General features: G+C 31.9%; 1 protein-coding gene across 1 annotated transcript; it reads right to left on the bottom strand.

The window, feature by feature from the left end:
* Window positions 1-17,283: 17,283 nt before the first annotated feature.
* On the bottom strand, window positions 17,284-19,740 carry LOC128169944 (ankyrin-1-like). The gene is made up of 2 exons (XM_052835966.1): window positions 19,077-19,740; window positions 17,284-18,386 (listed from the first exon to the last, which is right to left on the bottom strand). The coding sequence occupies exons 1-2, from the start codon at window positions 19,738-19,740 to the stop codon at window positions 17,284-17,286; spliced, it is 1,767 nt and encodes a 588-aa protein (XP_052691926.1).
* Between the last annotated feature and the right edge of the window lie 52,349 nt (window positions 19,741-72,089).

Consider the following 72,089-nt stretch of genomic DNA (forward strand, 5'->3'; position numbering starts at 1 on the left):
GGATACGCGTACGTGTGTGAAGACTACACGTACACGTTTTTTGTAATTTATCAGTTGAGATTTCTTAACTTGTAAATTATAAACGTGTACGCATTTTTTTTAACATTAATTCATTCAGTTATTTCCAAATAAATCAATTTTCATGCAAATGAAGTTGACGTAATACGCGAAGAATTTAGATGATTCCCCTTGTTCACGTACCGGTACACGTTTGCAATCTAAACCTCTCTAATTTCAGTGAAACAATTATCAAATAATGGGTTTTTTTCTGTTATACCTAATGTTATACCTATGAATGCTGTAACATTTTGGTGAACTATTTGTTAAAATTATCTTCGAAAACGCGCTGAAGAAACTTTCAATTAGAAGTAAAAACACACATCGACTTGCTTTCGTATTACAAATGATTTATATTAAAAGAGTGATATCATTATAAAAGTTTGTTTTCCCTCGGACTGAAATGTCACATTTTCATTGGATTAAACATGACACGTGATTGCCTCATATATCTCTATGTAGGTTCTTTGAGAATTAATATTAGGCAATATGGCCGTCATTGGCTGCCGCCTCACCTACTCATCTCGATATTTCATATTATTTAACACATAAATCGTGTTCAGTAAGTCATTAAAATATTTGGAGTAGTGGCCCTTTGGAATAATTTTTTTAAATTAGAGTAGTTGCCCTTTGAATATTGACGTCACATTGTTGTGTCTGGTGCAGAACAAAATGGCAGCGTCTAAATTTGCTCAAATTTCTGCAGAGGTTTAAAATTGAATAGCAACAAAACATTGTAGGTAATATGGATGAAGCAAAGATTTTAAAACCGTATTTGAAAGGTGGTATTGATAATCTTGAAGAGTTTAAATAAGTTAAATTGGACAAGATGTAAGGCATTTTTCAACGTTGAATATTGACCGGGGGGGTAATTTTTCAACGTTGAAAATTGAGATCAAAATCGTGAAATTTATACCCGGGGTCATTTTTCAACGTTATGAGAAAGATTTTTTTAAACTCTGATAACCACGACACGTTGAAAATTGATCCTGTTGAGAATTGACCCAAACCTCAGAGTTTTGATATGGACTGTAACTTACTGTACCCGGTTTAAATGTACAATCTTGCACATATTTGAAAGTTTCAGTTTTAAAATTTTCATACACTCCGATACGTCTGTGGACGTGGCATTGGCGGATCCAGAGGGGGGGGGGTTCCGGGGCCCCTTTCTCCGGGACATATGAAAACGTTCAATGCCTATTTAAAGGCAATTTTCCCCATTTATAATAGAAATACTGTAATTATCTCAAAGAAATGCTTTTAAAATTGCTTACTTAAAGAATTTCGTACTGCGTCCCATAATTTTGTTCTTATATGAAAAAACCCTATCGATTTTTTTATCGAAATAAAGTACATTGTACTCCCCCTCAGCATCTGGTGTTTACTACACTGAGTAAACATGTGGAAAATCAAAGAAAAAATACACAAAATTAAGCAGTATTGCTAAAAACATAGATTTATAATAACAGCTACAATGTATTTTCTACTCTACTCTTTTTAAAAAAAAATGTAAAACGACGTTCAAGTACGAGTACACGCATTCGTTTTACTTAGTTAATTACCTAAAGTAATTATAATAGATGAGTTTTACTTCGTTTCATACAAAAAATACTGTACAAAGAAAATTGCATGACCCGCTTATGCGGTTTATGCTATTTTTCTGGAATGCTAGCTACCTTCATACCCACATGATACACAATAGAAAGCCTTTTTTTGTTTCCAAGAATCGGAAATTCTGTAACGAAAATACCGTGTAAAGGGTTTATTTGTAAACCATTATGAAAATGTATTACACACGTACCATTTATTCAGCAGATAAATTATCCCCTTTCTTTTGTCATATCCTATCATTTAGACCTTTATTTAAGAAGGCAATCGATAGAAATCAAAATCGATAAATAATTCAGAATTTAAAAACATCAAATTCGTGTACATAAAAACGTTACCAAAATATCCATTTTTAGAATAGTTTGTCGTAATTAGTCTGAGTTATTTTTTGTTTCTTAGTGTTTCTTTTCTATCAAGCATAGACGTACTTTCTCATTGCTGGAGACTTGGGCTTGAGGCTAGATATGCAAATCTACCTTACGGAAACCAAAACGGCAAAACGCTCAAAATGTCCTGTTTATTGACAAATGATGAATATTGCACATATTGGTTGTCATCAAATGGAACCCCCCCCCCCCCTTTTCCAAATTGCTGGATCCGCCTCTGCGTGGCTGATTTTTTTTAGATTGATCTGTCCGATTAAACATTTAATTTTGAGACTGAAAATATGATATCCATTTATTATTACAATACTATGTAAATAAAGCTAAGAAGATGACCGTTTGCTTCGGAATGAAACAGGCAAGTCGGGCAAGAATACTTTTTGACATTATCTGCAAGTGTAGTGTTTTTTTGTAACGTATTATTGTAGAATCATTAAATATGACTTCACAAATATACTTTTACTTATACTTGTTTTAATATACTTTTAGACATTTTATAAACCAAATTTTGAAAAAAAATGAATCGACACTTTAAAGTAGATACATCATGATCATTAAAATGATATTTGAATATATGCTGACATGTACATCAGCATACAAATGATAATGAATGTATTCATGCACATGCAGTCATAAAATCAAACATGTTTAAATTTAAGATGAACAATATCAAATTGTGAATTTGACATTCAATTTGTTTTACACTCCATCAGTACAAGTATTATATAAACAGGCACTATTTATTTTGTTATACTGAATGTCTTAATTTTAAAGAAAACTTAACTGCTTTTACATAGGAATAACGTGAATTCTACAGCGAACCGTACGCGCATAATTTTCGTGCATGTAACACTTTTTAATGTTACCCGTTGCTAAGTGCGTTGCTTACGCTGAGGGTAATAGAACAAATTATGAACTGCGTCTAAACCAACCAGATTTCAGAATTTAACATGAAAGTATAACAAAACAATTTGTTTTATAACTGGTGATTACTGGTCATATTTTTTTAGTTTTGTAATCAATTAAAAAAACTGATTTATTTTTTCATTTTTTAATAATAATGTATATTATACTGTGCCCTGGCAGAAAAAAAAAATATTTACCTACCCACGTACCCAACTCCAAAATGTAGGGTCGGGTTAGGGGAAACACAGATATTTTTAATGATGGCCTTATCGCTACTTTTCAGGCAATTCAACAGAGCTCTATTCTACAGGCACCTGACGTTGTATATTTTTCTAATAATTGAAAATTGCTAACCTCTACACTGTTATATTGGGTAAAGGGTGTATATGTATTCATATTAAAGAATACATTCAGGTATATATATATATATATATATATATATATATATATATATATATATATATATATATATATAATAAACACATTTACACATGTGTTTAATTTTTTTTTCGACTTAACAATAATTTTCCATAAACTTGCCACATTAACTTTATTGAAGCGCCAATTTTCTGCATATTCAGAATCATAGTTTTTTTTGAAAAAGCAATTTATTTCTATTATTTTGAATTTTTAATTCCATTATTTATCTTTAAATTAGAAACACGGGCAACTGACGTAATATATTTTTTTAAAATTAAAAGCATATACCCTCTACTGCAAAAATGTTAAACAATTTAAAAAAGTAGGTTTGCATCTATATATACAGTCGGAGGATGGTTGATCTAATTATATTAATGGTATATATGTAAAGACATGCAAAGTTGAATATATATAGATTACTCAAGAATACAATTGATAGATAAACACTTGTTAAAATTCGTCTTTTATCAGACCTAGATTGGAATGTGGTGATGTTGTGTTAAGCAGCTGTATCAAAAAACTCCGAATTGCTTAAACATGTACAAATTGAAGCAACCAGGACAGTGACAGGGATCAGAGTTAATTCTTCTAAAATCATTTTATATAGTGAGTTTTATTTGGAAACCTTACAATCTCGAAGAGATAAACATTATAAGCTAATTATATTCTACATGATTATAAATGGTTATATTATAAAGATATGTTAGATTTAATTCAATCATATTTTCCAACTGGTCATGCAAATAATATTTGGTCGAATTAGCCTTTAGCTCACCTGAGCTGAAAGCTCAAGTGAGTTGTTCTGATCACTTTTTGTCCGGCTTCCGTCCGTCCGTCTGTCTTTCTGTAAACTTTTTACATTTTCGACGAACCACTGGGCCAAAAACAACTTAACTTGGCACAAAGCATCATTAGGTTAAGGAGATTCAAGTTTGTTTAAATGAAGGGCCACGATCTCTTTCAAGGGGAGATAAATAGGATTTATTGAAATTTTGATGATATTTATAAAAAAAAATCTTCTTTTCAGAAACCATTTGGCCAGAAAAGCTAAAATTTGTATGAAAGCATCCTCAGATATTGTTATATTAATTTCGTTCAAATCATTGTACCCGGGGGTAAAGTGGGGCCACAATAAGGGTCGAAGGTTTACATAGGAATACATAGTGTAAATCTTTTAAAATCTTCTTCTCGGAAACTAATCAGCCAGGAAAGCTGAAGCTTGTGTGTAAGCATCCTTATGTAGTGTAGATACAAATTTGTGAAAATCATGAAAAAATTTACATAGGACTATTAACAGAAAAAAAATTTAAAATATCTTTTTCCAAAAAAATATTGCCCAGAAAAGCTGTTAATTTACTGAAACAACCAATTTTACAAATGAAAATATTTAATTATTCACAAAAAATGAAATGTTATGATAAATGGTTTTTAAATTACTATGGAACATACTGTAAACCAACTTTTATTCGCGTGCTAGAAATTTTTGCGAGGTTTGCGAGAGTCTCGTCCTCGCGAATATTTCTCGCCGCGAACCAGTCTTTAATGTATGGTTGTTATAACAAAATACGGATTTGGATAAAGCTTGGTCGCGAACATTAGTCGTCGCCAACCAATTTATTGGAAGTTAATCGCGAAATATAGTCGCCGCGAATAAATGTTTGTTTACAGTATTGCCGATTCCTTTAAATTATTTATCCTTTGGCCCCTGGACGATTCTTGGGCCTCACAGGGGTTTCAGAGTTTGATGTAGGTTTATATCCTTTATATAAACAATTGTTTAGGATCTCTATGAGATCTGCAATGTCAACAGGTGAGACATGTATGACTATAAAATCATCCTTTTAGAAAAGGGACTTGATTATAAACATAAGAATATTCAGGGGAAAATGGACTCGTACTTATACAGGAACTACATGTAATATTCTACATTGCCAAGATAGTTTGAATTATGACTCTTTTAAGCTGATTTTATCATACCTATTGTTACTCCGGTGTGCAATGTTGGCCATGGGCCTCTTGTTTACTATCTACCAATATATCGGACTACTTATTACAATAGCTTTGTTCCGTCTACATGTAAATAATGGAATAATCTTCATGCAGAAAAGAAAATTTCATGAACTCTATCTATCTTTAAGTCAAAACTTAAAAAACAAAACAAAATATACCCAGAGCTTACAAACACTTCAGTTAAGGAAATAGGAAATAATATTCTACGTCAATTACGGAATAAAGCTAGTAAAGCTTACTTATCTAGGGGTTTTTTAATTGATGAAATTCGATGTTTATACTGTGGGTCTGAATCTGAAGGAGAGTGTGATTTTTTCCCCTGGATGTCCAAGATACACTCAACAAAGAGACGAACCTTTTATACAACTTATTGGCATTACTGTACCTTTTCATATGATCAATATACTTTATGGTAGTTCTGATTTTTCATATAAATAAATTGTAAAATTGTTTCCCATGTTTTTGCTATATTGGAGCTCCCAAGCGTTTTTGATTTATTTAAGTTACACTTTTTAAACCTACATGTATTTAAGTATTATACATGTATATTTACCTATTATATAGTTCCCTTTTATTTACTCTTCTTTTCAAATTGGCTGGAATATGAAAATCTCATTCTTAGGTTTGTATATTTGCAATTATGAAGGTGATAGGTTTGTTAATGAAGGTGTGAGTGAACATGTCTATCAACAATATGTCTCACAATCATATATGGTAAATGTTCAGATAAGTTTTTAATATTTAAGTATCCCCAGTCTTTTATACACATACTATCAATAATATTCTTTAAATTTGTAATACCATATTCTTATGCCCATGGATAATTTTTTCTTGACTTTGTATGTTTGGAAGGGTTAACATAGGCTTATCTGTTATCCAATCCATTCAATAATTTGAACATCCCGTTCAATAAAACACGTTTAAATTAACAATGTAGGTGTCTGTGATAGGAAGGTCAACCATCTACTCCAACACTGTTGTATAGTCTTGTAGCAGAATTGTTTATGCCTAGAAAAATTAGCGATTTGATGATATTTAGTTACATCAGAAGTTACCCTAACTGAACAAATAAAACACTAAAAAAAATCGGTTTCCAAGATATATAGTTACTACAGCATTGTTCACGAAAGAGTACATGTTAGCGTATCATCATTTTGTAAATTGTTATTGGCTGGATGGGTGTGAATACAAAATTTTAACAAACTGAGTGGGTGCAAACACCAAAATCGCAACATGATATACTGTTAATTTTGTATTTTCACCCACCCAGAAAATATACAATGAACAATATCAAAGTTTCAATTTATTGGGTGAATGTAAAACCAAAATTAAACAATATTATTTATATGTGTACACTTCTCCAGTGAATTTAAAAAAAAAGAGTTTTTTTCTGAATTGAATTATTATGATGATGATGAGCGTTAAATATTATGTCCGGTCCTGTTAGCATTCCGTGCGGTAGTTTATGCATTTCGTTGTGATGTAGACACAGTATTATATGCTGTACTTTCATCTTTATGATGATGATCTTTCGGAAGCTTTTTTTCGGAAGTTGTGCTATGAAAAAAATGGATGATATTTTACGGGACCTTAAAATGGCTCACTTTATAGATGGATGTACCCATTGCCGGGCAATGCTATTTGTCTAGCCCTGCTTAAATATTCTTAAATAATTGATGAGGATTACAGTATATCTTTCCAAATTATAAGGCGTGAAAATAGATCTGCACATTGTCTATTTAAGTTTTTCACCTGATAAGTTTTAAAAAAAATAGTTTCAATACTACACAAATCACAATTCATAATTTAAAGTTAAGTTTTTTATCCATATTTCTAGGACCTTGCCAAAATTTTAAATCATTCTCTTAGAAATACCCATTTAGCGTTAAAGGAATTCTTATTTCTTGGTTTTGGAAAAGAGGTGGGTGGATATAAATATTCGATCTGTTCCTGAATACTTAATATAATATTCATTGTTGGGCCTTCCCATGATATACATGTTCGCTTGCCAAAGGTACACGATTCGTACGGTTAGTAAGCACAGAGACATTCTAAATTTTTAAGTTTAAGCTTTTTTATGCCCCCGTCCTAATCGAAGATTCGGAAGTATATAGTTTTTGCCCTGTTCGTCCATCTGTTTGTCCGCAGAAATATAAATCTTGGCCTTAACTTTTGAATTGGTGGGGCAATTGCTTTCATATTTCACAGATGTATTCCTTGTGACAAAACTTTTCGTGAAGTAACGCCATATTAATAAATATCGTTTACTTAAAATTTGTAATTTAGATTATATTTATCCCAGATAGTAAACTTTACATCTGCATTTAATGAAGATGAATGAGCAGTTTCTGAAATTTTAAGACACCCCTCCCCCTCCCATTCTTCTCTCAATGCACGCCATTCGAGCTTGAAAAATCATCGGTAATGTCTGCATATTATATAATTAGCATATTGAATTCATAAAGAAATAAGACCTTCATTCGTGCACACATACAGATTAAATGTTGACAACTTATATGTTCTGTTCCCGCTATTATATTTTTTTTATTTTGATAATTCATATTTAGTAAAACTATTTTTTTATGGATTTTATGTCCACGTGTCCGGTTTAGAGCTCATGCACACAAGTACGAGAGTTCAGCTTCACACCTCTATATACTTGAATTTAATTTAATTTTTAAGGTAACCAAAAAAACTACAACTCTCCTGTGATGAAAATAGAATATAAATGTACATATTTCTGTTTTCACACGAGATGCCCCCTCTCCCCCTGCATATTGTATCGTTCTGTCGTTTCAATAAATAAATGGAACTGTTGTTACTTCAATTGCATAGGCGTCGGAACCGGGGGGCGGGGGGGGGTGGGGGGGGGGGGGGGGGAGGGGGGGGGCTAGCCCCAATTTTTTTTTTTTTGCAAAGTTAGACCTAACCATTAGGAATATAGCATCATATAGCATCATGGAAGATTCAGCCCCCACCCCCCCCCCCCCCCCCCCCCCCGCACTTTTTCGCATCAAGTAAAATTGTTCATAAATTTACCTTAAGAAGATTAAAATATTAATAGTGATTTCGAAAATTGGAGCCATAGGTAGCGTTACCCCCCCCCCCCCCCTCCCCCCCGATAAGGAATTTCATGATTTCGGAATTTTTTTTATGCGAGTAAGATTGGACTTATAGTAGTCACAGGTATACTACATCCCCCCCCCCCCCCCCCCACACGGATTAGGATTTTAATGATCTTGGGAATTATTGTAAAGATTTCTGATGATTAGCCCCCCCCCCCCCCCCCCCCCCCCCCCCACACCTTCAATTTGCTTCCGATGCCACTGAATTGAACCAAGTTGTAAATTGTCAATATGAAATTTAATCATAAACCTGAATGATCTCCAATGATAGATTTACAATGAAGTCGTACCCAAACCGAGTCGTACCGGCAATGGGTACATCCATCTATAAAGTGAGCCATTTTAAGGTCCCGTAAAATATCATCCATTTTTTTCATAGCACAACTTCCGAAAAAAAGCTTCCGAAAGATCATCATCATAAAGATGAAAGTACAGCATATAATACTGTGTCTACATCACAACGAAATGCATAAACTACCGCACGGAATGCTAACAGGACCGGACATAATATTTGACGCTTATCATCATCATAATAACAGAAATACTACATATAATAATTAATATACTGTATGTAATGTGAGAAGTACATAATATAATGTTGTGTTCGCCGCATATAATGTTAGAACGACCGCATATCATGTTAGAGGCCCCTCATATAATGTTGGAAGCACCTCGTATAATGTTAGAAGCACCTCATATAATGATAAATGAACATAATATAGTGAAATAACTACATCATATAATGAAAGAAGTACTATATATAATGGAAAATGCACACGATATAATGTAAAAAAGACCTCATATAATGAATATACTACCAAATATAATGAGGAGAACACTGCGTATAATGTTAAATCCCCACGTAAGACAGCCCCGGCGTTCCACATAAAATAGTGTCCAAATTCTTTTCTGGTATTATGATTTTGATATCATTATGAAAACAGTTTTCTTTCGTTACTTTGAAGAATTGATTATCTTTGGCTAACATCCAGATAGGGAACATAACTAGTCACTCATTTCGTATTGGCATGACTTCTCGCTGCTTAATTAATGGAATGATCGGTTAAGTTAGATTTCCGTGAGGTTGAAAACCAGTAACCTTCAAATCAGACCTGTCATTTCGTTTAATTTGACACAATTGTAGTCAAAACTATCTTTACTTTTCCACTACACTGTATCCAGAGTATATGTTTATCTCTGCATGGCATTATTGTTTGGATACTTTGGCTTGTTTGGTTAATCCCTCCAGTTATATTTTTGTACGTTATTATGTGTTTTGCATTGAATACTTAGTATATGTTTATTTCATGTGTTAAACTTGATTAATGATAAGAGTATGTGTTTATCCTGTTAGTTATGAGTTTTCGCTTTCCGCCAACATTTCTTTCCTCCTTTTTCCCCTTTAAATTCGAACTTGATTAATGCGTTTAACCAATTATTTAGATTGTTGCAGTTAACCGATGTTGGAAATCTGTTATGCTAAACAGAGCAGGGACAAACTTTCAAAGTGAAATTAAAATTTGGAAATTTAGTTGAAATATAAAACTGCTGTTTCTAGTTATTATTTGGATAAGTTTGGAAGAGTGTTCCGTATTTATGATTATTGATTAAACATGCTTTATGTTTTTAGATTTGTTTTAAAAAATAAAGTCTTGAATTGTAACCGACTAGTCGATGAGTCATGGCCGGGTACTGACTATATAAGAAATATGCTTATGAAGGTATTACGTTTGGCCTCCTCTGACGTATGAAGGTGAATGTAACACTATCAATGTTCTTGACTTGATGTCACCCGTCCTTGAATGGTCATAGATGTGATTGAATAATAAAAAGAAAGATTTTCATTAACATATATATTTTAGTTGTTTATATAAAGAGCAAGGATTGTTTAACTCAGAGTTTTCTAAACGTTTTCCCTTTAAACAGCAAGGTTCGTAATAAGTACTTTAGGGTTTAGTCGCTGCTGTTTACATGAATACTTACTTTATTAATTAAAAAAAATATTATAACCAAAAAGTTATAATTTTGATTTAGAGGTTTGACCATATGAAAAAACTATTTTTTTTTTCTAAAAGACGGCCGTGTCCCCCACATGCATTTAAGTCTGCAAAGAATAAAAAAATGTACATATTGAAAAACTCAACATCATGTGAATTTAATCTAAATCAAATGGATAGTTTTAGAGTGATAAAAGCTGTAACGAAATAAGTTGAGACTTCTTTCCTTAAATATAGTAAAATTAAAGTAAAGGGAAATAATTGGGATGATGAATTAGGACCTTTTTTTTTAAATGAAAACACAGTTTTCATAAAGCAATCCCAGAAGTAAAGAGACATTACTAAAATACATTAGATTGAATGAAGATATATGTAGAAATATGTTCTATTATTTTGTTCTTTTATTGTTTAACTTTGATTGAAATCATCAAGATCGACGGTGTGAACTAAAATTTTCTAAGAGTTATCATTCTTTGTAAGTAAGTTATGAATAGCTTACGAATTTAAAGAAAGTGAACATGAACAAATTATCAAGGGCTCAAATTTGTCTGTTTGATGTGTATAATGATATCTTAAAATACCGTTTAGACAGAGCTTTCCTCAGTAAAAAGATATACCACTTAGAATAACTAATTCTTGTTAAAATCATTACCTCCCTGCTGGGTTATCTCTAAGCATCTAAGAAAGTGCAGCACTGATGCAGTGAGACACATTGCATGTTTACACACGTTTAATAACAGAGATAAAATGTCATCATCAAAATGTGAATGGAAACTTGAAAGGAATGTAAAGTGTTGTCATTTTAAACAGTGTTTATGGAGGAAGATTTTGGATCTCAGAATGATGCATTCCCACCAGCAGTTAATGTGACATGTAACTAGAATTGGATATCCATTGATCAGTGTTATTGTGACCTATTTTTTCTTGCACTCGGGAATTTCTTGTTTATGAGTTTGAACATTATGTGTGCTACATAAATGAGCACACAAGGTGCATTGTACAGCATCCTGACTTTTAAAAAGTGTCTTAGTCCTGTTATTGTTCTGACAGCATAAACAGAACCGGCGTACATATCATCAAGATCTTATGTATAAAAAAAAAAACAAATCAGAAAAATTTCCAGGGCATTGAAATAAAAAGTAACGGTAAAAAAACCCACAAAGAAAATGAAATTACAATTTTATATTAATTTACATTGAAATCTAAAGACAGCATTTTATTTAGGTAAACACTGACTGCCACATATCCGTACAAACATCTGGAATGTGATGGTCTTATATTTCACAAATTAATTTATCTATTCATTTTTTTTACAAATCATAAATAGTTATCTGATGTTCATTTATAGAAATGTACTAAATCCTTGTCTTCTCATGACAGTACACAAAGTTTTTGTTCACATCAAGGCATATTTTGTTCTTCATAACTTTTATCAACTCTGTACATAAACATTGGCCTAGTACCAACATTGACTCAGTGTGGCTAAACAGATGCATGCTGGGGAATAATGGATTACCTCCATAAACCTTTCACTTAGAGTGTTAAATTGATAAAATCTCTCGATAGAAATAAACAAACAGGTAACAGGCCTCATTTTTAAGTTTCAAAGGGCTTTTAAAAATTATTAAGCAACAATTATTTTTTATCATGTTCACTTCCTTTTAAAGTCAAATGTTTCTGATTCGCGTGAATGATTATTTGGGTTAACCATTTTATGCAAAAAACAAAATCAAGCTTCATATTTTATTATACATATTACATAATTGTGCTTACATTAATCACTTACATGTTTTAATATGTATAACATTATTTACATTAGTTCAAATTTCAAATACTGCAATTGATGAAAAAAAAAATTATTTAAAAAATCGCAGTAAATATAACAAAGTAGGAAGAAACAATTGCAAGGTTATACATATTATGAAAAACTAAAAAATAGATAATACAAGTTTTCAGGCACATTTGACAAGAGCATTTTCTCTTTAATTTAAGTTCAAGTAAATCAGTTATATTGTTAAGTTAAATGTATCTACTTGAGTAAATAATGCTTCAAACACGCTACAAAAAGGCAAAGGTCAAAGCATGTTTAAGCTTACACAGGTACACGATATAAGTAATTCTCTTTAAACATACATAATGCAATTTTATCAATTTCTATACAATTGATCTTTTATTTCATGTATTTTAACATATTAATGTCATTTAAACTTGCCAAAGTACAAAGAAATAATTACTTTGCCAGTCGCCAGTCTATGGCAGGTAAAAAAAAAATGAATAATAGTATATATTCATTCTTGGCCTACATACGAGTTTGTCATATATTTGTATTAGATAGAGTGCTTACAGCTGTAACAACTCTTACAATGTTAAATGAACATATTATTGTTATTTATCTTTACTTATTTACTGAACTCAAAATATGTTTAAACACATCTATCTATAAAAAAATCTTGATAAAACGGTGAACTCATTTCACCATTATTACGGTGTATTGATTGGATTGCTCCTGTTTTAAGTGGTTTACGTTACTGATTTTTACTTTGACATGTCTAAACATGTCTTACTTATGCACGAGTTTGTTTAAATGTTATAGGATACCACACTGTATCATTCAGTTTTCAATTTTTATGTCCGATTGCATAATATACAAATCTCATAACATTTATAGGAATCCTACATAATAACACTATAGTCTGTCACAAGATATTCATGCAGCACATTTGACCAATTTTTATAAAAAACCAAACCCATACCTCTTAAAGAAGTGCAACTGAAATTGATGAAAAGGAAAGTTTCCAAGATTGCTTTATTGACATATTATCATTTTTCCTCGATAAAAATCACAGGAACGAAAAAAGATATCTTAAGGAGATTTTTAATGGGGACTGTTTACATCTCTCCATTTGCAATTTACCCGGAATACCTCGCGCATCTTTTCAACGTTTTAATACGGGTCACCTGCAATGCAAAATTCCCGTAGACATTACAATTTTTTAGCCGTTTATTAAAACCTGATAACCCGAAAAGGATCAACGTAAAAAAAAATGAAAATGTATCATACTTTTGATTTAACATTATTTAACATTATTTGAACCCTGATGTATTTATAGATGTCGAGTAATTGAGCAAAATGTGAATCGATGATATATTGGGGCATGGAATAAAGAAAAACAAACTACAGAAGGACATAAAATTGTTTAAGATTTGCATGAAATAACTGTGGTAGAAAACAGACGGAGAAGCTTTGCACATTTTTTTTAAACTTATACTTATGTACAGAAAACTAATACAAAATAAACATTGCATTAAACTAGGTAGGTTATGAACAATTAAATATCAAATATTTCTATTAAGATTTTTAAGTTTTACGTCTTGGAAAGCATGCATGGATTTCAACGTGGTTGAATAATTATCTTGAACTCACTTTGTTTTTTATGTAAACAAGAGGCCCATGGGCCACATCGCTCACCTGAGGAACAATAGGTATGATAAAATCAGCTCAATGGAGTCATAATACAAACTATCTGGACAATATACAATAATTCATGTAAATCCTGTATAAATAAAATCCATTTTCCCCTGGATATTCTTATGTTTATAATCATTAGTCCCTTTTCTAACAGGATGATTTTATAGTCATATCATGTGTTGAGTATTGCAGTTCTCAAAAAGATCCCTAACAATAGTTTATATATGGGATATAAACGTACAGTAAACTCTCAACCTTCTCGTGAGGCCAAAGAATTGTCCTGGGGCCAAAGTCTTAACAATTATAAAAAATCATCTGGCTGATTAGTTTCTGAGAAGATTTTTAAAGATTTACCATATAAATTCCTTTGTTAAACTTTGACCCCCCCCCCCCCATTGTGGCCCCACCCTACCCCTGGGGATCATTATTTTCACAACTTTGAATCTACACTACCTGAGGATGCTTTCACACAAGTTCCAGCTTTCCTGGCTGATTAGTTTCTGAGAAGAAGATTTTTAAAGATGACTCTGTTTATTCCTATGTAAAACATCGATCTCCCATTGTGGCCCAAACCTACCCCCAGGGGTCATGCTTTTCACAAATTTGAATCTACAGTAACTGAGGATGCTTCCACACAAGTTTTAGCTTTCCTGGCTAATTAGTTTCTGAGAAGAAGATTTTTAAAGATTTACTGTATATAATCATATGTTTAACTTCAATCCCCCATTGTGGCCCCAACCTACCCCAGGGGTCATGATTTTCACAACTTTGAATCTTCACTACCTGAGGATGCTTCCACACAAGTTCCAGCTTTGCCTTCGAATTAGTTACTGAGAAGAAGATTTTTAAAGAGTTACTGTATATATTCCTATGTTAAACTTCGATCCCCCATTGTGGCCCAACCCTACCCCCGGGGGTCATGATTTTTACAACTTTGAATTTACACTACCTGAGGATGCATCCACACAAGTGTCAGCTTTCCTGGCTGATTAGTTTCTGAGAAGAAGATTTTTAAAGATTAACTGTGTATATTCCTATGTAAAACGTCGATCTCCCATTGTGGCCCAAACCTACCCCCGGGGGTCATGATTTTTCACAAATTTGAATCTTCACTACATAAGGATGCATCCACACAAGTGTCAGCTTTCCTGGCCAATTAGTTTCTGAGAAGAAGATTTTTAAAGATTTACTTTTTATATTCATATGTTAAACTTCGACCCTCCATTGTGGCCCCACCCTATCCCCAGGGGTCATGATTTTCACATCTTTGAATCTACACTACCTGAGGATGCTTCCACACAAGTTTCAGCTTTCCTGGCCGATTAGTTTCTGAGAAGAGGATTTCTAAAGATTTACTCTATATATTCATTTGTTAAACTTCGACCCCCCATTGTGGCCCCATTCTCAGGTGAGCTAAAAAGGTTAAGTTTACAATTCAATAAGTTGGTTTCTGGAAGAACAGATTTTGAAAATTTTCGTAATAAATATTGACAATTTTTTTACTTTTTAAAGCGCTAAGCATAGCTCAGCCCTTTATGGTCGTTAGACTTCAACTTCCGGTGCATCGAATAACCGCCCCCTCTAAGCAAAAGTATACATCATTTAAACTGGTTAGGGAACCAGTTTCAGGGGTTTATGCACATAACCGCACGGGCTATTGTGAATCTAATTTACGGGTTATTGTGAAATTAATGTACGGGGCTTACATACATCATTGCAGGGACTGTCATGCAGTGATGAGGAAATATAGTGCGTATACAGAAGCTGAAATGCTATATACATATATCTGTTATATACATACAGAAGCTGGGTTAGCGCTTTTCAGTACTATCAGTACTTTGATTTAATCTTTAGCTTTTAAGATCTGTGTACAAACATAGAATTGTTAGCAAATCTCTGTATCTTGCTTATAATTCGAAGCAAACACTCAAAAATGGTTAGTAAATAGAAATTGTTAACAATTAAACACAAGAAACATGCACTACATGTATAACAAATAAAGAACACAATTTATTTTTTCGAAATGAATCATATATATACATGTATATACCTACATATTTCCGTAAGCGATATCAAACTCTATTTAAACTGAATAAACTAGAGAAAATGCCGAGCATCTCAACAAAAACCTATTGCATTAATCTACCATTACGCAAAAAATAATGCCGAATTACCGATAGAATGAATTGTATTTCAGTACTCCTACATCATATTTTGCTGAATTTGCGCAGGTAAACAGTTAACGTAACTGTTTGATTTACCGAAGTCCCTGTTTGATTTGATACGTAAAAATCACGAAATACAGACGACAGTTTCCAGGTTACAAAGCATAAATAATGAAAACGAAACGAAAATCAGAACAAGCTAACATCAACGTCATGTGTGAAAACTGTCAACGCATTGAAATATTTAGCCTCAATTTACTTCACAAAATCGGCACCAATATATTTTTCATGTTTCAAAAATTTCCCTTCATACGCGAACTGTTGCACAACAAGCAAATTCATCATAGTCAGATCGACCCTTTTTCGTATAATGTCATGGCTGCTTTCAACAAAGAACCTCGTTTTAGAAGTATGGAATACGAGTCTTGGTAAAATGGGTAAGCAAAACCGGGCCGTGGCAAAATAAAAGCCGGGGCAGATCGGCAATCGTCAATTCCAAATACGCATTATTTTGCAGCAATAATTACAGCAAATACAAATATACTGGTCCATCAAATATCCTGAAATTTTAATGAGATTGGCAGATTAATAACTGCTTATCTTTTGTTTTGCCCAGGCCAAGTCTTGTCTACCCATTTTACCGGATGCCGAATCCGAGGCTATTAAACTGATTGAAATACGCCTTTCCTTTATTATTATTTTCGTAATAACTCAGATTTGAAACAGAATTAGACCTTAATTTTTGCAATTTATATTTTCCTTCCCATAAGGATAATTTATGCTAAACTACGTTGAATTGGAATCAGTAGTTCTTGAGAAGAAGATTTTTAAAAATGCACCCCCCTTTTTCTACATTTTCAAGGTTTTCTCCGCTTTGAATACAGATCGGACTTTTATTTCTGCAATTTATATTCGCCCTCCCATAAGGATGCTTTGTGCCAAATTTGGTTGAAATTGGATAAGCGGTTTTAGAGAAGAAGTTCAAAATGTAAAAAGTTTACAGACGGACAGACAGACGGACAGACGGACGGACAGACGGACGGACGGACGGACGACGGACAAAAAGTGATCAGAATAGCTCACTTGAGCTTTCAGCTCAGGTGAGCTAAAAACTTCAATATAATCTGATGGTTTTGATTAAGATCAACATTTAAAAGGATTTCTTAATATTATTTGCTCAAGCCATGATACATCATTATGAGTAGCACTGTTAATGGGTACTTTCTCAACTGTTCGAAATTTAAGATTCTCTACCCCCTCTGTAGTGGTTTTTCTCTTTGTACTTTTAGGATTGATAGAAATAAAATCATCTTCAGTACCAAGATAGCTAATAGCAACCAATGGATCTGAACCATTATCAATTCCTTCAAACCCTTCGTCTTCTTTTTGCTTTATGTTTGATTTAAGGGATCCACTTAGTAAGTTTTCAATTTCACAATGTTTTCTCTGTGCTGCTAAATGCAAAGGAGTTGGTCCTTGTGTATAATTTTTATCAAACTTTGCTTCTTTTTCCAGTAAGAGCTTAACAACATCGTAATGCCCCTCTAGATTAGCTATACAAAGAGGACTGTACCCGTCTTTTCTACATTGATTAACATTTGCACCATTGTTAAGTAGAAACTGAATTGTTTTAATATGTCCCCTTTTGCATGCTTTATATAGAGGACTCCCTCCTTTGTAACTCTCTTTATTTACCTTTGCGCCAGCTTTCAGCAATTTTTCTACAATACTAGTATATCCCTCTTGGCTGGCAATATATACCGGACTGTATGACCCTTCTGCACATAAATCAACATCGGCACCACTATCAATAAGCACTTGAACAATATCTCCATTGCCACTGAAACAAGCTGAGCTTAGAGGAGTGAAGCCTCGTTTAGTGCGTAGATCAATATCAGCACCACTCTCTATCAAGCGTTTAACAACATCAAAATTGCCTTGACCGCAAGCTACATGTAAGGGGCTTTGACCACTTTTAGTGGACAAACGAATGTCCGCACCTTTATCAAGCAATATACTTACAGTGTCAACATGTTTTTTTAAAACTGATATAAAGAGAGGACTGTATTCGTCTCTACAACATTGATTGATATCTGCATCGTTCTCCAGCAATCGTTGCACTGTGTTTGCATGCCCTTTTTCACAAGCTACATAAAGGGGAGTGTATCCATTGTTGTTGCATTGATTAACTCTAGCACCGTTCTCAATCAATGTATCGACAACATTTGAGTTACCATTTTGACACGCTACAAAAAGGATACTACTTCCATTTTGAGTACATAGATTTACATCTGCGTGATGTTGAATGAGTAGATTAACAATGTCGCTGTGCCCTTTTACGCATGCTATATACAACGGACTTTTTTCTGGCCATTTACTTAGTTTTACATCAGCGTCATTTTCTAGCAATATACTCAAAATGTCCACATGTCCTTCTTGACTTGTTAGATACAGGGGGCTAATTCCTCTAAGATTACATATGTTGACATCTGCGCCATTTCCAAGCAATATATTTACAACATCGGTGTTTTTATTAAAACATGCTATGTGAAGGGGGCTAAGGCCGCCCTGGTTACATTGATTTGCATCTGCGCTATTATCAAGCAATAACTCTACTGTGCTTTTATGATCTTTTTGACAAGCTACATATAGAGGACTGAATCCTTCTTTACTTAATAGATTAACCTTAGCACCCGCTTCAAGCAATATTTTAACTATCATGGTTTGTCCATTTAGACTTGCAGCAATAAGAGGACTGTATGCATTCGTATTACAAATATTACGGTCAATATTTTGCCTAAGCAATTCCGTCACTGTGCTTTTATGTCCCTGATGACAAGCTAAACATAGAGGATTTAAACCATCTTTACAGTACAAACTTAAGTCACCTTTATTTTTTAGCAATACCCTTACAACACTCAAATGTCCTCTTTTACATGCTGTATGAAGAGGGGTCTGTCCATTCGTATCGCAAATATTAACAACAGCGGCTTTGTCCAGTAATTTCTTCACTATATCTTTATGTCCCTCTTGACAAGCCACATGTAGAGGACTTTTTCCGTACTTATTGCAAAGATTGACATCAGCACCATTGTCCAATAATTGCTGTACTATGCCTTTATGACCGTTCTGGCAAGATATATATAGAGGACCATATCCATGGTTATTGCATAGATCAATCATTGCACCATGTTTCAGCAATAACTGTGTAATGTGTTTATGTCCGAATTCGCATGCCACGTACAGTGGAGTAAAACCGTCTTCATCACGTAGATTAACTTGAGCCCCCTTGTTTAGTATAACCTTTACTATATTAAAGTGCTTTTCGAAACAAGCAACAAAGAGGGGGCTTTGTTTCTTTTTACTTGTTATGTTGACTTTAGCTCCGTATTTGAGCAATATATTTACAATGCAAATGTGTCCTTTACGGCAGGCAATGTATAAGGGACTTATTCCTTCTTGGTTACACAGATTTACATCTGCTTTATTTTCCAGCAATACATTTACTACGGTTTTATGTCCTAATTCACAAGCTGTGTATAGAGGACTGAATCCATATATATCACATTGATTGACATAAGCACCATTTTTAATTAACATTTGAACAATATTAGTATGGTTATTTATGCAAGCTAAATAAAGGGGACTGTACCTAAATTTTACGCAAGCATTTATATCTGCATTATTTTTTAATAACAAATTAACAATGTTCATATGTCCTTCTCGACTAGCTATGTGAAGAGGACCAAGTCCATGCCTTTCACATAGATTTATATCAGCATCCATGTTGAGTAAAATTTCGACTATACTTTTACGATCTAGTCTACAGGCTATGGCAAGCGGACTGGTTCCTTTTTTATCACATAAATTAACATCAGCATTGTTACGTAATAGTCTTCGAACCTTTTTGTTATCTCCGTAAAAACAGGCAAAATGTAGAGCTGTGAATCCTCTTTTTGATACTGAAATAATACAAAATTAACTTGTAAACGGTAAGCGTTATTTACCAATAGTTTTTTCAAAATCAACTTGAAAAAAGATAGATACTATGGAATCATTTAATTTCGTGGGGGCCAATTTTCGTAAATTGTGGGGTTTTTATTTGATCGTGGGGATCTAATTTCGTGGATGTGTCAGTTTTCAGTTTCAGTAGGTAAACCAAACCTTTTATAATTGGTTTTCGTTGAGGATGTAAATTCGTGGGCGAGGGCTACCCACAAATACCACGAAAATTGAGCAACCACGAATTCTAATGATTCCACAGTATTGAATTTTAAATCATGTTTTACATTTCTTTCAAGATGAACACATAGGATGGCTGATTGATGAGCCGAAACTTATATTAATCATCACTCATTGCACTTTCATTCGAGAATAGTGTCTTTATCGATAAAAAGTATTCATTCTTGAAAAAATACCCTTTACTGAATATTCATAAAAGATACAAACAATTTGGTGTCAGAATAAGGTACACACTTTTATGATTTTAACACTTTGTCTCTATACTATCTATCACTTAAGGATTACGATTACTCAGGGTTTGAGATTTTAAAAAATATTGTTACAAAGTTTAATAATTGAAGTCCAAAGTTGTTTTAAAAACACAAAATAACAACGTTATTAACAAATATCAATATTGATATCCATAATTTGTTGATTTGAGGAAGATAAACTTCGACAAAGGTAGATTAATATCAAAAGAGAAGAAATTCGGACTAATTTTTTCATTTTTTTTTCTCTTTAAAACTTTCTGTTGCAATGTAATTGCAAAAGTTAAGTTTCTATATGTTTTTTCTTATCATTTTACATATTTTATGGTTGTATTTACCCGTCTACAAATTTATATCACTGGCTGGCAAGCGATTGGAAAAATCTTTAAAATACATAATATCGATTCAAGATAAACTATCTCGAATTTTTTATCATTGACCTTATATAATGTTTATGTCAAGATAATACAGACAACAAAAAAAGTTGAAGGCAATCAATGATTTTGAGCTCCTATTTGTCAGTTTCTTGTAAAACTTGATCACAAATGGGTGCAATTTTGGAAATTGATAGAGGAAATTCGGACTAATTAAACTTAAGATATGGGCTTAAAACGATTCAGTTAAATATAATATTAGTAAAGCTATTCATATTTTATCATTTCCCAACCTACAAATTGTTTTATTAAATCTAATAACTACAAAATAAAGAAACCTTGAAAATGGTGGACAATTTTGACAAATTGTGACATTTGTTTTCAAAAAACATTCAGAGGTCACTTGCAGAAAAAGTAGGTCATTGACCTAGTTTTTTTGAAAGTGAAAAATAGCACCACAATAGTACGGCTACATTGTGGAAAGAGTAGTTTTTCGTTCCTATTAGTGGATTTTTTTTCGCCCCTGAGTAAACATAATCCTTAAAGATACTATCGTGAATACATATGATAAATAACACAAGTAATAGTAAGTTATAGATACAATAAAATTAGGAAACTACTCACACATTTTCTGTTGGAAACAACGGAAGATTAACAATGGAAGGAAAGCTAAAAATGAAAAAAATGAGCCAATGAACAGCGAAAGAAGCATCTTAGTAACAGCGTTCCATTTAAAATGCCAGTTGTTTGTTTTGGGAGCTTTTTGCTTTCCAATTTCTGTTTTTGTTTTATATTCTGTCTTGTATGCTGATGTCGTGAATGTTTGGGTAGCCATTCCAGAGGTAGACACTGCACTATTTGAAAACAAAAACTAAGAACTTACATCATTGGAAATGTAACACTATGAAAAATATAATTACATATAAATAGCATAAAAGTAAACCCAGTGTTATGAATTCAAATTGTAGCTGTAAAAAACTATGTTCTTACCAAAAAACATAATTTAGATTCAATATGATTGTAATGATCCCATTTATGAAAAAGAACATATGTAATCGTTTATAACTTAAACCTAAAATAAATAAATTACATGCATTCAACATGTTCAAAAATGCATACCTTTTGCAAAAAGGATCAGCAAGAAAGCACCCTTTTCTAATGGAAAGACATTGTTGGTCTGGAAAATAAAAGTTTAATCATGACAATGGTATCACAAAATGTTTACAGATAGTTTAATGCAGCAACGTAATAATGATAATGTCAATCTACATCAGTCACTTAGTGTGCTTCAATGTTTTTTAAATTGAGCTTAATCAAAGTTTCAGTTTGGCTTTGAACTTGTAGCTTGACCAAAAATAATTTAAAAAATTTTGGAGAGGCATACGTAATGCCCGTATTCTAGACATAGAAAATAGTAGTATACTATATTTTCAAAACCAGTAAGTCCAAATTGTAGTTATGGTTTTGTTTTGGTTCCCTTGAAAGGCTAGTTTGTATTTTAACTCATGATATTTCTGCATGTCATTTTCAACCTACGGAACAGAACATATACAAGCATTCGGGTTTTCATTATACTTTTTGGTATCAATGAAAAGTACACAGTAATTATTTTTGTTAAATGTATCAATATGTAGTACTTACTTACATTTACAGAGTGCATAATTGTAGTAATCTCTTACATTTATAGAGTGTATTACTGTAGTAATCGGAATCTGGACATCCCTCTGTAAAGGTCTGACAGTTGTAGGCATCGACGACTGAGTTTCGTTTGTTTAAGAATAGACAAAATCCTAAAATACGTAGTTTTTTGTTATCATATAATTAATTTAACTGAATTGTTATTTGCTACTAAATATGCCAAATATGCTAATATATAACATTATTACTTATTTTAATAAAGAAAGCTATTCAAACATGTACATTATAAGTTCCCACCTTTTGGTATAGGAACAGCAGGACTGCTGTAACAGAATTCTATCAGATTAGTGATGTTTTCGTCTGGGATACACATATACCCATTTTTATTGGTACAGTTGAGAAAAGTCGCTCTAGTCTTCCACTCAAAATCATTCTTTGGACACGATACCGATGCAAAAACAGGGAACTTGTATTCTTTTAACAGAATCTACAGTTATAAAAAAATATTTGCAAATGCATTGTATTTAATGTGATACAAGTAAACACATTAATAGTTTGCAATATTTCTTTTATGAAATATTAACTATTATTTCGGTTTTAGCGAATGGTTTTTATTAATTTAGCACGCAATACATTACTCAAATATTATCATGGTGTAGACACAACATGGCAAAACTTGAATATCAATGTTGCTTATACATATCACATCCGGAAATCCTTATACAATAGACCAATCAACTATTTAATTATACATGCACTTTTAGTTATTAAACGTCTATGTTTTATCACTTGCATCCTTTCGTTTAGTCTATTTAACGTTTAATTCTAACATCCGCAAATATGATATTCTCAAAAAGGTTATTAAATTGCATACTCACTATTCTACGTGTATATTGCAATTACATAATATTATAATAAGTATTATTAAAACTTAATACTCTAGGACCTCATGGATGCAAAAGGATAATCTAGTTGTATAAATTCAGAGAAAATATTGTCTGTTTTGTGCGATACTGCAACATTTTACTGGGTCCGAACCACATTAGATTCAAGATAAAAAATTACAGTTGAGAGATGTACACATGTACACATGTACATCTCTCTGGAAATGGACACTGATGGAAACCTAACAACAAAACTTCATGACAAACGTGATGAGTTTCCTTACTTGTGTAGAAAGATAAACCTCCATTACCTGCATGTGGTGTTTTCGTCTCTCAGTTAATTTTACACGCAAGGGCACGTTCTTCGTATGAACATTTTCAAAAGGGAGGCAAGGTACTGACAATTAAGTTGATAAAACAAGACTAACAACAGTCTATATTTTTCAAAGTCAATAAACATTAATAAATCTGGTATTCTATGTAGTTCAGTATAATTTATCAAATCACATATGAGACATATTTTCTCCAATAAACTTTCTTTTGATAAAACCAAATTTGTCTTTATTTATCAAATTGTCTAACAATGACTTAATTCTATAGGTAATTCACCCTGATACTATTTTGTAAACAACAATAAGAAGAAATATTGGGCACCGTTTTTTTAGGAACTGTTTTTGTTTTCCAGCCTTCGGCAAGCAAGTTATACTCCAAAACGTATTTGGTTCTGTAGAATGCAGCATTTCATTTTAGTAGAAAAATACTCTCGTAATACAAAAATCCATTATTGTTTTAAAAAAAAAACTGAACAATTTACTCGTGTATCTGTCTAGATCTGGTCCTGGCCATGTACTTTCATCATTGTTCATATCTTTTTTAATGTAAAACTTTTGTGTTTAATATTTGTTATAGGGTCGTTTATATTTTCTGATTCTATTTTGTTTGGTTAAGGTACATTATAGTTTTCCAGTTTTCATAAATATTTTTCTTTATTTATGTTTATGTTTTTATGTTTTATATTTATGTTTCTAATAATATGTTTTTCCTTTATAAGGGTTCCCCTATAATTTCTTTGTTTCTTTCACTGGGTCGCATGCTGACTAACGTTTCTCATACTAATTGTTAGACCATAGTTAATCACCTAATTGTCTACGGATTTTTCCTTTTTTTCCGATTGCGACAGAGGGCACACGGCGGGTGTGACCGGTCAGCAGAGGATGCTCACTCCTCCGTGGCACTTGATTCTACCTCTATCTTTTTAGTGGTCCGTGTTTCTCTGCTTTGAATTTGTATTTCGTTTTATGGATTTTTGAGATGGTTGACAGTTTGTTATAGTCATTTTTTCATTTCACTTAAAATTTTATGTTAATTTCTAATAATAAATCCCATTTTCCTTCTTAATCACTAATATTTGTTTGTTTATATATAGTTTCTTGATTCTAAACTAGCGAAATATGTTGTTGGTTTTTTTCCCTGGTTTATCCAATTTGCTTTATATTGTATGCATAGACCATTTAATCTAGTAGTCCTAATTTATTCAAATTCATCATGGTTATCCTAAAATTGTTCAATAGAATCCTGTGTCAAATTTTGTTCTGAATTCAAAATTTCCTTTTTTGTATTTCTCCCTTTTAAGAGAGTTGTGGTTAATATAAGTTGAGTATGAAACAGTCTTTCCTCTCATTTCCATGAGCAAGGTATCTAGAATTAATTGGTCGCTGATGACAAAACTGTATATTATCATACAGTACCGAGGATATATTGTCTTTATTATACACAAAACAGTGGTATTGTTTTGTTTCTTAATATCTATAACTATTTGTTTTACTATTTTGATATATCCTTTGTCAGTTGATAGGGAGTTGTTAAATTTCCACATTCCTTTACCTTTTAGGAATTTATTCTTGTTTATGTCTAAAAGAACTGGGGAAAGGTCTGACCTATAACTTTTTTCTATTCTATTCATTTGATATATATTTTTCAATGTATCTGAGATAAGGACAAAAATCAACTCTGTGACCTTTCTCCGATCTTGATTGTTTACACAAAAAAATGTCTTAAAGGTTAATTATTTCAACTAGTCTTTATACCTTAAGTCTTGATTTGAGATTATTCAAACTTTGGTATATCTTTAAATCTAACATTTCATAAAATTATTCAAATACCAATATGTTGATTCGTTAAAAGAATCTCAAAATGCTAAAATAAGTTTGTAAATAGCGCAAGTGTATCCAAATTTGGGTCATATGAGTTTACCAATAGAACGTGTAGATCATCAATAGAAACATCAAGAATAAGACAATTGCAATTATCATCTTTAAATGTTTTGTAAACATCTAATTCATCTAAAGAATAGCTACACCCCTGGACTTTGACTTAACATAACTCAAATACGTTTTATATTCCCATTATGACAACCATATTTTTTCTGTAAAATTTGTATCCTGTAAAAAGTATATATGATAATATTTGTTTCTAAGGGTTTTAATCAGAAAGGTTCAGACAGTTAACTGTTTATTTGTTTAGTTGTTCCACAATGATTTAAAAAGTTGCATTGTGTCAATAAAGAGAGAAGAGTAAAAAATACATAGTACATCGAAAATGCATCAACGGATGAACCAAATGGCCATGATTTAGATGCATTCTTTGCACAAAGAAAATTAACCAAAAATCATTATGGATCTACTTAATAAAACAACAATGTGTTGATAATAGACAGATTCAAAACAATATGCGTGAAGGAAACATTAGATGTAGAGTAACTTTGTCGTAAAAAATGAAATAATACGAAAATGTAACTTGGCTATAGTAGCAATAAATATATACAAGTCGTCATCTAACGTTAAGGTCTCAGGAAACTACAACATCAACTTGAGATTTTTTATATTTTTTTTTGCACGTCAAAATGACAATTTAAATATAAATTAATGTTCCATTAACGAAATGACAAAATGGAAAAAAGAACAAAACTTAATGCAAAAAAAGTTAGAAACATGTATACATTGAGAAATTGTGTCCCGTTACATGTAACACCTTAAACAGTAAATACCATGCACAAGCTAAAGCCCGGGAAAAGAGGGTTAGAACATATTATTTCCGGCGGCGTTAGGGTCGATGAATAAGAAACATGATTTCTTTCGTTTAAAGGACGAAGTAAACAGAAGTAAACTTCTACTTTGTGTAATAATGAATTATTGTCCGGAAATATATGGTTTTCATTCGAATATCTGTTTGTGTCACCTGGTTCTTAAAAACCGATTTATTAGCAAGGCTATATAAATAATTGCTTAGGATTTAAATACTAGTTTAGAAAGAAATGTACAGCGGAAAGTTTGAATTTAAAGAATTGTTTGATTAAAGAAAATAAATCATGTTATCAAACTTTATGTCGTAATTATATATTTGTACATTTAATATGCCAAATATTAAATAGCTGCAGCGTGTCGTTGCTAATTCTACACAATGTGATGTTATTTACTAGTTTTATAGTATTCAGCTTTCATTTTGAAAGTAATGAATCAATTAAGAGGAGAAAGTAATTTGTTATTAGTTATTTAAAACAATTATGTACCGACATCAATAGTAGTAAAGGAGCGGAATATTCAAGATGCAATAATTCAGAATGCGTTCTGTTTGGTGCTAGTAACATAAAGACGTCATAATTAATTTAATGCATACTTTTTTTCAAAACCTTACGGCTTTTAAGATTTATTAAGAAAATTAAACAATTTAAGAAACTTCTGTATTGAATGAAGAGAAAAATAATTATGATAGATGCTCTTTTCGCATATACTGTATGCTTTGAAGATGAATTTCATTTCATTTATTTAGTTAGAAACCGACAAACTGATGTTTTACTCATTTCCTTAATGTACCATAAACTTTGACAGTTTTATACTATTATATTATTTACTTGTGGTTTTGATAACGTTTAAGCTCATGTACACCATATAAAGCAAATATATTGTTGTTAAGCACCGTAAAAAGAAATGATATCTTGAAATTCTTCTTCTTCTTTTGTTTTGCCTGTAGAAACCTTTCATTTACTAGATGTTTACCCTAGCAAATAAATAAAGAGGTCGTTCTTTTATTGACATTTACATTATACTGTGTTTTTCCATTAAAGTCTGTGATATTTAAATGTTATTCACATAAGTAGTTCTACGTTATCATTTAAAAATATATTTCATGCATGTTGTCAAAACATCATGTTTTACAATTATTCAACAAAAAGTCGATTTTTTTTAAAATATAAATTCAAGGGTTGTATTTCACGGACTATATGCTGATGTTCATCGATCTCAACTCAATAGTCAATGTGATAACCGGTTAAAACCGGTTTAAATATATCAGCTGTTCTTGCTTTTACTAGTTTACTCCCTCCGTGATCTGCAATTTTTATTGATTTTTTTCAAGTAAATGATTGATTTCTTTAGGGAATGTAAATATCAGCATTAAATGATTTATTTTTACGTCGTCGTGTCAGTAACTGCTGTCAGTTGAGCAGACAAATTATCGCATTATTCAATTTCATATAACTGAAGGTTGATTTGTTTTAGATTGTTTCAATACACATGTATTTTATATTATAATAATAATACATAAACAAAAGTATTCCACTGAGTATTGAATATAAAAAAAATACAACTAACAAACATTCATACTTAAATAAACGTTATACTTACGCATGAACAGGAGCTGATAAGCAAAACCCAAATAACTAAAAACTGCATCATAGAAGGTTTCCCTAGCATGTTCTTCAGACTATAACTTGTGTCTACTGGTAGTTTCCTCTTATATACCACGAGCAAATTATCTGCACTCTATTACACATTTTAATTCAATAAACTTTAAAGATAGTGTGTAATGCATGAACATTACCTGTGTGCTAACTGAATAAACACCACACGTTTTCAAAGCATATTTATTGTCAAATGCATCCACAAATCAGGTTTACATTGCATAAGTAACTAAGAGTTACGCTTTCTGTAAATAACAAATAAATTTAACAAAACAACTTTTTCTTGTTTTCTTCCGAGTTATGACAATCAAAAACACCAATATATTTAAATGACCAAACTTTTTTTTGGTATGCTAACTTGATTGATAAAAGTAAACTTTTCCATTGATTGTTCTTTATGTGTTTTGCTGTTTTGTTAAAATGCTAACTGTTCTTATAGAATGAAATTAACCTTTTGGGGGAAATCAAAACCTTATTATTTCTTCAATCGTCAAAAAAGTTGCATACAATTGTGTTACTATAGTGAACTGCATAACATTGTACACCATGAACCAACATTTTCAAAATTAAAATAGGAACAGTAAATATAAATATATATGTGTGTGTGTTTTGAGTGTGTGTGACTGTGTGTATTTATCAATTTATCTTTAACATTCTATATTTGAAATAAATAGTTTGTACCTTTATAAAACATTAAACGCATTACTCTGTCACGTTTAAATTCACCATAAAAACCAAGCTGATATCAACTGTTCAATAACCTGTTATCATCAAAAATGGCAATGTCTTAAAAGCAATCACATGATTATATTGTACTCAATTGAGCAGCCAGTTGACGGTATGTGAAATTTTCTCGAAATATAAATGATACTAATACGCAAGAAATTAAAGATCCAAAGAAAATGATGGCTATTTTTCCTGTTTGGCTTCTGCGAGCAGTTCTTTTCTCGATGTTTCTTGGCATGTATTCATTTGTCATTCTTTCTATTAAGAAAAATAAAATAATTTCTTTCATAAAGACACAAAAATCATCATCATCATCATCATCATCATCATCGGCATTATCATAATGAGTATCATCATCACCATCACTATAGATAGCGTCAACATTATCCTTCCATTATTTAAAGGCCTAATGGGCGGGACCAAATATTTAAACCAGGTCATATTTTCAAAAGTCTTCATCAGACACATACGCGAAAAAAAAATGCATTCAAATAAAACCTCTGACGCATGTTACATGACACTTGAGTCAGGGGTTTAAGTGTACATTGTAAAAATCATATAAAAGCATTTTTTCTAATTCCCCTTTAAATCTGAGGGAAAATTTTGCAAAGAATTTTGCAGCTTTGGGAGATACAATAAAAGAATTGTAATTTTGTTGGTTTTTGTTCACAGTGCAACAGTGTAAATCCTTTGCCTTCCCAATATGTTGATAGTTGAAGAGGATCAGAACGTTCAACGCTCAAAAAAGTGCGTCAAGGTTGTTAAAGCTTACAGCATTCTTGAGTTCAACTTTTCATTTTACAATTCACCTTGAAAGGCCTGCAAGGCAGGTCTCTTTCGATAATAAGTTTTTAATCTCTAGAGATATATGTTCCAACATTCCTAACTTTACTAAATTAAATGAAATTTGCATAAAATGCAAACATTAAACCCCCTGACAGGTCCATCTTTTGGCTTTCATGCATACTCAAGAAAATGCCAAGCTTAAAACAAGTTCGCCTCTTGTTTTTTTTTTTTGTGTTTTTTTTTTTATTTTTAATTGAAAATGAACTTCTTAAAATAATATGTATTACGTTACTTTCGGGTTATTTTTTTCTGTTTTGATTTTCAAAAAGATTAAGTCATTAGCGAAAGAGGATAGCAGATATAATATCATGCACTAAAGTTTAAAATGTTTGGTAGTGCTCGAAGTTTAAAATTAGAAGTGTCATTATTGTAAAGCTTTTTACTTTATTACTTATTTACAGTTTGATAACATACGTAAAGCAATAAAAATTAACTTGTACTAATGTTTGAATTTGACAAGTATAAAATAGAATTCTATGATTTTTTGTGTTCTTATTCTAAGATTGTTTGTGTTCTTATATTTACGAAATTCATGTAGAGAAATTTCAACAAATATAGCATTACTAAAACGGTCACTTCATTTTACTTAATTTTTTATTGTTTTCATTGTTTTTTTTAATAGTTGTTTCATGTCGTCTAAGGAAATGATGGTTGCCTGTTTGGACTCGTGAGTTTACATTTGGGTATTCTGGTTTCTTTTTACATCATAAAATCTATCGCGCCTACACTTGTGCCAACGATATATATCAAAATAAATCGTGAAACTTGTTTATCACCCGTTGAATAAATAAAGTTCAGTTTCAGTTCCATATATCATTGAACCTTTGTTTTTTTAAGATAAGGAGGTATATAGCCTTTTCCAATTATTTCGCATACACACGTGTGGACGAAAAGTAACTTTTACGACTATTAGCTTCAGGTACCTAGCTTTCTTAATATGATTTTTGAATCCTAGATACACTGTACGGATTTTATAATGGTGTCTGTAATAACTGATTTGTTAGAAATTCGGGAAACTCTTTCTATAACATTAGTTGTTATTCTAAAACGTGATAAGTTCAAGCAAAATGTGATTGTTCTAAGAGTAAAAAGAGTGCATATATAATGTTAATAAAGAGTTTCGTTTACGTTGGGTGTGCTCATACTCATAATAAATTAAACAAGATACAGTAACGATCAGACCCAACTTAACACCAGAGTAAACCCCGACTAAACCCTGGCTTTACTTTTGGGGTTTACTTGCGGTTTACTCTGGGTTTACTTTTTGAAAATTTGGGTTCACTCGGGGTTTACTTTCTGCTTACTCGGGGTTTACTTTGGGTTTACATAAAAATTGCTTAAATCAGACCCGTCTTTTATCTTACCATTTCCCTGCCTGTAATTCCTGCCCGTTGGTTATTTATAATACACAGTTAGCGTCTGCTTTCATGTGTATTCTTATGACCGGGTTTACTCTCTGTTTCCCGTTTGGGTTTACTTTAGGTTTACTCTGGATTTACTCTGGGTCTACTCTAGTAAACCCGAAGTAAACCCAGAATAAACCCAAAAATTAAATCCGGGGTTTAGTTGGGGTTTACTTTCTGTTAGGTCGGGTTTGATTGGTACTGTAATTTAAACAAAAACCTCGAAGATTAGATACATGTAAATTAATCTCTAAATTCTTTTCATGCCATTAAAGTGAAAAAAAAAATTAGTACTGGCTGGATTCAATCCAGCGACCACAAATTTTAAAAGACATCCGTATTACTACTGGCCCACGCATCTAACATTTTTGCTGATGCATTTTCAATAAATAATGGCTACATACATGATTGTACTTAAAAAAAAAAGAAGACGAATTGAACTATTTGTCTTTATTTTCAGAACGAAGAGCGCGTTAAACCAAAACTAATTCAATGTAAACATGTACTACAAAATCTGTAGAACATTATTTTAATCGGATTTCTTTGGTTTAGAGTGGTTCAGATAGTAAAATATCCTACTTTTTTATATATCCCTAACAAAACCTGAATATTTTATTAATGTCGTGTTACATAATAAAGACCCTTAGAGCCAGGTAATATTTAGTAACCCTAACCCTAACTCTAACCCTAACTCTAACCCAAACCCTGAGGATTTTATGTTCATAACCATCAAAAGAAATGTAATTTAAATTCTTCGAACATTATATAATTCGTAAAATGTAAAATTGTACATGAAAATTGCTCTGCACATTATCACAAAAATTCCAAAATTTAAGTCATTCAATCTACATGTGATCATACATTTTGTTGATATCTATGCAGCATCTAGGCAGAGAAAAACCGTCCGAAAAGTATAAGTTCAGCCGTTTCTAATACATTTGATATATATCATTTTTTCAAGACTTTCAAAGTACCAATCTCTTTAAAAAGTTGGTTATTTTTATGTTTTATCATTAACATTTCTGATCTTGTCAATTTTTTGTCAAATCATGTTAGGTATGGTCAAAAATGTTACCAAATTAATTTTTGATTTATTCTTCAAGTTGATGAGCTAACCGATGGATGACGATTTAGGATAAAAAAAGTCTGTATATTTGTGTCATGGTTTACCTATCGCTCTACTTTTCTTAGACATTTATAAAGTAACGAAACGCGATATCGTGTATTTGAAATGGTACATTCTGCTGTTGTACTTTACTTACCTAATATTTCTTGGTTTGGTACGCAGCCAAGTATGTGATGACAAGACGAGCAATCTTCGCATCTTTCAAAACAACCTTTACCATAACTTCGTGGATGACATTTTTTGGAACAGTTGATACCAAAAAAACCAGATAAACATTCTACAAATTACAAGAATATAACTGTGTATGGAGGTAAATTTTTTATTGAACAATTTGCACAAAACAAAAAGCATTTGATAGTGTCAATTTAATAGGAATTATTTAGTTTCTCACAATGTATATGATTTTTGTGATTGTAATTTTAGAATATAGTGACAAATTGATTTTGTTCGTAATAATTGTCCATTAATCAATTGGATTTTTATCTGATCATGTTTCCTAAAAAGTTCAGAAAAAACTTGAAATTTCAAAAACTAATTCGTTTTTTTTAACGTTTTTCATTTCTACTTCTCCTTTTCTTTGAAATAAAAAGATGTATTAATTTATATTAATCTTAGTCGCCAAAAATCTATTATTTACGTACGTTTTTCCTCTGTAATAACATGATAATTCTTTGAAATACCTTTACAAATGTCATCATCGTTGTAGTAATTGAGGCAACATGTCTCTGTTTTATTTGATAAAATCCTACAAAATTTAGCCTTACTGTAAATGACAGTAGCTTTCTACAATCTAATCATCTCCACTTCATAAAAGCATTCATTTTGTTTAGAAAAGTGAGATACACCTACATGTATAAAATATTAACATAAAAATTAAGGCATTATTGCAGTTTTTTTTTAATTTTTACATATTCTTTTTAGACAATGAGCTCAATCTATCTTTTAAAATTAGATGAAAATCTAAATGAAAACATGTTCAACAATAATATTAAAGTTATTAAACTCACCCAGTGGAGCAACATATTCCTCCCCGCGACAGCATTAAAACGAAAACACTGATTACAACATATTCAACAGTGAGGATAATTTGCATTTTAAACGTCTTTTGTTTAGCCTATTGATATAAAATGGGCATTCGTTCATATCGTTAGGTATTTTATATCTGATTTAATTTGTTGAAATACGCATTTTATGTATATGTGTACGCTTGTATGTTCCCACGATATTTTTTTTTATTTAAGTTATTATCTATGTGAGAAATCTAGATTCAAATTACAGATCTATATTTATATAGAATTGAGTGTATAATAATATAAATAGACAAGCTGTAGTACATCAAGCAAATACAGCTGAATACTAAATGTATTTACGAAAAATAGATAAATAAAGTTATTGTTAGTCTGTGCAGGTTTTCGTCATTTTCTGACACATTTTAGCTAGATTTTATCATTGACACTTTATTTTCTTCGCGAAAGAATCAACATAAAAGGAAACAAATTCCTTACGAAGATGTATTGGGGGACATTTCTATATCAATCCTAAGAGTTCAGTAATTGTGAATTATTAAAACTAAAATGTTTTTTTTCAAAACAAGGAATTCGTGCGGGGGGGGGGTATCTGGTTTTCTATATACGGTTTCTTTCATGACATACTTAACGAGCTAGAAAATATTAATGAGAACTTCGGGGTATCAAATCATCAAACCAAGCCCTTGCAGACGATATTGCTTGTTTATATTCAAACCCAGACTGACTTCAAACCATGCCTAATACAGTGTACTGCACTACTATTTTTGCAGATGGGTATTCTCTTTCAGCGCTGAAAAATCATGCATTATAATATTTGGAAAAAATCCCAAAACCTAACTTTTCACATCAATGGTTAATTGAAAATGAAACCATACCTTAACAGAAAGATTGTAGCCATTTTGGCACAATCCAAAACTGTAAATTTAAATAGTTTACTAGAAACAAAGAAGCATGCGATAAAGACCGACGCTATTATTACGCAATAATAAATTTATCATATGTATCTAATCTAGTAATCCTTGTGAATATTTATAAAAATTAGAAAGAACTTAAACTGCAAGATTATTAGTTATCAAATACATTTCAACACTTTGTCATCAAAGACATCCAAGGCCTGTAAACATCAACAAGATCGGATGGGTTTGAAAGTCTGGTGGGTTTAAGACCCATTAAAACATAAATTGATAAGAAGAAATTACTATTTATTTTTTTAAACTGTGTTTTCCCCAATGAATTTATAATTCTCAACTTTTCACAAAAATATTTTAGAACGATATCTAACTTCTTATTTGAAAACAAGTATCTACCCGGACAAAAAAGAATGGAAAAAAGTCATAATGTCGAAATGTTCAGTCTTTGAAAACAAAAATCCATTCGGGTCATATAAGGGACTGTCCGAAAAGCAATAAAAACCATTTCAACTCGTTGGATAAAGCAAATATAAAATCCCACAATATATTTATATCCTCTATAAATATTTCCATTACTATTGTTGTAAATTTTTCTTGCAACCTTCTCATCAAATTTAGTTAGAATGTTGCATTTCACGTTTCAATTATAATACTCACACTTTCACGCTTGTTTAAATATGTATATAGATTATTGTATCTATAATTATTTCATATCTGTTGTATGATATACATGTTTGATTTTGTTCCATAATATACATCTCATGTACTTGTACTCTCCGAAAAGAGGAATAAACTTTTGAATGAATTTGAATGGAATGAATGGGATAAGTTACATAAAAAAGTTGTAAAGACGATTTACATAAAAAGAAAAAAGTTACATGATTTTAATTAAACTTACTAATAATCAAAGTCATTCAAATAAACTGTCCTGTCCATTTATGAGTATATTTATGTCCATTGGCCTCAAAATAAATAGTTAAAATGTTTCGAAGTTCCAATATAATTCGTAAATTGTCAATTCGTAGATGAAAATTCCTCCGCACAGTATCTCTAAAATTTCAAAATTTAAGTCATTCATTTAACATGTGATCATGAATTTTGCTGATATATATGCTATATCTAGGTAGAGAAAACAGTCCAAAGCTTTTGAGCTTATAACGTATCTGATACACCTGATATATTGTTGTTTCAACTTCAAAATACAAATCTCTATAAAATGCCGGTTCTTTTTCGCGATATGTAGAAAGTCACTTGTCTGTACCTCATAAGATATGACGTCATAGTTAACTTTGACGTTACGATCTGCATTCCTTTCGATCGTTCTTAGGGAATGTATCGTAACGTAATAAGTGATATTCATTGTGCATAATAAAACCGCTTCATTCCTTTACATAGACACTGTTGTAAATACTAGTGAGATTAAATTCAATATCAACGATATGGAGTATAAAAAAAATCAACAGTTTTAAAGCTTCGTAATAGGTAAATATCTATTCATAAACTAATGGTTTTGACACTCCCCCTGCTACGTGTAATCTAATGAATGGTGATATGTATATGCGTATAAAAAACGGCCTGGCGCAAGTGAAAGATAAAAACAATCTTAGTATATTTTACGTGAAATCGGAGGAGAAAATAAGTACCAATGTGAATCTTGCTGGGGGAAGCCTATCGATTGTCCCGATTTTGTGTAAATCGAGCCTTAAAGGTAAAAATGTGCCTAATTTCGATTGCGGTGCGAAATGTTTTGACAATATCTCAAATAAACGAAATATTTATATGAACCCCCAGCAGGAACTGTCAAATACATTACTTATCGAAGGATTTTTCATAAAAATATTTTTGATTTAATGTCATTATGCACTTGCGCCGATGCGATTTTTATAGAATATTTACTGTGTTAGAATACACCTGTCACGTGCTTAAGAAAAATATAAGACGTCAGAAAAATACATCAAATATAGTGTTGGATGTCACTGTTAATTTATGTAATAAAAGTTTAAAGAAACTCGCAAGGTTAAAGTATTTTACGATTATTAAGAACAGTATCATTTTTTTTTTATATCTTTAGCTTCGGACAGCCTTAACATAGCCGCGTTATTATTAACATTTCTGATCGCGTCATTTCTTTGTAAAATTATGTTAGTAAAAAATGTTATCAAAAGGACTATGTTTGGTATGGTCAAATATCTGCACCCAATTTAAGTTAATTTACAGAATCGTATGAGAAGCAAATCTTCAAAAATCATTGTACAAAAAAGCATGTCGTTTTAATCTTTATTTTAGCCATCATTACTCATTTGCTGTTTATCGATGACGTCACTTAAATGACCCAATTCTCGCAATTTTGCTAACATGAAAACATTGCCATTTTTACCCTAAAATTTCGCATAAGGAGGTATATTGCGCAGGTCTGCTCAAATAAGATTTAAACATATGTTTGGTTTTTTTTCTTATAATTATACACATCATGCTAAACAAAACTGTACTTTAGCAAGCCTGCGTTCAATTATACCCAGACGAAAAACCATCGGAAAACACCAAAATTTAGATACAAAACATCAATATATGAAAATAAGACAATATGACGTTATTTCTATATTATGACGTCGCTGTGGGGATGGCCTTTTACACACTCTCATTTTTATATCATTTCAACTATCTTCCACTTTATTTTTAATACTTTTTATAAAATTTTATTTTTGGGGGTAAACAATGAAAATAACACACATAGTCTTTTATGGGTTTTTTTCAAATTTTCTTGGCTAAATGATGCAGGACAATATAGGATAAAAATAAGTATGTATATTTGTATTTTGACTTACCTATCGCTCCAATTTTCTTAGTCATTTTTAAAGTAACGGAACTCTATGTAGTGTGCTGTACTTTACTTACCTAATATCTCTTGGTTTGGTACGCAGCCAAGTATGTGATGACAAGACGAGCAATTTTCGCATCTTTCAAAACAACTTTTACCATAAGTTGGTGGATTACATTTTTTGGAACAGTTGATACCAAAAAAACCAGATAAACATTCTACAAATTACAGTTATATAACTGTGCATGGAAGTAAGTTTTTTAATTGAACAATTTGCACAAAACAAACAAGCATTTGATAGTGTCAATTTAATAGAAATTATTTGATTTCTATATACTCACAATGTATATGATTTTTGTGGTTGTAATTTTAAAATATAGTGACAAATGGATATCCAATAATTGTCCATTAATTAGATTTTAATTTAGATTCAATATACTCACAATGTATTTGATTATTTGTGATAGTAATTTTAGAATATATTTGGATTTTCATCTGATCATGTCTCCTATACAGTTTAGAAAAATAAATAAAAATTCGAAAAAAAATAAGATTTTGATAAAATGCAACTTATTTTGGACTTTGTCCATTTCTATTTCTCTTTCAAATAAAATGATGCCTTAACTTATATTAATCTTCGTCGCAAAAAAACTATTATTTACGTTCAGATTTTGTCCTTTTTGTTAACATGAAAATTCTTTGAAATACCTTTGCAACTGTCACCATTGTTGTAGTAATTGAGGCAACATGTCTCTGTTTTATTGGATAAAATCCTATAAAAAATTGGATAAATATAAATAATAGTAGCTTTCTACATTTTTATCATTTTTTCTAAATAAAAGTATTTTTTTTACAAAGCTGCGTTTACATCTATAAAATATTAACTAAAAAATATAGGTCGTTTATTGCGTTATTATTTAAGACATTTTTTTTTTCTTTTAAGCCCAATGAGCTCAATTTAATCTATATGAAAACATATTCAACAATAATATTTAAAAATCCGTTAAACTCACCCAGTGGAGCAACAAATTCCTCCCCTCGACGACATTAAAATGAAAACACTGATTTCAACAAATTCAACAGTGAGGATAATTTGCATTTTAAACGTCTTTTGTTTAGCCTATTGATATAAAATGTGCATTTGTCCATATCGTTAGGTATTTTATATCAGTTTTAATTGGTAAAAATATGCATTTCATGTATATTTGCAGGCTTTTAAGTTCCCACGATATTTTTTTTTTTTTTACTTTTTATCTATGTGAAAAATCTGGATTCAAACTACAGATTTATATTAATAGATAGAATTGAAGTTCATAATAAGGCGGTGTAAACATGACAATTTCACAGAATTTCAATGACACAACAATACCTAAAGCAAGAAAATGATTCAAAGAAATGTTTTCAGTATTTTATTATCTTACTGATCAAAGAAGACTTTAAAGATACAAACAATAGACAAAAAGTAGTACATTAAGCAAATATATGACAGCTGATTACTAAGTCAAATATATGTATGAAAGATCCAAAACATAAATAAGGTTCGTGCTAGTCTATGCAAATTTCACTTTCTGACACATTTCAGTGAGATTTCATTGATACTTCATTTTCTTCTCAAATGAATCAACATTAAAGGAAACAAATTTCTTACGGAAGTTTGAAGATGACATTTTTTATCTTTTCTTCATTTGGAAGTCCCTACTCGCAAAACTGCGCACAATTATTAACAATTAAAGTCAAGGTACTCTTTTGTGTTCTGCAATGCAAAATCTTCCTATAGACAGTTTTTGAACTCGTTAGAATTAGCGAATTATTGAATAGATCGATCAAATCTAGTAAAATGTATGCGATGAAAAAAGGACTGGAGGGAGCAGATCGACCAAGTCCCGTTTTATTCGCGTACACCTCACTAAAAAAAGACTAACCTACTTAGAACATCAATTACAACTGTAATAAAATATTTAACGACTGCTGATTGGATGAAAAAAGTTAGTCATTTTCTAATGATCATTATACACAATGTGAACCCCGGATATATATAGTGTAGTATATATTGATGTATTGCGCATTTCTAATAACGTGAAATAAAAATCCTATATAAAACAGAATAATTTAATTCTGGTTGTAACGCGGCATTTGACTGGATAGAAAAATTTAGTCAAATTTGCATAAACTGGTTTGCACGTCATAAGACACGTCACAATGCACCAACGTCAAACACGTAGTTACGTTTAAATTTTGAACAGACACAGGGCTAAAAACAGTCTTTAAGCAAGTCCTTAAAGGTGGCTTAAATGTGGCGTATAGGTGGCTTAAAGGATATACAATCTTTAAGCCACCTTTAAGTCACCTTTCAGATGAACTTATAGGTCCTTAATGTCCAAACTTCTTTAAGTCACATTTAAGCCATCTTTAAGCATCTTTAAGTGGCATTTAAGTTCTCTTTACATCGTCTTTAAATTCCCTTTAAGTCAAGTTTGATTAAGCTGAACAATAAAACATATATTAAATGCAAAAGCTCTTTGATTTATAAGGAATGGGGGGGGGGGTCCATTTAACACAGATCGCCATCATCAACACCGCTCCGATGGACACAAATTGCCATTATTAAAGTCTTCATAATTTTGTAGGGGTGATTGCAGTCTCTGTATTTAAATTTTTGCATGAAGTTATATTAATGTATGCTTGTTTCCTATTATAAATTAATCGGTTCTCTGTCTGTCTGTCTGTCTGTCTGGCTCTCTGTCTGTCTGTCTGTCTGTCTGTCTGTCTGTCTGTCTGTCTGTCTGTCTGTCTGTCTCGTGGAAGCATCCCAAGATCGTAAAGATTCAAGTTTGTTTAAATAATAGTCATGGGGTATGGTGAGGCCACAATGGGGGATGAATTTTTACATAGGAATATATAGAGAAAATCTTTAATATCTTCTTTTTAAAGACTATTTGGCCAGAAAAGCCTAAACTTGTGTAGAGGCATCCTCGGATAGTGTAAATTCAAGTTTGCAAAATCACAGTCCCTAGTGATAGGGCTGGGCCGTGACGGCAGTTTGAATTTTTACATAGGAATATATAGAGAAAAATCTTTAAAAATATTCTGGGAAAGTTTTCGGTCCAAAACTCAGTACTTAGTGTGAAAGCACAGGTTATGCAGATTTAAGTTTGATGAAACCATGATTCCCTAGAGAAAAGGGGGGCCACGAAATGGAGGGGGGGGGGGGGGGTAAATTGGAATAGAGAAACATCTTCTTACAGGTACAACAACAAAAGGGGCTTGGTATTTACCCAAAAAAAGAGGTGAATAAAAATTGACAGATTTTCTATTTTTTTTTAGCAAGATCTACTGTACTTAGTTGTCAAGATATTTTGATACTGTAATGCTAATTTGATCAGAATTAAGGCAATTGTTGCTCAGGTGAGCGATGTGGCCCCTGGGCCTCTTGTTAATTTATCCACGAAAAGGCAACCAAAGAACCTTAAGATTATTCTCTGTCCATCTACAATTAATACGTCAATAAACACGGTATCTAAATGTGGAGACATCCGATTCGGGACGTGTGCGTTTTTAAAACAAGGCAACTCGACTGACTTCAGAGGAAAACAATTCCGCAAGACGGTATTGCCTAGATGGCCCAGTGGTTAGCGCAGTTGCCCCTCCGGGGCTGAGGTGGATGTCCAACAAGGTGATTTTTTCTGTGCTTATATGTCATAGCTAGTTATGAGTGTTTCGGCGGTATTAATAGCACATGTCATTTCCAAATTGTAATACGGCTCGCCTCGTCAGGAGTTCACCTTATACAGAAATCAATTAATCTCTTTGAACTTCATTTGATTTTAATTTGGATCTAATGATTAGATCACCCATATTTTTGTGTTTACTGTATGCAACCATAGGAGGTGTTGTGAATATTTTTTTGCATACTTCTTCATATTTTATGTTATCCCAGTATTTCATCAGTTGTTTCCTTTGCCCTTTTATGCATGGGTTAAATTTGGTTACCAAAACGTTTGGTAAAGCCTTTTTAGTGTTTTTCTTCTTTTGTTTATTAAGAAGATCCATTATGTTTGCAAAGAGAGTTTCTTACATAATAGGTTCTTTTTTGATTGTTTGTAACCCATTTATTCTAGATGAGTTTTGAAATTTTTGAAAATATTTAGTAATATAGCCTGATCACTCAAATGTCTTGTACATTCTCCTTTCTCGACAGAATGAAGTAATTCATCAAATTCCATGTTAGTGTGATGGTCACATCATTAGTAACTAAGAGGACATTTTCATGTACGATCAGAGATTCGATTTTGAGTATAAAATCAGACGTGTCTTTGATGTAGGAATTCTGTTTCTGAACAATGATTACAGTAGTGACCTATATTTTCCCTAGGTGTGCCGCATTGAGAGATAATTGGCCGACCAGGTGGAATTTTTCAGAGTCTGCATTGGCCTTTTAATAGTGCATCAAACACTTGCTTATTTTATGCTTATAAACTCCCACATTTTAATTTGACATTTTTATTTGTGCTTAACAACCGATAGGTTTCCTTGTCTAGAGTTTTCTTTTGATTCATCTCAAAAACTTTAGATTGGATGCTCTAATGTAGAGCTTCTAAATCAGGTTTTTCTATTTGGACATTAAAGGCAGAATCGAGTATCGATATAAGCATTTGTTATATATTTAGGTTTTATTGTTTTTACAAAGCAATATAGTAAATGAAAAATAGCAATTGTATGCACATTACACCATACTTATTGTCAGAAATCAATAGTTGTCGAGCTTTGTAGGTACAATGAATATCTACATGAAGCAAATCATCAGTTATATTTTACACTATTCTATACTGACAAATGAAAATAATTTAAATAGCAACATAAAAAAAAGACTGGGACGATTCTAAGATAACCGCATTTGCTGCATGATTCACTGCATGATTAAAGAAACACATCGGCAAAAATGTCCAGGACGAGATTTTAAATTCATTGTAAAGCAAATAATCCCCCACACACCGAATGAGTGGCTCGGAAAAGTCAGCAAATACTTGATCAATATCGGAACAAGGCCATGCATCATAAAAAAGAACACAAAGTTGGTCACATTAAAAAAGAAAAAAAGTGAATATGGTTTTCTTAAGTGGCGTTTATATTTCGGAAGCTGACTCAAAACGGGGTAAAGAATGTTAATTGGTATATACCAACTGGCAGCCATACCGATATTTTGTATCTCGGTTGTTAAAATATTAATAATATTCATGTTTACTCGAATATTGTTAGTCGATTATGAGGCTATGCGGCATACACCCCTATCAAATAAGCGTGTTTTGACATTTTTAGATATTATTTTTACATTATTAAGCAAGTTAGAATTACCTTAAGCATAAGCGCATGTTTTTTAATAGCAGTAGGAGTTTTGATTCGATCCCTCAGACAAATAGCAAAAACTAGCTATAGTTTGATAAAATTAACATTGCTTTTAATACATTAAGATATATATAAGATCGGTACACATTTTCATTTAATTTTTCTAAAATTTAAATCATATGACCTTGAACTACAAACTATGCATACTTTTTTTTCTATAATAGATATTAATACCAATTGCTTTTAAAGACATTTAAAAAGATGATTGACATCGTTTAAAATGTTGTTATAGTTAATCAGTTTCCCTAATGAATATAAAATGTAAAAAGGATTTGAATAAATGTTTAGGGGCTGGAGAAATTAAGATTTTAATCCCCCCACCCCCCCCCAAAAATAAAAAAATAAAATAAAAATAACTTTATATAAATAATACTGATCAAAACCTCAAAAACAAAGTCTACGTGTACGCATAATCACATTTTGATTGTAATATTATACAAACTAGAGACGAGCTCGTTGCAAGCAACGATTAGGTTTTCCGTCGTAGCTGCGTCATACTTGTGACGTATTACAAAAAATTGATAGCTGACCATAGTACAATATTAGATAAGTAAACACTGAGAAACAAAGTATTATATATCTGTGACCGCGTAGATTTTACGGTGATAGAGAATTCGTCTGGATCTGCATCGGTCGTGTGCAGTACGAACCGGGTGAGGGAATGTTGGCGTAAAGTGTATAAGGTATAAGGTTGTGGCGCGCTGTGGGCCGTAAGCTAAAATGAAGGGTAGGTTTGCCGTATTCCCGAAGGTCCACCAGTATACAGTTCCAGAGAAATAAACAGGCAATTGATGCAAGATTCCACATAATTGGACGAGACTCAACGATGGCAACATTATAACAATTTAACAGACAGACATGTTTCAAACAATTCGGATATGGCCAGTAGTGGCCTCTGGACTCAAGACTCTGGGAGAGTCGGACGTGGCCGGGGCTGGCCGCCGTATTCCAGACTGCACATTGACAATTGTACATAACTATTTATAAGAATCTTAACAATGAGTATAAATTGACAGGTAATGATATAAGTAAGCTGAGTGAAAGGTTCACAGATATAAAATAATTAAATAAACTCAGTGAGTCTTTGATGTCCAAGAAATGAAAATCTGATAATTGCACAATGTTGTTTAAGAGATTAACAGTCCTTGAGACATGACACTCTGTCTCTTTGAAATCACATATAAAGTCTGAAAAGTGTCAATCACTAAATAAAAAAGTAACTTTGTAAGATATAAACTGTGAGAAAAAATTACGAATTTTACAAGTAAGGTCAAAAAATAAAATTATAATTGAACAGTGCATTTTGCACGACGATACTACATGTTTATAAGCAAATACAGATCTTAACACGTTGTCTCTAGTTTGGTTCGCCGCATTTTATTCACAGAGTGGGACCGTGGTTATGCCCGGTACGAAGGTAAAAAGACCATTGGCAAACGTTTTACACGCCTTTTTATCGAACGTAAGCGCCAATGAATCTCTTAGTATATATGCGGAGATCCTGGAAATTTTACAAGGGGTTTTGAAGAATAATTTTGTATTTTGAGGAGAGGGAACATGCGCGGATCAGAAAATTTTTCCGGGGTGGGGGTTGAAATGTCAGACGGTTATTTGAGTTTGCCAAGGGATGTCCGAGGCATATTTGGTAAGTTTATAATGTACACGTAATTGAAAGATATTTCGCTGGGGGGGGAGGGGTCTGGAACCCTTCCCCTTCTAGATCCGCGCACGAAGAAGACCGATGCCGGTAATTTTACTATAATTTTAACCATTTTTATTTAAATATTCATGTTCATAATTATCAGAAAACCAATATAACCTTTCAAAGCAGTTAAAACTTAAGATACGAACCATTTAGTCTCGGTGAGTATTGCGTCCGCGTACGGAAAATAATGGCAATTTTCAAGAAATTCGGATGGACGATATGTGTCCTAGGTCGTCCATCCGATTCTTTTTCTGACTAAAAGCTACAGACCTGCAGTTAGAGATTGTCAAACTCTTATTGATTATGTCAATTTGTTTGTCTCAAAGAATCATTTTTTAAATCAATAAAGTATTACCTTTAAAAAAAAGAAAGAAATCGGGCACAATTTTCAATGTTAGCATTTTACAATTTTATGGTCTAATAAAATTTCAAGAAACAAATCTTCATTGCTTTATCCGAAATATTGCATGAAAAAAAAATTACATCGCATTTTTTAAATTACAAAAGGATATTCAAAATGAACTTGGATTAACCGCTAACAAACAGGCATAAAGAGAGACTGAGAACCAATTTCTTCTCTTTTTTTTACATCAAAAGAAATTCAAAAAGGGGGGGGGGGGCAACTCCATGATAATTCAATTTTTTACGTAAATTTTAGAAAAATAGTTGCTGCGAGAAAAAGTGGGGAGAGGACATCTTTATGTCATATAACATGTGAAACTGATTTCATTCCACCCACAATCTTGAAATAATGAAATAATTTTGATGAAAACAATATAAATAGACGTCATAAATGCCATATCAAACGACATATTACCACTTGATTCTGCGCGTCTTTTTAATGAATTTATAAACAGCAGCAAATTCTAAAATGTATTTTTAAAGGTAATGTTAGCTGCAAGTCTGTAGACCTTGTTTGAAAAATTTCGGATGGTAGTCAATTTTTCCGGGATACAGACCGAGCGGTACATATGCAGTTAAGGTAACTAAGAATGATTCCAATAAAATACTTTGTTGAGTAATGCAAGCTTTTAAGAAAGCAATACTTATATTTGTTTAAAATATAACACCCAAATACTTTGTCTTACATTCGCTATTTGTAGAACCAGTATCATTCCGACCGGCCTCAGCATATACATTGTTGGAATTAAATTGTCCTAGCATTGCATTGCTCTGCATGTACACAATTTCTTATAAAATTTAAACACTTAAAGTGTTCATCTATATGGCTACACATAACGTACACACGTGATTCAAAATAACCAACACGGAAAACAGTAAAGAATTCAGTCATTGATTCTACATTTTATAGAACTTGTAAAAAAAAACACATTGCGGGTCTGAATGTTTGTTGATATGTCAATCTATCAATATACAGTTTATTAATTATTTTCGATTGCTAAGACTACAGCGTATTTGATGAACATTGAACAACATTTTTTCCATGCCACTTTTTTCCATGGAAGATAGCGAATGTATACAAGTATAAAGCATTTATAAAATTTATTTAATTACCTCTTTAGAATTGTGTATGGAATAAATGATTTATAAGTTGCTGCTGAAGGTTGTTTGGTATTTTCGTTTGTAGATGTTTTGCAAGTAAAAAACCTGAAACGCGGGGCAAGTTATAATTAATATCCCTGATAACCGTAACTTAAAACTAGCGGCTTTGGATTCAAATTTTATCGTATACGAATATTAAGTTCACTTTTTAAAATCATCTCCACGATGATAATTATATTATATCCATCGCAAATCAGTATTTTTTTTTTTTTGCTTTAAAAGAATTGTTCTTGTTCTATCGGGAGCAATCCCGCGTTCGTTTAAATTGCCAGCGTACATTTGTCATGTCAGTAATACACATTGTGCTTTATAAGACGGCCGTGTATACGTATTGTAGAAAAGTTGAGTTTAAGTACCATGCATCGGAACCATTTTATTAACACATATCCCAGTACTGAAACAATTCAAAATGTCTCTGTTACAGTAACACAGTGGGGCGACGCGTTAAACGTGTACGTCCAGCTCTACAAGCACATGCACTATCGTCTAGACGACGGCCTGAATACAGCTAGCGACTCTCCTATCGATCGGTTACCCGAGTCTCGTAATGCATCTAAATATAGACAGGGGCACAGTTATGAAACAAACAACAAAAATAAGGTCAAAGAGGTTCATCTATATGAAATGAAAATGTACATATGAATAAAAACATTTGGGAATTTTATGTGGAATTATTTTTGCGCACTACATGTATCAGTTAGTGCACTACAAGAAGCCCTTTCATAACCTCATAAACGTGCGCACCCCCACAAAAATGGACCGAACTGACAACAATTGTTTCTGCAAATACTGACTATAAATTACGAAAACATTAAATTGAATACTATAGAAGGATTCAAAATTAATTTCTTTACAACTTTGCTTCAATAATGCATTAGAAATTTTTATTCCTTTTTAAGTTATTGACAAGAAACTTTGGACGCCTCTAACTCCCGAATTATAAGGGCTAGCCCTTTTTTCGGCATACCGAATGAAAGGTCTGAGTAAGACCAAGAACTTTTAAAATACATGTTATAACAAATTTTTATCAGGTAGAGAACTAACACGGAAAATACGCGAATTTTTTTTGATTTTTTTTCTTACCTTTGTTTCAACATCTATACCACCCCTTTTATTTGCATTTAAATAATAAATAAAATATATCTCGCACAAATTCAATGTATTAGCTTCCAAACCAGCCCATCTTTGAGATTCTGTCAGTTATCGTTAAAGCTAAACCCCCTGGACAAAAGAAGTCGTTAAATTTTACTAAAAGGGGAATAACTCAAAACCGGATATGGATTTTCCTCAACTAAAATAGGCAACGACAACATCACGCGGCATGTTATCAGTCCTGAAAATTTCAAAACAATCGGTTAAGAAACGAGCGAGATATTAAGGATCAAAGTTGGCGTCTAGAAGAAAAAAAAAAATAATAAGAAATTTGAAAATTTTTCAGAATAATAGTAAGGTTTTCCGCTGAGAGCGGAAAACCTTAAAAATTGTTTGTTAGACTTCTTTGAAACTTCTATCTGCGATTGTGTAGACAGGAAACTTTAAAACGTTACATTACTCGTCTTTGTGATAAATCCGATGTTCAAAATGAAAACAACCGGATAAATAAAAACAGCTGCACACTTAGAGAGCAGTTATCACAGTAGATTGTGAAGGGTGATAAATGAGTTTCCCCAACTGTTCATCATACAACTGAATGACATCTTTTAATGAATGGGTATTTTGTTAATAATTTCCCACAATGATAAAGGGTAACGATTACGACATAGCTTGTGGGAATATATCAACATAATCGAATGCGTTATTATAAAAATTCTTCCCAAAACAGAAGAACTTAGTTTAAACGGAAATAAAGTAATATCTTTATTTTACATAACGTTTAATGTCAGTAATGGTTAACAGCATTTTGGTAAAGGTGTATATTCTGCTATTGTTTTAACTGTTTTGTGCATTATTTTTTTGTGCTCTGTAAAGCAATATGATATAACAAGACATTTTCAATTTGTACATAAATATAACACAGGGAAAGTTTAACATACCTGTAATATGTATTTAAATATTGGCTTATGTACAAATCTTAATCAGTCCAAAACTGACTGGAAAGTCTGATATAGGTTTATAAAGTATAATATCGTCAGTTTTATTGCACAGAGATTTGAAAATGAATTATATAATAGGGTCTTTTGTAAATAACTCTACACGTCGCTATACTACTTATCTTGTTATCGCTGAATTAAATGTGAACGCAAAGCTTTTTCTGCTGCAAAATTAAGTCATTATGCAGTGTTATTTCTGATATTGTGCTTTTACACAATCTCCAAATAAAGGCAAACGTTGCTGTGTTAAAAATGTATTTGTTTTTTAAAATTACTTTATCACTATGTTTTCGTACTTTTACTGAAAATGGGATATAATATTTTCGGACTGTTCCTCCATTTGTCCTCACGACCACTAGTCCGTCTCTTTGTCATTCAGTCAGTGTTTTACACAATCGTTACCAGACACTATCATAAAAGGCATTTGTGTTTCTGCAATAAACTTTCAAATCTTACCCCCACATGGCCTAATGAAGAACCCTATTGATTATGAGGTCAAAGGTCAAAGGTGAAGGTAATAAATTCCTACATTCTGTTATATCTATATACAAGCTTTTCATATAAGAACATGAGTTCATTGTATCTCGTCTCTCTTATGACATTTGATACACGAATCTATGATATTATACAATTAGTTAATGCTTGAGCAGTCAATATACCAATATAAATCATTATAGGATTGAATATGCCCAAACAATTGCTTGGTCCTTGGCATCTTCGCTAGCCAAAGGTTTTCGGTCCACTTTGCTCCCCATAAATTATATCTCACATCTCGAGTTTTCGTAATGAAATCCGCCATGGGTTAATTGGGAGCAAAGTGGACCGAAAACCTTTGGCTAGCGAGGATGGGTCCTTTGTTGTGAAACTTGTATTTGTGTTTATGGAAACAAGGAAACTTTTAGTTGCTATAGATTTCGTCTTAATGGTGGGTGGAGCAATGTTCTAAAAAAAACCCGGAAAATATAAACAGCTGGACACTAAGCCATTGTTATATAAATAATATAGAGTGAAAATAAAGTTTTCCAAATATTGTACCATGCACTTGTGAATAAAATGAATAATTTGCTAATCAATTCCCATATTGATACAAACACGATTACACCATAGTACTGTGGTATCATCAATATTCGTTGAATACCAATTTACGTGGATTTCGTTGTTTAGTTGATCCACGAAATTAAATGTTCCTTGAAAGGTAATTATTATTAATATTTTGTATTGATAGGGTCATTGGCCACGAATTTACGTATCCTTGAAACTGTGTTTTTCACTTAATCCACGAAAATTGATACCCTTGAATATTGATGAAACCACAATATATATGAAAACATTAATTCAATCTATTGTGTAAAGTTAGAAAGAATAAGCTGAGTTTAAACTATTCGACATTTCGATAAATAAATAAAACATAACAAAAAGAGTTAAGCACTCTTTAACCATTTAATTAAGAATGATACAACGCCTTTCTTCTTAAAAGGCTGATTATATGCTCTTCATAAAAAATAAATAAAATTAATAAAAAAAAAGTGCAAACCCCCCACAAAATTGAGATTAACAATGTATAAGTGGTGTTGAAAGAACAGTACTTTTAAAAATTAGATAATTCATTTTAAACCAAAACATTCTATGCACACGAAGAATATCAATTGCGTACTTTGTTAACCCCAGAAATTAAGTAATTTGGGAGTCCTGAAGTAAAATTCTAAGGGTGTTATTGACATTAGAATATGTTATTCATGCAGATAAAACTATTTATTTAATTACAAATATTACATTTAACTAATTAAAAATATGACGCAAATTATTTTCACAGAAAACAAATTTATGTTATATATTTTTCGAATAAACATTAGAAAATTTAAAAGCCATCACTCTATAACAACAGCTGTTACGCATGTAGCAAACGAAAGGTGAAAACTGCATGGAGTCCATCACTTTTAATTCAAAAGATATGCGGGGGTATTAAGGAAGCATTACGGGCAATTTAGCGTCTTATTTTGACGTAAATAAGTATTTTGAATAAGATCAATTTCTTAGTATTATCCTTTAAAATAGATGTCAGAGCAATAAAATCGGATAGTACATTACTGCCACATTGGTGTATTATCACTTGACAACTATAAATCGCTTACGTATATTCCTTAACATAAAATGTGATAGAACAACACTACCCCGCGGTTTCCAAAAAAAAAATAAACATACCAAGTGAAGTCGAAACATCTCAGTTTAATCAAAACCGCTGCTAGAAGTCTATGTTCTTCTTAATTAAATAGTTATTCATTCGGCTCTCGTAAAACCTTCCTAACATTTATAAAGTTTGCACGGAAAACGGTATGTTGCAACAAAACAACACAAAACATGAGATTTTAGCAGCACTTTTCAATTTAACGAGGCCGAGTACAGAACGAGTACGCACGCTTTCGCGCAGCATTTCATTTGTATTGTGGCGTCAGGCCTTGTTGACGCCATGTCGTGATAGTTTCAACTGCAGATATTCAACGAAATTTGTTGAAAATAGCTCGTTCGATGCGTAAATTTGATATTATATTGTGGATTAAACATAAATGTTTCGAAGTATAAGCTATATCTGGGCTCGGGTCGAAAACGTGAAGAAGGTTCAGGAAGCCTAGCCCTCTGTCACGTTTTCTTAACCCGCCTGAATATAGCTTAATTCATATATTTTAAGACAATAGCAATGTATTTATTATTAATGACCCTTAATATGTGATGGTATATATTTATTTATTACCTAAATATGTCTGAATGTTTTAAAAATACTATAAAGATCACCATTTCCGCTTTTGTCAAATAAAAAATAGCCATTATCTGACAAACTGGGAATTTGGGCATACAAAAAACATCTTTGATAAGACCCCTGGAACAAACCAGGAGGTAAAATGTTTTTTTTAGTTTACCATTTGATGCCTTTTCGCAATAATTTTAATACATAGAACAGAAAAAGAAATCCTTAGGGCAGAAGTTTAAAACATATGTAAAAAATATGTAAAATGGATACATTTCAAGCAAAATCCCATAGGGTCCTATGTTAAAAATTGACAAACTTTGAGAAGACTCCTTAAACAAACAATGTGGTAAATGTCTTATTTTTTTTATCTTAAATTAATTACTATATCAGTACTATATCAGTACAAAAACAGAAATTTCGACGTATAAATAACATTTACAGACAAGACAAGAAGTTAACAACATTTATATATAAGCATTAAATCATTTTCTTAAGATAAAGTCTCATAACTGCACTGGTGTGTGCGTACAAATTTTTATAAAGCGCTATTATGAGACTATATTCTTAAAAAAATAATGATTCAATGCTTAAATAGGGATTACACCGGTCGTATAAAAGACAAGAATGCCTACGTATTCCAATAAGGGATTTACCATGGTCGTATGAAAGAAAAGTGTATCCTAATAAGCATTTTTGTCTATGGTATATGTAGGGTTCACAACGGTCTTTGAAAAACAAATTTCTGTACCAGTTCATCTGATCGTTATGTATTTTACCACGTACATGAAAAAAGAAAACGAAATTGAAACCTTTACTTGATGTTTCTAAAAAAACAACCCAAAGTACGTCATTTTAAACAAGATATACTTCTTTAACTCGGACATGCTTATGACAGATTGCTTGAATGATTCAAAGTGTAGTCAAATACATGTTACATAAGTTTTCCAAAAAAAACACCTAGCTTCATTTTTTGTGCAGTTATTTGATTGTGTTTTATTATGAGGATGTTATTTTTGGGCTTTTGTTTATTTGTTTGTTTTGTTTTTTGTTTTGAGGTGTTTTTTTTTCCTTTTTAGTTTTTTTTTTTTTTATGTTTGTTTTTGTTGATGTTTTAATTCTCTTTAAAGTGCTTTAATCCTTTTTGGGATGGCGGGGGGAGGTTGATATGTATTAAATGGTTTACAATCACAATTTTGCAGTATTTTATGGAAAATAGACTTCTAGCAGCGGTTTTGATTAAACTGAGATGTTTCGACTTCACTTGGTATGTTTATTTTTTTTTGGAAACCGCGGGGTAGTGTTGTTCTATCACATTTTATGTTAAGGAATATACGTAAGCGATTTATAGTTGTCAAGTGATAATACACCAATGTGGCAGTAATGTACTATCCGATTTTATTGCTCTGACATCTATTTTAAAGGATAATACTAAGAAATTGATCTTATTCAAAATACTTATTTACGTCAAAATAAGACGCTAAATTGCCCGTAATGCTTCCTTAATACCCCCGCATATCTTTTGAATTAAAAGTGATGGACTCCATGCAGTTTTCACCTTTCGTTTGCTACATGCGTAACAGCTGTTGTTATAGAGTGATGGCTTTTAAATTTTCTAATGTTTATTCGAAAAATATATAACATAAATTTGTTTTCTGTGAAAATAATTTGCGTCATATTTTTAATTAGTTAAATGTAATATTTGTAATTAAATAAATAGTTTTATCTGCATGAATAACATATTCTAATGTCAATAACACCCTTAGAATTTTACTTCAGGACTCCCAAATTACTTAATTTCTGGGGTTAACAAAGTACGCAATTGATATTCTTCGTGTGCATAGAATGTTTTGGTTTAAAATGAATTATCTAATTTTTAAAAGTACTGTTCTTTCAACACCACTTATACATTGTTAATCTCAATTTTGTGGGGGGTTTGCACTTTTTTTTATTAATTTTATTTATTTTTTATGAAGAGCATATAATCAGCCTTTTAAGAAGAAAGGCGTTGTATCATTCTTAATTAAATGGTTAAAGAGTGCTTAACTCTTTTTGTTATGTTTTATTTATTTATCGAAATGTCGAATAGTTTAAACTCAGCTTATTCTTTCTAACTTTACACAATAGATTGAATTAATGTTTTCATATATATTGTGGTTTCATCAATATTCAAGGGTATCAATTTTCGTGGATTAAGTGAAAAACACAGTTTCAAGGATACGTAAATTCGTGGCCAATGACCCTATCAATACAAAATATTAATAATAATTACCTTTCAAGGAACATTTAATTTCGTGGATCAACTAAACAACGAAATCCACGTAAATTGGTATTCAACGAATATTGATGATACCACAGTACTATGGTGTAATCGTGTTTGTATCAATATGGGAATTGATTAGCAAATTATTCATTTTATTCACAAGTGCATGGTACAATATTTGGAAAACTTTATTTTCACTCTATATTATTTATATAACAATGGCTTAGTGTCCAGCTGTTTATATTTTCCGGGTTTTTTTTAGAACATTGCTCCACCCACCATTAAGACGAAATCTATAGCAACTAAAAGTTTCCTTGTTTCCATAAACACAAATACAAGTTTCACAACAAAGGACCCATCCTCGCTAGCCAAAGGTTTTCGGTCCACTTTGCTCCCAATTAACCCATGGCGGATTTCATTACGAAAACTCGAGATGTGAGATATAATTTATGGGGAGCAAAGTGGACCGAAAACCTTTGGCTAGCGAAGATGCCAAGGACCAAGCAATTGTTTGGGCATATTCAATCCTATAATGATTTATATTGGTATATTGACTGCTCAAGCATTAACTAATTGTATAATATCATAGATTCGTGTATCAAATGTCATAAGAGAGACGAGATACAATGAACTCATGTTCTTATATGAAAAGCTTGTATATAGATATAACAGAATGTAGGAATTTATTACCTTCACCTTTGACCTTTGACCTCATAATCAATAGGGTTCTTCATTAGGCCATGTGGGGGTAAGATTTGAAAGTTTATTGCAGAAACACAAATGCCTTTTATGATAGTGTCTGGTAACGATTGTGTAAAACACTGACTGAATGACAAAGAGACGGACTAGTGGTCGTGAGGACAAATGGAGGAACAGTCCGAAAATATTATATCCCATTTTCAGTAAAAGTACGAAAACATAGTGATAAAGTAATTTTAAAAAACAAATACATTTTTAACACAGCAACGTTTGCCTTTATTTGGAGATTGTGTAAAAGCACAATATCAGAAATAACACTGCATAATGACTTAATTTTGCAGCAGAAAAAGCTTTGCGTTCACATTTAATTCAGCGATAACAAGATAAGTAGTATAGCGACGTGTAGAGTTATTTACAAAAGACCCTATTATATAATTCATTTTCAAATCTCTGTGCAATAAAACTGACGATATTATACTTTATAAACCTATATCAGACTTTCCAGTCAGTTTTGGACTGATTAAGATTTGTACATAAGCCAATATTTAAATACATATTACAGGTATGTTAAACTTTCCCTGTGTTATATTTATGTACAAATTGAAAATGTCTTGTTATATCATATTGCTTTACAGAGCACAAAAAAATAATGCACAAAACAGTTAAAACAATAGCAGAATATACACCTTTACCAAAATGCTGTTAACCATTACTGACATTAAACGTTATGTAAAATAAAGATATTACTTTATTTCCGTTTAAACTAAGTTCTTCTGTTTTGGGAAGAATTTTTATAATAACGCATTCGATTATGTTGATATATTCCCACAAGCTATGTCGTAATCGTTACCCTTTATCATTGTGGGAAATTATTAACAAAATACCCATTCATTAAAAGATGTCATTCAGTTGTATGATGAACAGTTGGGGAAACTCATTTATCACCCTTCACAATCTACTGTGATAACTGCTCTCTAAGTGTGCAGCTGTTTTTATTTATCCGGTTGTTTTCATTTTGAACATCGGATTTATCACAAAGACGAGTAATGTAACGTTTTAAAGTTTCCTGTCTACACAATCGCAGATAGAAGTTTCAAAGAAGTCTAACAAACAATTTTTTGTATAATATTACAATCAAAATGTGATTATGCGTACACGTAGACTTTGTTTTTGAGGTTTTGATCAGTATTATTTATATAAAGTTATTTTTATTTTATTTTTTTATTTTTTGGGGGGGTGGGGGGATTAAAATCTTAATTTCTCCAGCCCCTAAACATTTATTCAAATCCTTTTTACATTTTATATTCATTAGGGAAACTGATTAACTATAACAACATTTTAAACGATGTCAATCATCTTTTTAAATGTCTTTAAAAGCAATTGGTATTAATATCTATTATAGAAAAAAAAGTATGCATAGTTTGTAGTTCAAGGTCATATGATTTAAATTTTAGAAAAATTAAATGACAATGTGTACCGATCTTATATATATCTTAATGTATTAAAAGCAATGTTAATTTTATCAAACTATAGCTAGTTTTTGCTATTTGTCTGAGGGATCGAATCAAAACTCCTACTGCTATTAAAAAACATGCGCTTATGCTTAAGGTAATTCTAACTTGCTTAATAATGTAAAAATAATATCTAAAAATGTCAAAACACGCTTATTTGATAGGGGTGTATGCCGCATAGCCTCATAATCGACTAACAATATTCGAGTAAACATGAATATTATTAATATTTTAACAACCGAGATACAAAATATCGGTATGGCTGCCAGTTGGTATATACCAATTAACATTCTTTACCCCGTTTTGAGTCAGCTTCCGAAATATAAACGCCACTTAAGAAAACCATATTCACTTTTTTTCTTTTTTAATGTGACCAACTTTGTGTTCTTTTTTATGATGCATGGCCTTGTTCCGATATTGATCAAGTATTTGCTGACTTTTCCGAGCCACTCATTCGGTGTGTGGGGGATTATTTGCTTTACAATGAATTTAAAATCTCGTCCTGGACATTTTTGCCGATGTGTTTCTTTAATCATGCAGTGAATCATGCAGCAAATGCGGTTATCTTAGAATCGTCCCAGTCTTTTTTTTATGTTGCTATTTAAATTATTTTCATTTGTCAGTATAGAATAGTGTAAAATATAACTGATGATTTGCTTCATGTAGATATTCATTGTACCTACAAAGCTCGACAACTATTGATTTCTGACAATAAGTATGGTGTAATGTGCATACAATTGCTATTTTTCATTTACTATATTGCTTTGTAAAAACAATAAAACCTAAATATATAACAAATGCTTATATCGATACTCGATTCTGCCTTTAATGTCCAAATAGAAAAACCTGATTTAGAAGCTCTACATTAGAGCATCCAATCTAAAGTTTTTGAGATGAATCAAAAGAAAACTCTAGACAAGGAAACCTATCGGTTGTTAAGCACAAATAAAAATGTCAAATTAAAATGTGGGAGTTTATAAGCATAAAATAAGCAAGTGTCTGATGCACTATTAAAAGGCCAATGCAGACTCTGAAAAATTCCACCTGGTCGGCCAATTATCTCTCAATGCGGCACACCTAGGGAAAATATAGGTCACTACTGTAATCATTGTTCAGAAACAGAATTCCTACATCAAAGACACGTCTGATTTTATACTCAAAATCGAATCTCTGATCGTACATGAAAATGTCCTCTTAGTTACTTATGATGTGACCATCACACTAACATGGAATTTGATGAATTACTTCATTCTGTCGAGAAAGGAGAATGTACAAGACATTTGAGTGATCAGGCTATATTACTAAATATTTTCAAAAATTTCAAAACTCATCTCGAATAAATGGGTTACAAACAATCAAAAAAGAACCTATTATGTAAGAAACTCTCTTTGCAAACATAATGGATCTTCTTAATAAACAAAAGAAGAAAAACACTAAAAAGGCTTTACCAAACGTTTTGGTAACCAAATTTAACCCATGCATAAAAGGGCAAAGGAAACAACTGATGAAATACTGGGATAACATAAAATATGAAGAAGTATGCAAAAAAATATTCACAACACCTCCTATGGTTGCATACAGTAAACACAAAAATATGGGTGATCTAATCATTAGATCCAAATTAAAATCAAATGAAGTTCAAAGAGATTAATTGATTTCTGTATAAGGTGAACTCCTGACGAGGCGAGCCGTATTATAATTTGGAAATGACATGTGCTATTAATACCGCCGAAACACTCATAACTAGCTATGACATATAAGCACAGAAAAAATCACCTTGTTGGACATCCACCTCAGCCCCGGAGGGGCAACTGCGCTAACCACTGGGCCATCTAGGCAATACCGTCTTGCGGAATTGTTTTCCTCTGAAGTCAGTCGAGTTGCCTTGTTTTAAAAACGCACACGTCCCGAATCGGATGTCTCCACATTTAGATACCGTGTTTATTGACGTATTAATTGTAGATGGACAGAGAATAATCTTAAGGTTCTTTGGTTGCCTTTTCGTGGATAAATTAACAAGAGGCCCAGGGGCCACATCGCTCACCTGAGCAACAATTGCCTTAATTCTGATCAAATTAGCATTACAGTATCAAAATATCTTGACAACTAAGTACAGTAGATCTTGCTAAAAAAAAAATAGAAAATCTGTCAATTTTTATTCACCTCTTTTTTTGGGTAAATACCAAGCCCCTTTTGTTGTTGTACCTGTAAGAAGATTTTTCTCTATTCCAATTTACCCCCCCCCCCCTCCATTTCGTGGCCCCCCTTTTCTCTAGGGAATCATGGTTTCATCAAACTTAAATCTGCATAACCTGTGCTTTCACACTAAGTACTGAGTTTTGGACCGAAAACTTTCCCAGAATATTTTTAAAGATTTTTCTCTATATATTCCTATGTAAAAATTCAAACTGCCGTCACGGCCCAGCCCTATCACTAGGGACTGTGATTTTGCAAACTTGAATTTACACTATCCGAGGATGCCTCTACACAAGTTTAGGCTTTTCTGGCCAAATAGTCTTTAAAAAGGAGATATTAAAGATTTTCTCTATATATTCCTATGTAAAAATTCATCCCCCATTGTGGCCTCACCATACCCCATGACTATTATTTAAACAAACTTGAATCTTTACGATCTTGGGATGCTTCCACTTAAATTTGGGCTTTCCTGGCCTTATAGTTTTGAGAAGAAGATTTATAAAGATTTTCTCTATATATAAAAATTTATCCCCCATTGTGGCCCCGCCCTACCCCCAGGGACCATGATTTGAACAAACTTGAATCTACATTATCTGAGGATGGTTACAATTTGAGCTTTCTTGGCCATAAAGTTTTGAAAAGAAATTTTTTTAAAGATTTTCTCTATATATTCCTATATAAAAATTTATCCCCTAATTGTGGCCCCACCCTACCCCTGGGGACCATGATTTGAACAAACTTGAATCAACACTATCTGAGGATGCTTCCACTCAAATTAAAGCTTTTCTGGCCTTATAGTTTTTGAGAAGAAGATTTTTAAAAAAAAATTCGATATATTCCTATGTAAAACATGACCCCCCTCTTGTGGCCCCATCCTACCCCCGGGGACCATAATTTGAACAAACTTGAATCTACACTACCTGAGGATGCTTCCATTTTAATTTGAGCTTTTCTGGCCTGATAGTTTTTTAGAAGAAGATTTTTAAAGATTTTGTCTATATATTTCTATGTAAAACTTGATCCCCTAATTGTGGCCCCACCCTACCCCTGGGGACCATGATTTGAACAAACTTGAATCTACACTATCTGAGGATGCTTCCACTCAAATTTAAGCTTTTCTGACCTTATAGTTTTTGAGAAGAAGATTTTTAAAAAAAAATTCTGTATATTCATATGTAAAACATGACCCCCCTCTTGTGGCCCCACCCTACCCCCGGGGACCATAATTTGAACAAACTTGAATCTACACTACCTGAGGATGCTTCCATTTTAATTTGAGCTTTTCTGGCCTGATAGTTTTTTAGAAGAAGATTTTTAAAGATTTTGTCAATATATTTCTATGTAAAACTTGATCCCCTAATTGTGGCCCCACCCTAGCCCCGGAGACCATGATTTGAACAAACTTGAATCTACACTACCTGAGGAAGCTTCCACTTTTATTTGAGCTTCTCTGGCCTAATAATGTTTTAGAAGAAGATTTTTAAAGATTTTCTCTATATATTCCTATGTAAAACTTGATCCCCCCATTGTGGCCCCACCCTACCCCTGGGGACCATGATTTGAACAAACTTGAATCTACACTACCTGAGGAGGCTCCCATTTTAATTTGAGCTTTTCTGGCCTGATAGTTTTTTAGAAGAAGATTTTTAAGGATTTTGTCTATATATTTCTATGTAAAACTTGATCCCCCCATTGTGGCCCCACCCTACCCCTGGGGACCATGATTTGAACAAACTTGAATCTACACTACCTGAGGAAGCTTCCACTTTGATTTGAGCTTCTCTGGCCTAATAATGTTTTAGAAGAAGATTTTTAAAGATTTTCTCTATATATTCCTATGTAAAACTTGATCCCCCCATTGTGGCCCCACCCTACCCCTGGGGACCATGATTTGAACAAACTTGAATCTACACTACCTGAGGAGGCTCCCATTTTAATTTGAGCTTTTCTGGCCTGATAGTTTTTTAGAAGAAGATTTTTAAGGATTTTGTCTATATATTTCTATGTAAAACTTGATCCCCCCATTGTGGCCCCTCCCTACCCCTGGGGACCATAATTTGAACAAACTTGAATCTACACTACCTGAGGATGCCGCCACACAAGTTTGAGCTTTTCAGGCCGAATAGTTTTTGAGAAGAAGATTTTTGAAAAATACCAACAAATTTTCAATAATTCTCAATTATCTCCCCTTTAAAGAGGGCGTGGCCCTTCATTTGAACAAACTTGAATCCCCTTCACCTAGTGGTGCTTTGTGCCAAATTTGGTTGAAATCTGCCCAGTGGTTCTTGAGAAGAAGATGAAAATGTGAAAAGTTTACAACGCCAACGCCGACAACGACGACAGACAACGGACAAATTGTGATCAGAAAAGCTCACTTGAGCCTTTGGCTCAGGTGAGCTAAAAATCACAGTTTCAAAGATACGTAAATTCGTGGCCAATGACCCTATCAATACGAAATATTACTAAAAATTGCACTTCAATGAACATTTAATTTCGTGGATCAAGTAAACAACGAAATCAACGAAAATTGGCATTCAACAAATATTGGTGTAACAACAGTATTTTTGCAGTTTTATATTTTTTTCATGTGTTCGTACCAAAAAAAAATATACCCCGAATTGCCTCATACTGAAAACGTATTACATTTGGCTTGGACTTTTTTAAATGGCACTTTTAGTGAAATGTTGCTTTCGCTCATTCCAGTACATCGTTAAAATGTCATGCATGCATGAAAATGAAAAGGGGCATTCAAGAATACGCCTGTTAAAAAATACTGTCTGCAAAACACACGCCAAAATTATACTCTTACAGTAACAGGCAAACAGTATTCGTCTAAACATGGAATTTTATATATTTCACACAAACGAAATATCGATACGTCAAACAGCTGGTACTTAACAATTAATGTCTTTACTACGTTTTATATGTCAACTTCCTAAACGATGCCCTGTCCCAATATGTCCCGATAATGATCAAATATTTGCCGACGTTTCCGAGACACACATTTGGGGCTAGGGGGTTATTTGCTTTAAAAAAAGTTAAAATCTCGTCCTTAAGATGTTTGTCGATATTTTTCCTTTAGCATGCAGTGACTCATGCAGTAAATGCACTTATCTTAGAATCCTGCCAGTTTCGTTTTTTAATATTGCTATAAAAATTACTTTCATCTGCCAGAATAGAATAGTATAAAATGTAACTGATGTTTCGCCTCATGAAGTATCTACAAAGCTCTACAACTACTGATTTCTGACTATATCTAATTAAAATAGTAAGGTGTAATGTACAAACAATAGATATTTATCATTTACTTTATTGCTTTTGTAAAAATAATTAAACTTTAACATAAAATGCTTATATCGAGATGAAAAATCTGAAGTATTTTAGAATTTACAATGCCATTTTGTTCACTGTTTTAAAAGGACATGGTCACGTTTTTATAGCGAGCGAAGCGAGCTCTAAGAACCAGTGTGCACGGGGAAAAGAAAGAGCTAAACCTACAGTTCATAAAGCATTTTTTTTTCCACGTCCCATAATGCTCTCTAATGTTTTCACCCGTGGTGGTATGCTAAAAATAGCCGAGTTTTAACTCGTACTTTACGGTGTCTTAAAGTTTGACGACACGTTTTAAGTACCGCATATGCTTTGGCGAGCCTCAAAAGATTTGTTACATACTTCTATACCTTCGTTTTGAGTCGAGATACGTAAACAAAGGCAAACAAAGTCAGGGGATACGTCACAGTGCTCTCGCGCTATATTTCCCGCGATAAATTATCTGTAATGAGAGTACTAGCCATTTCAGTATAGACTGCAATACCTGCCTCATTGACAGATGGTTTGTTTTTATTTTATTTTTTATATAGAGATTATATAAATATTTACAAGCAAGAGCCATACTTTACTGTCATATCGATCCATTTTTAAGCTAATTGTCCATGCATGTACAGTAGGCAAGTAAGTGTATGAGTAGGAAGGAAATATGAAACACTAGGACATTTTGAACTATAACGCTGGTCAGACAGGATTAGTCACGCCTTACAGCACGTGGCTTGGATATCTTAACCTGTGAACCTGTCAATGACCATCGCTTTTTTAAACATTCCTGTATTTTCAATAAAAAATGTATTTTCTTAATCAAGAAAACTGAAAATTTTTACATTATTTTTTGTTAAGTCTACCTATTCAAATGTTATTTTAAAACGAATTGTCTCATGAATGGCTTGTCAAAACCGAAAGTACTGGAAAAAACAAAATGGAAGCATGTCAACTCACCGGAAGTGCATTGGTTGATCAACTAGTAAACGTTAATTTTAACAATAAAGTTGACTGTTTTAAGAATAGAACAATTTTCTAAAAGAAATCAATTATTGTTGAAATTGGCATTTTTAGAAATAGATAGTTGAAAACATCACGTACATGTAAATGGGCTGATATCACACTTGGACACAAGGAATTTAGCTAGATTCGGTTATCATTATAGCCCGATTAATATTTCCTGACAAAATAATAATATAAAGCTGGATTCTTTATATTTAAAATTGTTCATATCAACTGACAACTCTAGATCTATAATGTATTGCTATTTAGTATGAAGGGCAGAAAATTTCCCAGCAAAACCCAGTATCAACATTGAGAGCCATTGTATACAAATACATTATCATTCATGACAACAATAGACACATTTCAGATATCCGGACGCTTCAACTATCCGGACAACTGGACTTACGAACAAAAGCTTCCGGATAACTAAGGCTCCACTATATATATATACTTTTTATATTTACAAGAACTTCACTGACGAAAAAGTTTTGAAAAAAATATGAATAATGGTTAGTTTCTTAAAGGGGCATGGTCACGATTTTGGTAAAAAGATATATTCTGCTTTTATTATTTACAATGCTGAAGGAATGCATTTCTTATGATAAGATGAAATTTGGGTGCCAGTCGATGAGTTTTAAGCAAGATAAACGGCTCACAATTCTTCGTCGTGTAAACAAGGCTCGTGCCCTGTTTTTGTTTACAAAGGTTCAATATACCAGTAAAAAATCTTTTTCAAGCCAATTTGTCTATCTTCTTATTTATTTAAAGCATAAATAAACAGTTCCTAACGATTAGCACATTTATTTGAGGTCTAAAACTGGAAGTTGTACTTCAACATTCAAAATGTAAACAAACGCTTTGTTTACATAGCGAAGAATTGTAAGCTCTTTAACTCGCTTATAACTCAACAAATGACACTCAAATTTTGGTTGCGTGTTAAAAATGCCTTTCTGGAGCATTGTAAATATTAAAATCGGAAAAACAATTTTGACTAAAATCGTGACTTGCACCCTTTAAAGTATGCGTTCTTTGTTGCTGGTTTTCTTTATTATTACTATTATTTTGGGGGTGGGGGTGGGGTTTTGTTTTTGTTTTTGTTTTTGTTTTGTTTTTTTGTTGTAAAAATATACCCGCTTGTACTTAGAATAAAAATTGTTACTTTATTCAAATAGCAATAAAATAAATATTTTATAAACCAGTTTCCTTACAAGCTTGTACAAAACCTCAAGCGTTTTATATTTCCCTTTCTAAAAGGAAAAGATCCGCTAGATATTTTTTAAAGAGACTGCTTTGAATAATGGCATGTAGTCTTTTCTATGCAATAACCTTTAAAAACGCTAAATTTCCAGCTTAAAGCGCCGGTGAGGTGCAGTGGTTTCTTCCTTTTAAAGATTTATCACTCAAAAGAGATTTACAACGGTCGTATAAGAGAGAAGCGTATCATAATAAACATTCTTATCTATCGTGTATGCAGGATTTACAACGGTCTTTAACAAACAAGTGCTCTTACCAGCCCTATCTTATCGTTGTGCATTTCATCACGTACATGTAAAAAAAAAACGAAACTGAAACCACGTAGTACTCCAAATTACATACTTTTAAACAAAAATTCCTTGTTTCACTCCGATGTTGCGGTATTATGATAGACTGCATGGGTGATACACATTGTGGTCTGATAAAATTACCTGTTTTCAAGAAACACTTAACTGTATTTTTTTATGCAGGGTATTTTTCATTTTTCAGTGTAATACTATGACATTTCTAAACAAGGGTTTGCGAAAACAAAATCTGTTTTAAGTAGGTTATTTTAACATTTTCTTCAGAAAGCATGTAAACACATTAATTGTGCAAAATCTTCAAAATCATTCTCCATGTGTGGAAGTGTCAAGTGTGTATTTGTGTATATGTGTGTGTAATGTGGGGGTATGTTATACAAAATCATCGAATGCTCAAAGAAATGGGAGACAGTTTCATAAAAGCGTCGAATTTTCAATTACTTAAGCATTAGATGGGGAAAAACATTTAAAATGTTTTCTATACGTTAACTTGCAAACTATGTAAATGAATTATGCAAAAACGGAAGGAGTTGGTACCCTGATGCTACATTAGAAGCCTAAAGTTCGTTTCAAGGGAAAGTCCCGGTGATGTATATTTAATCTACATGAGAACGCAAAATTTAAAAACTGAACCTTATTCATCATCGTGCTGCTTTCTTTTTTAATTACACACTTTGCTCATTAAATCAGTCTTATAACTGTAACAAAAATTACCCTCATTCTTTAACTCTCCTTACGGGAGTACGCATAGGTGGGGTGTAATACTAAATTGCAGTTTTTAACATGTTAATTGTATCTAGAATTAAAAATATGTATTTTTAATAAGGTCTTTAATGTTCTCTTAGCTACTATATTAACGTATATTATAATTCACTAATTCAAAAATTCAATGTTCACTAAAAAGACATTTGTAAATTTTAACATGAAACTAGTGAATCGCCAAGATAAGTTGTGGAACGGTTAGCGCCTTTATTTATAAGATCTGTTTTAATCCAAACAATAATATAACGCTACGGCAAAAAATCTAAATCTGCAAACTGTTTATTAGTGAATTGAAACATTGGTCGAAAAAACAATGAGAAAGAGAAAAAGAGAGTTAGGCAACATATACACAGAACAACATAGAAATTTAACAGAAATTAAATACTTTTATAAAACAAATTTAAAACCGTGATAAAATTGACACTAAAAGGGTGTAAGGCTGCTTTTGCCTCACCCGATTATGCATTCCCCCCATCACAAACATATTACGGTTCCTAATAATAATAATAGCAATATTAGTGTGAATGGGGAATAAGTGGAAATGAAAACGGAGGATTAACCATAGTCGTATGAAAGTCAAGAATGTTTGCATTCTACATAAGCATTCTTATCTATCGTATACGTGGGATTCACAACGGTCTTTAAAAAACAAGTGCCCTTACCGGTCTTATCTTATCGTTGTGCGTTTTGTCACGTACATGTAAAAAACCGAAACTGAAACCCTTTTTTGACGTTTCTAAATAAACCAAAGTATGTCATTTTAATGATATTTACCTGTTTTACTCTGACATGTTAATGATAGACAGCATTAGTGATTCAAATTGTCGTCAGAAACATGTTTATATGAAATTCCTAACTGTAAATTTTATAATGGTTTTTATTTATGTGTTATATTCTTCTTTTTTCGAGGGGGGGGGGGGGGGGTAGAGAGGTTTATATATCTATTAAATGATGTACAATCAGTTTTATTGATTTTATAAAAATAGTGTCGTACATGTATAATCATCGAATGTTTAGTTATTAGATAGGAACAAATTATTTCTAAATACTTTTAAATACGTTAATATGATAAAATATGTTCAATATGTTATGCAAAACAAATAGTAAATAAGGAGATTGTATCCTGCTACTAACTGAAAGTCCCAAAGTGGTATATAGAAAAAAAAGCGGGTGATGTGCCATAAGCAAAATTAAAACCAAGAAACATTTAACCTTAACATTTTAAACACAAAATTGCCTCAGGTCTGTGTATAAACATAGAATTGCGAGCAAAGCTCTATATCTTGCTTAAAATTCGAAGTTTAACACTCAATTTTCGCTAGTAAATAAAAATTATCAATCATTTTTTTTAGATATGAAGATAGTTTTGAAAATGTATAATCATCGAATGTTTAATTATTAGATACGGAAAATTAACTTCTAAATACTTTCTAATACGTTAATATGATAAAATATTTTCAATAAGTTATGTAAGACACTTAGTAAATAAGGATTTGGTGTCCTGCTACTAACTGAAAAAGCCCCAAATTGTGCTTAAATGAAAATTAAAATCAAGAAACATTTAACCTTAAAACAGCCATTTCTTATTTGCTTCCGTGTTATAATTATATTTAATTATAAATCATGCCAATTTAACAAATCTTTAACATAATTTACTCATATTTTATAATTCTTTACTAAACCTGGGTTAATTTTAAGCATTACTAGAAAAAATATACAAAATGCTACACTTAAAAGGCGCTTTCCTTCAGTGCATATATTGATTTATCTACCATTTCGGAAATACTCCCCTGGAGAGGTTCATTGGTTATCTATCTGAATGCATGAGTCATGTGAAATAAATACGGTTATCTAGCAATTACAGAGTGCAGGTGATAAATTATGCAGAGGACCATTTGATGAAATAATAAAACGTTCGTATAGGCTTTTCATTGAAGGCTTTTTACTTCTCATTATTATATGTTATATAGCTGTTTGATTTTAAGTTCATAATAAATATGATAATGTTTACCATATAGAAAGACCTATACGTAACTAAATACACTAATAACGATAGTACTGGATATTAATGAAGTTCTTGGTGACTGTTAAAAGTTAAACGTTTAAAAATTTATTTGAGTTTTATCTTTATATAACACATTCATACCATAAAAAAAAAAAAAAAAAAAAAAAAAAACAAAAAGCAAAAAAACAAGTTTTAAAAATCAGAACAGAGATTTCTTCATCGAATTAGCAAATACCAAATAATCTACATATTTCCTGGATATTTTGAGAATTTTGATGTTTAAAGTATATTTTTCGTAAAACAACATTTCCGTAACAATTCGTGGCATTGTTTAAGCATTTATTGTGTTAAAATCAATGACTTTTGTTTATGTTGACTAAGAAAGAAATAATGTTTCAAACTGAATATAAGTATACATCTTGGGTTAAAGAAATTACGAATTCGTGTCGGTGTCATTGTTTGGTACATTGCAAATTCTAAGCGCCATAATCCACATATTTTTATATCTTTCGACCTAAAACTGAAGGCTTGCATGCAGTTTTCTCCCTTCGATAACTTCATGCTTAACGTATGTGGTTAGAAAGTGGTGGCTTTTATTCTTATATTCATTTAATATAAACTTGATTTCTAAGAAAATTAATTGAGTCATATTTCTCGAATAATTAATTTTGAATAAATTATAATTGATAAATAATAAATAGACCAATCTGTAAAAATAACATATTCTCGTGACATTCACTTTACTTCAAGATTCCTAAATTACCTAATTTCTGGCGTTAACAAAGTACGCAATAAATATTCTTCGTCTTCATAGAAGGGTTCAGTTTGAGCGAAAACAAATCCCCATCTATTAAAGTATTGTTTTTTTTTAACATCACTTAAAGTCTGTGTATGTCATTTTTTTATTTTAAAAAACAAGAAAAAGAAAACAACTTGAATTCAGCCTTAGAAAAAAAGGCGTTGAATTATTCTTAATAAAATGGTTTTAGACTGCTTAACCCGACATTGATATTTTATTTCTGACGAAAGTGTCTAAGTAGTTCGACCTCAGTTTAGGTTTGTATAACTTTACACATTAGATTGAGTTGACATGCTCCAACATACACATGCACTATAACGCAATGATGTCCATAATTGACGTGAGAAATGATAATAAAACATCCATTCATTAACAGATGTCATTTGATTGTCTGATAAAATATTTTTGAAATCAAATTCTCAATCGTTTTTATCTAATATGACAATTACCATCTAATTGTGCAGCTGTTTGTATTTTCCGGTCGTTTATATTTTAGAACAACACACTCGTCACAGACGAATTTGATAACATTTAAATTTCCTTGTTTACGTTTACAAATGTAAGTTTTAAAGCAAATTACCACACTATTGTTTAGTATAATATTAATATTACGTGTACATATACACCATTTGTATTGAGTTATGAAGATGAATTGTTTTGGAAATATTCAATTATATCATGAATAAACAATCCCCCTTTATATGTATATAAATATATATATATATATATATATATATATATATATATATATATATATATATATATATATATATATATATATATATATATATATATATATATATATATATATATATATATATATGTATATATATATATATATATATATATATATATAAATATATATATAGATAGATAGATAGATAGATAGATAGATAGATAGATAGATAGATAGATAGATAGATAGATAGATAGATAGATAGATAGATAGATAGATAGATAGATAGATATTCCTAGCTTTTGTCCTAAGTCATATCTCAGGATGCCTGCCGATAGCTAACGTCCTCAAAGTGATTTTTAACAATTTAATTAATATATTAATTCGAACCTATTTGAATAATTTAAAATTAAAATTCATTTTATCTCTTTTTATTTTTTTTTTTCTTCTAGATTTATAATCAACGGATATGACGACTTCCGCGCCATATTTATCATTTATTGCGTAATTCTCGGTGTATAGTGTCACGCACCTAGGTAGACCCAGGACACTCCAGGTAACTAACACCTTTTTAGATTAGGCCCCGCCTACTATTCCAGTAACCTTACGGCCATGAAATGTGTCGTTGAAGTAACGATACCTATTTTATATTTATCTTGTATAATATTTGAATGATAATACACGCACATGTACTTTGATTACTTACTAGAAGTCTACCCAGAATTTTCATACCGTAATACAGGTTACATTTATTAGATATGTTAATAAACGTAACCAAACCAGCATGTGTGGTAATTTTTTCGTTTGAAATTTTCGTTGTAAAATTGTTTAATTTATTTACATAAATTCCAAACTTATTTTTTTATATTTAATATATATTTCTGTTGATATGGATTGTGTAAAAAAAAAATCAAATCAGAGAGTATATGACTAACAATCATAATATAAAAACTAGACTCTTGTTGCAAAAGCAACAAAAAGGTCTTCCGTTTTGATATAGAAGTATCAATTTAACTGTAAGACATTGCTTCTCTAACATAAATAAAAAATGGATACGAAAATTATTGTGAATGATAAAAATACCAAAATTGGGTGTACTTCCTGTGACGACCGGAAGTTACGCCGGATAAAACAAAATAGTGTTAACACATGAACATACATAGGTCTATCATCCCACAAAGTTTGGTTGTTCAAGTCGTTACTGTTTTTGAGATCTCGTCGAAATCAGGTTTTTGGTCTCTGGACAGGAAACGGGCAAACGGAAGTGTTAAATTTAAATTGTATTCAATATTTCTTGTATACTTGCCTTTTATACATTATTTTTCATTTATCTAACTAAAATATATCAAAGGAAAACAGTTAAACTGATAGCCAGCTCTTTTTTTTAACTCTTCCGGTATGGACCGGAAGTGACGGAAGACAAAATGAAACCGGTTAAACACATCTTCAATCAAATGTCTATCAAAGTTTCGTGTCTTGATCGCTTATAGTTTCTGATATCTCGCGGGTACAAAATGTGTTTTAAAAAAGCTACCTGAGATAATTGAGATATCTCACCAGAAGTAGAAATTTTTTGTTGATATTACATCGCAGAGATTTCCTATATATATTTATTCTATTGACAAAAAAATTGATGCGTAAAAAAAATATTTTTTAAGTGCTTCCGGTGACGACCGGAAGTTATGACGAACAAAACAAAAGTGTTTAAACACATCTACAGCTATAGGTCTATCATCCCACAAAGTTTGAATGTTTAAGTCTTTACCGTTTCTTAGATCTCGAGGTGACAAGCTTTTTGTCGCGGGACAGGAAACGGACGACCGGAAGTGAATTTAGAACATTTTTAATTAAAATCCTCTAGATCTTTTTATTTTCTGTCATTCCTGAAAATTTTATGAAAATCCATCAAGACATCTCTGAGAAATTCACGAGAGAAAAAGGGGAAAAAAATAATAATAATAATAACTAGAGCAAAGCTCGTTGCAAAGCAACGAGTGGGTCTTCCGGTAATGTCGGAAGTAAAGCAGGAAGTTCCTGTAAGAAGCAGAGCTCTTAAATCAACAACAAGAGTAACTAAAACAAAAAGATGAAAAAATCGAATTATTCCTGGTACGACTTAACAAAATCCGAATGATTTTAAGTATGAATTAACAAAAACCTTTCTGATTTCAAGAACGACTTGACAAAAAAAAATCCGAATGTGTTCAAGCACGACTTAACAATTATTTTTGGTACGAATTAATTTTACTTTGAACATTACGCTATTTTTTAAACCAAGGACGCGGAATCAAAATTTCCGGAAAAATCAATTTTTAAACCCCGATATCTCTGTAATGCTTTGTTTGATTTTCAAACGGATTTCAGATTTGAATTCACCATGGCAAGTTCTATAAGACTGTAGTATTGTCTTATTTTGTTCAAAAAAATGAAAATTTCGAAAAACTGGAACTGCTTCCGGTTTTGAGCAAAATTGATGAACAAAATTTTAAACCCCCCAGTACATTATAGAATTGATACATCTATTATCAGTAAAAAATTCAAAGCGATATCTTTAAAGTTAACGGAGATCTCTTCCGGACAAAATCACTTTTTTTAAATTAAAAAATGGCCGCCAAATTTGAACGGAAGTGACGTAAATGCTGAAACTTTAATATCTTTGAGGCACGGTAAGTTTACAAAAGCTCTGAAAATTTCATTGAAATCGGATGAAAACTTTTTGAGATATAAAGCCGAGAAGGAGTCAGAAAAAAAATAAAAAATAAAATAATAATACAAAGAAACCGAAGAAAAACAAGAGGGTCTTCCGTTGGAAACGGAAGACCCTAATAATAAAAAGAAACATTACAATCACTATAAGGTCTTCCGTTGGAAACGGAAGACCTTAATTATTGTCTTACTGTGTCTTATACAAAAATGTTTTATATAAATTTTATATTAATAGTAAATAAACAATATTTTTTAAAATTTAATTTTGTATATTATGAAGGTTTATTTAAAAGCAGAATCAACATAAAAGCGCGTTTGGCAGCAAAATAAAATTCTAAAAAATATAGCTCATATTTTTATATTATTGTAGCTTCTTTTTATTAAAAATTGAACAGCAATTACCTGAAAATCATCAAATGGATTTTTTAAAATCATTTGTAGTATTTATTTCAACATATTATGACCGTATTTACTTAATTCAAGTTCATTGTGGTTTCATTGTGGTTTATTGTGGTTTCATTGTGGTTCATTGCGGTTCATTGTGGTTCATTGTGGATAAAAGACGCGCCGCCTCTGGGTTACAGCAACGAGATAATGCAGGAACGAAGAACTCATGTCAAGGTAACTTAATTCACAATATAGGTACTCCCAATAACATGTTCAAGGCTCTAATTTATCTCTCATTTGTAAACGAGATATCGCGCCATAAAATCAAGATGGCGTCATTTTTTCAAACTTGGTTCGGCAATTTAAGTTTAATTACCGTATCTCTTTAAAATACACGTTTTGACCAAGTTAACCATTAACCAACTTTATATTCATGATAATCAAGATTATCCAGGGTATACACATGTATATATAATTATATATACGTCCCTAATATATGAATGCTTGGCTGATAAACAAGACGAACAATGAATCTTTCGCACATTATACAATTTACAAACTCTAAATGTAACGTAAATATTAAAAAAAATAATTATTAATTAAATCCGGAAAATGATATCTTTCACGTTTTTCTTTTTCAGTATTGACAGCATACAAAGTCAATGTGTCCGGTGATTAGTTGCATCCTCTGTTCGGTGATTCGGGTGAATGTTTTGACCAGCTGGACGATGTAAACGCAAGGTATTGCGTTGAAATTGATTATTTTCACCATTAACTTATACATGTGTAGGATGTTTATAATTTTACTGTAGTAATTTGTGGGAAATCCAGGTCTAAGTTCTTGAAAAGGAGGTTGATTGGGGGGTGGGGGGGGGTGGTGAAACACACTTATTGTTGATAAGTTCTTCCATTGTTCAACAAACAATAATTGAATCAAAATGAAAATAACATTGCTTCAAATATAAAATGAAACATTTTAGACCAGATACTACTGTAGTCATTATATGACATAGTTTAAACAGCCACTGGCAACTGCATAGTAGCTTCTGTATTCAGAATTTTATTCAGAATGCTTTTATTACATGTTAGGCTGAATGTTTATTGTTTAAAAATCTAAATGAAACTTTATTATTCTTGTTTAAGATAAATAGAACAGACATAAAGTACAGCCCAGTGAAAGGAACAAGTTCATCGCAAGAAGAAGAATTTAATGCTACCACTGTCCAGACAGTAACCGTGATGTGATCCTATGAGTGCTTCACCGGTCTGGACAATGCTCGAAAATCCCCCAAAAAGGCCTATTTCCATAAACTACGATTCAGGTTACATCAACAACAGCCAAGGACACTCCTTATTGATTGGAATGGAAACATCTCTACGACCCGACTAAAACTCTGCAGAACAATACTTTTTAACTGTAAAGTATTCTCATTTCAAAAAACCTATAAACTATAAAAGTACTTTTTTTTATATGATCAAATCAAATACCAGTATATTACAATGTATGTCTGTAAGCTAGAATCTTAGAAAATCACATGGTTTTGACTTATTAAATGATCGATTAGACTTTGCAGATATTAACTTTC

Source organism: Crassostrea angulata, unplaced genomic scaffold (genome assembly GCF_025612915.1).
Source record: "Crassostrea angulata isolate pt1a10 unplaced genomic scaffold, ASM2561291v2 HiC_scaffold_261, whole genome shotgun sequence".
In the NCBI taxonomy this organism is placed as follows: domain Eukaryota; kingdom Metazoa; phylum Mollusca; class Bivalvia; order Ostreida; family Ostreidae; genus Magallana; species Magallana angulata.

Coding starts and splice junctions, on each gene's coding strand:
- LOC128169944 (XM_052835966.1), bottom strand. CDS start 19,740: ATGTTAATTAAAAATGGTGCTTATGTCAATCAATGTGATATATATGGA. Junction 18,387..19,076: donor GACCCCTCTTCATACAGCAT/GTAAAAGAGGAC, acceptor TCCTTTTTGTAG/CGTGTCAAAATGGTAACTCA.